Below are 72,089 nucleotides of genomic sequence, written 5' to 3'. Positions count from 1 at the left end.
ACACAAATTGTATAACAACTCCATAACTATTTGGCATTATTTTTGGTTATTAATAATTGACAATAAATTATTCATTTGTTAATTTAAGATAATAAATTAAATTATATATAGTAAAATTTCTAAATAACAATTATCAAATGATTGGTCCACAACTATTCATACATTTACATAATAATTAAACTTTTATATGTAAACCTAACTCTTTTTCTCTCTCTCTCTCTCTCTCTCTCTCTCTCTATATATATATATATATATATATATATATATATATATATATATATATATATATATATATATATATCAGTGTCGTAGAAATCGGCCTAATTGTCTGATTAATCGGCGATTAATCGCTAATCGGACCTCCACCGATAAGATATATTGTCAATCCGACACTATAATCGGGTTTGGTCAATACATGTCAAAGTCGGAATTAATCAGACCTAATCGGGTTTGGTCAACGCAGGTCAAAGTCGGACCTAATCGCCGATTAATAACTTTTTTTGTAGAATTAAAATTAGATTTATAAATTTTTGAATAATTTTCTTAATAATTACTGGTCCCCGATTAATTATCGCCTAGCCGATTAATCCATAATCGCTAGTCCACCGATTAGCGGCCGATTAGAGATTTCTACAACCATGATATATATATATATATATATATATATATATATATATATATATATATATATATATATATATATATATATATATATATATATATATATAAAGAACAAATAGAGTATGAACATAAAAACACTATGTTTATGTTATTATTATGTAATGAATATTGTATATGTGTATTGTTGAAGTAATTCAAATATGAATATTAACGTTTGATTATTCATATAATCATTAGAATGTTATTATTCTATTTAAATTTATGTATGTGTACTTTTGTAGTAATTCTAATTTTAGTTTTAACGTGTGATTATTAATTTATTCATTGCTGAGTAATGACATAAAGTTGTGGATACAAAATTCATTGTAGAATAATAACATAAAAATAATGTTTTTACATTATCATACTATTTACTGTTTTTTATTTGAACTATCCCATATATATATATATATATATATATATATATATATATATATATATATATATATATATATATATATATATATATATATATATTAGCACCTTGGTCATATTTTGAATTTTAAGAGGTATAAGATACAAAACATTTTTACAAATAAATTATGCATAACAAAATCATTAATATTTTTCAAAATTTTGATTTCTTGAATTAAGGAACGTTATTAAAAAATTAATTTGGAGCAAAATGACAATTTTAAAATATTAAATTCATCTATATAAATTAATTTACATTTGTTAAATTAGATATCGATAATAATTAATTTACATCAAATTTATGAACAAACAATATACATATAAGTTCTAAACATATATATTTTAATTAAAATTTGTAATTTTTTATTACATGATAGCTAATAATAAAATGTAATGATTACTTCCCCGAAAGAAACTATTTGACAAAAGAGTTATTTATCGCCGTTTTTTTTTGCATGGGCACACACACACACACACACACACACACACACACATATATATATATATATATATATATATATATATATATATATATACTTTTTCAATTTTAGGAAAGAAATATACTTCATGTTTTAAGGCATATTAATGAAACAATGGCATGGCAATCAATTATCATCAATCTAAATTTTAAACAAACTAAAATATAATATCAATTAGTAACAAAACAAAACTACTTTAGCTGGTAAATGATGTAGAAAAAACACATAAATCAATTAAGCAAGTACATCAACTTGATCAAGAAAAGAAAAGGATATTGTGGCTCTGTATTTATCAGGATTCAGGTAATGTATTGGATATAAATTTGCATATAATAGGTTTTAAGTGATTATATAGTAATGGTTACTGTAACACTTGTGTTCAAGATTGGTTAAGCTTACTTTTATCAGGGACCAAAGATGAAGTTTTTGAAGAATTCTTGTGCCACGATGTGGACAAGGAGGGTCATTGCGTGGCAAGTGTTTAATGGATCACATGTGTTGTTGGATCGCCACGGCGTGGCAACTGTCCTGGCCCAAACCCATGATTCTTTTAGGGTTTACTTCATACTTAAACCCCTCTAAATCATTTTTAAGGTTCTTTATCAACCTCTATCACCCTTAAGTTTCAGAAACCCTAACCCTAATTCCTCCTTGAGAGTTGTGAGTCCATTTCGGTGACCGTGGTTACTTGTGAGGAAAGAAGAGGGACCAAAAAGGAGTGTGGTGCTTCTTGGTTGAAGTGAAGATCTATTTTGGGCATCTCTGGACCTTTGTAAGTGTCTAAGTTCCTTTCTTTATGGCTTAAAGTGGTTAGATCTTGAATATTGTCCCATGTCCTTCATGTTTGAACAAGTTTGGAAGGAAGGAACTCATAAAGTTGGTGATTGTATTATAACACCCGTTTTTCAGGATGAATCATCTTCTTGTATCTACTTAGAAAGGGATGGATATGACGTGGTGGAGCATCACCACGACGTGGCGTATGAGTTTAGAACGCGGGTTTCAAATGACTCACCACAGCGTGGTCTTGGGACACCACGACGTTGCGGGTGTTTTAAGTGAAAAACCCTAATTTTTGGGTCTTGGGCCCTATATATGGAACATTAAGGCTAAGGATTCAGCCCCCATCTTCCTCAAAACCTCAAAAACCCTAAACCTAGCCTCCATTGAAATTTTGAGCTCATTCTTCATGCTTTTGGTGATTTTTTAAGGAAAATGAAGCTTTTGGTGAGGTAGTTACTTGGAAAGCATCATTTCTTTAGCTAAGCTTATCTCTTAGAGCTTAGTTAATGCCCAAGACTCAACCTTTTCTTGCCATGTTTCTAGATCTCTTATTTTTGTCCCCTTTTTCCATGAGTTAGATGGAATAAAGTGATGGGATCTCATAAATTTTTTAGCTTTATGAATCTCCATGTCAAAATAAGAAAGTAGTGCATTGGATCTGGATTATAATCAAGTTTTGATGTCATGCATGGGATTTTAGTCATTAAACCCTATTTTGCCCTAATATATGGTCACTTTGGAGTGTGAATTATTTATGGAAACTTTAGAGGTGCAACTCTAAGGATTTGGTGCTTAAAGAGAACCTTGATGCATTAAGTCACCATTAGTGATTAGGTTTGGGAGTTAGGCTTATGGAAGGATTTGAGGGATAAAGTTGGAAACTATATCCATCAAGACCATGGGAAGGCCTAGATCTGAGCCTTGGAGTTTTGTAGTTGGAGAAGAAGGACTTAATAGATTAGGTTGTTCAGACGCATCACCACGGCATGGTAGAGGTCACCACGATGAGGTGACTTGGTCGCTTGTTTTGCCGGTTTGTGGCCACGAAGTGGTGACTAGATGTGTTGACTTTTGACTTTTGAATTTGAACGTTGACTTTTGGTCAAATTCTATTTTGAAAAGGTAAACTTAGAGTTCACTTTGTATGGATTTATAGGAGGTGTTAAGTACCCATAATTTGGTAGGAGAGCAGTTAGTTCTGGTCGGCACGGTTTTAAGCTTAGTGATAGTTGGTTTAGTGATTCATATGAGTCCCCTCACAGTACTTGCTGGTCGAAGGCACCAATGTCGTCCCGTTGGATTATGATATAGTATGCTAGCTATCTTTATGACTCTTACATGGATTTTATGTGTTTATATGCATATCGGGCGGGGCCTGATGTCAGGCGAGGCCCGATGAGTGTGTTGGGCGGGGACCATCGTATGTTATTAACAGATCTGTTTCGGGCAGGGCCAGATGGTTTTTGGGAAAGTCCCATTGTATAATGGTATGAGGTGTTTTGGGTTACTCACTAACTTTTGTGCTTATTGTTTTATGTTTATGGTTTCAGGTACATCTGGTTCGAAAGGGAAGGGCCCGACGTGACTGCACGTCATCTTCGAGAGTTTTCCGCATTGGTAAATTATGATCTTTACTCTAATGTTTAATTAATTTACTATCTTTAATCAATTTTGGAACAACTCTTTTGTATGGTTTAATGTTGTAAAAATGAAAATTTTACTATGAATTTTTGGGATGTTACAAGTTGGTATCAGAGCCTTGGTTTGAGGGATTCGAGCACACTTCTAGTTGTGTCTGAACTCAAAATAAGGAATTGATAATTTTTTTTGAAAGAGAATGAATTTTCTAAAAAGATTTTAAAGAAGAAAGGGGTGTGATGTGTTCATTTAGCCGAGCTTAAGTAAGTGATTCCCATAATACCCCTACATGTTTGTTATGTTATATGTTATGAGAATTACATGCTAGATTAGGGCTAAGGATCCGCTCTGGATTTCATGTTCGGAGAGATGCCTTTGTATTCCTATTTTTTGAGCTTTTAGAGTTGCATGCTAGTATGGATTTCAGATGATTGGATAGAATGGCCCGAATAGTGGTACACTGGTTAGACTTTCTGATGCCCGAATGTTGCTTGATTGGTGCTTTATGGGACTCATATTGATGTGAGCTAATTATTTCATGAATATGTTAAGTTGCATGTTGTAGAGGTTAAATAATCTCAAAGTGATTGATTTGACCATGTGGGGCAACTCTCGTATGAGTCTAACCATTTTAGGGTTGAGTCTTTTAGTCGAAGGATTATCTAAGCTTTGTTGTATGCAATTGTATTCATGAAGTAGTTAAGTGACATTAGTAGGAGATCATCAGCGGCTGAAGGTAGGGTAGAGTGAGGAATCCTAGGAGAGCCTAGGAAGTATATTAGTATAGTGAAGACATTGGTAGCCAGTGAGCTCAAAATTCCCTTTGATTGGTCTATGGATTAGAGTGTCACTACACGAATGTTGTTGGCTTTGTGTTCACGGGACTCTTGATGATGTGAGTTAACTATTAAATGAATATATTAAGTCACATGCTTCATAAGTTAAATAATATCAGAGTGATTGATTTGGCTCTACTACGAAGCTCTTGTATGAGTCTAACCATTGTAGGGATAAGTCTTTTAGTTGAAGGATTATCTAAGATTTATGGCATGTGATTGTATTCAGGAGGAAGTTATTTGAAATTGGAAGGAGTTCTTCAGTAACTGATGGCAGGGTGAGGAACCTAAGAGAGCTTAGGGAGTTTTGTAGCTAGATTTGTGCGTTGTTAGCAAGCACTTGGAGTACTGATTAAGAAGGTGACTTGGAGGATTCAGGATAACTCTTAAGAAAAGTATGGATAGGTGTGGAAAGTAGTATTGGGCCTATACTACTGAAATCATAAGAACCATACTAAAATCGAGGGGCGTCATGGAGAATCTAGGAAGCCTATGGGATGAGGATTCTTGGGTATGTTCTGATCATTTGTACGATTGCTTTTCTAAATGGTGATGAGCACACATGGAGGAAGTTTAGGTTCTGGTTTAGGCTTAGGTGTTGGTATTGAACCGATGGATAAGCGGATGCGAGAGTTCATCTAGTTAGAAATCACCTGCGGTATTTTGGATCGGACTCTTGTGATGCTTGGTACCATCAAGGAAAGGATCATGGGACTCTTGGATGATCTTCTCGGGGCTTTTCGGGCCGAGATTATAGCAGGACAGTTGGAGGCTCATCGGGAGCTCAATGCTTGTGGAGCCTTAGAATTTTTCAGGGAGAAGGATCCTATTACTAGTTCTTGTCATGAGGGATCGAAGGTGGGTTATGCATTATGCCTTTAGGGGGATCAATTTTGTGATTGGATTGCCACTGAGATTTCTTGAACATTACACGAGGAGTTACCCAGAATTATTGGTCTTATCACTGACAGGTTGGTCGCAAACTTCGAGGATCAGACTCGTCCGTTCAGGCAATCGATGGGATAGTCGAGGTGACTCGGGAACAAAAGCTTGTTTTGGAGGGACATCTAGGGAAAAGGAAGCAGACTCATGATTTGACTCTTCTAGCAACATCTAAGTAGTTTGATGTTTCCATGCCTAGTGCTAGAGGCCTGAGGGACCACGACTTTTATGCTAAGGGTGAAGGAACCCATGAGCGTGTGCACGACATGTCCAAATGAGGCAGGTGCGGATGGAAGGGCCACCTTCACCAAGAGTGCACCATGGAGGTAGAATTATGTCAATGTTTTCATTAGCTTGTTCACCTTAGGGCAAGTTGCCCACATTTAGTGATTGGGGCGGCTCAAGTTCCTTTGCAAGTGCTTCTATGCGAAGGGGGAGCAGATCCCTGAGACACTACATGTATGTATCGTATTCTTCTCTTTCATTCTTTAATCATTATGCATATGATCATGTGTTGATATATGTGAAATGTTATACCCTGATTATCTAAGAATGGAAACATCTATATGAGTGATATAGTTATTTTATCCAGAAGTTGTCATATGTCATTTCACATACCGAGAGTCATGATTAGAAACACATCTTGTGGAGCTGGATTTAGGTCATTAGCCAGCATTCGAGTGGGCCTTTGAGTGAACTGAGTATCCTGCTTGGAGGATCAGAAACTAGATTCATGAGTTGGTTTCAGCATAATGGGTCAGAAGGAGTTGTAGAGTAAGTGATGGGTTTTTAGCGCTATAACATCCCTATGGTGTACATACAATCCGAATGCTTTGGATTTAAGTTTTCTCAAGTTATACATGCAATAAAATTATCCAAAGCATGAAACCTACAACTAGCATACAACTTTGATATTTGAAACAAAAAAACTAGTTAGATGATTACCTCTTTGTTGTAGCTTGTAGAACTTGAAATTTCAAGAGCTTATCACCTCAAATGTGATGCCTCTAATGTGTCACAAACACCATAAGCAAATGGAGCATAATGAGAAAGAGGCTAGGAGGCACATAAAAAGGCTAGGGTTCTTCTTGGAACTCTTAGGGGACCTTTTGGTGATGTCAGGGGTTACATTTATAGTGTGGAATTCCTACACTTTCACTTGTAAACCCTAATTCACTTCCTTGGGACTTTAACACAATAATCCATATGATAATACCTTTGGACTAACTCTTCATGGACTCCCACATAAAATTAGTCCATCCTAATCAACATGGATCATTAGCCCAAACTATATGTATTGCTAATTTACTTAATCAGTCCCCGTTAATTTAATCAGTTTCTTTTGATCACCAAATTAATTCCAAATTGATTCTTGACCAATACCAATCAAATAATATGATTTCTCAATTAATATATTATTCTTATAATATATTAATAAATCGTAAATAACCTCTATCTCAAATATCCATTCAATCAAATTGCTCTGGTGAAGGTAACCCAAAAGGACCATGCTACTATCGGATCAAGTACATACCAATTATAGTTATAGGCTTAGACACCTAATCTATCAGTAAGTTCATGAGAGCATTGGAACTCGAGCTAGTGAAGATCCGTCATTATGGAGAGGTGTAAGAGATCGGTTAGAACGCGGGTGCAGGGTGAGTTACTGCCAGGTTCATGCTTACAGGAATGTAAGTGTGGTACTCACATCAGAAGCTCTTAGGAAAAGATCTCGTGGAAGTTGGGTGTCCTCATCTAGGACAATAAAGTCAGGATTCAAGAGTGCTTGTGTTGCTCATAATGGATGTTAGCTAATTGTCGACAAGCTTTGAACCGATTACTATTGTTGGTAGGACAATAACAATAGTGAACCATAACTCTAGAGTCTGGGTGACGAATTAATCACACGTGTTTGTTTGGATGTTGGGATTTTTAGAGGATTTAAATGGAATTTGTTATAGATGTATAGAGTCCATCTATTTTTCGATAAGTGGTTAGTTGGATTGGTGATTCGTCCGTTCCGGTCAAGGGTTATAGTTCGTTGTCACGAGTTGAAGTGGCTTAATGGTTTGGAGTTGTATCATGGGAAGTACTTGGGATTATTGAGCTCGCTAGGATTTCAGGAAATATTCATCTGGTTTTGGAATGTGTGTGATCACTAAGATTGTCTAGTAATGGAATTCAAGATCTTGTAAGCTTAGCTTGTCGACAGTTGGAATTGTAAAGTTGTGAAATGAGTTGGAAATCCATCAATTTTTGTCGATTGGAAGAGCGCAGTCGAATCCAAGTGGGGGATAATCGTTTAGACTAAGGGTTGCACAAGATTTGGTATTCAGGTTTCATTGCACATCAGTAGTAATACATGGTGGGTATGTGATCAGAAACAGGTTAAGGATTGCGTTAGAGCCTCTCTGCCTATTCTTGTCTTATTAAGGCTTTGGAATTTGAAGCATAACCTAAACACCTATTTGTGATATAGTCAGATGCGGGTTCGACTCTTGATGATAATGGTTGTTATGGTAGATGAACGAAAATACCATGGGTTGGGACCATGACAGTATATAAGTGTTGTAAGATGTAACGTCCACAAATTCGAGTTAGTCAATTTAGATACAATAAGCATTAAAAATGAATTTTGATAGAAGATTATTTAAGATAAATAGTATTAACAAAGTTTATATTATATGTCACAAGGATTTCATACATATAAAGAACGCTGAAATCCGACTTATAACGAAGAAGTTATGACTTGTTGAAGTTTTACAGATAAACCGGCACGGTTCTGCGTATCGTAAAAAGTAAATTTTTGAGAAATTACTTTTTAGCCTTAGTAATCTAAACGAAATTCATACTAGCCGTTAAACTAAGCGCGTGCATATAGAGAACGTCAAAATTTGAATTCATTTGAGAAAGTTATGATTTTTGTAAGATTTATCGTAGCGGTGTACAGCTCGGAATTTGAATTTTAAATCGGTCGAGTTTTCGCCAAAATAATCTAAATGAGAAATGAAGATATCGTTAATAGGAGTTCAACGATAAAAAGACAGTCGAAAACGGAGCTTGTATGCGAAAGATATGGACAAACTTAGTCCCTATTCTTCGAGCACGGCGAATTCGATACAAATTTGTAAATCTGAGATTGGTTGAGAGTTAGCCGATGGAGTCTAAATTAAAGTTGTAGCACTCATAAATACCATCACATGGATATAAAGAATGTAACACCGTAAATTTCAAAACAATTTTTCGCATTTTATAAAAGCATAATTCATTTAGTATTCATAAAACATCATTGTTTGAAACTCAAATCCATAACATATAAAAATCCCAAGATCTCATAACATAAAAATCCCGTGTGTGTACTGATCAGGCCGGCGCCTTCTCGCGATCCTCACTAGTACCTGAAACAAATAACACCAAACATTGTAAGCATAAACCTTAGTGAGTTCCCCAAAATACCACACATAGCACATATTAGCCACTCGAGGCTATAACTCTGTGGGTCTGTGGACCCTACTCTGTGAACCCTCTGGTTCTAACTCTGTGAACCTTCCGGTTCCAACTCTATAAACATGCACATCATAAATCACATAGAAATAATGCAGTACAACACATAACATACATATAACATACAAATACTCTGTCACATAGCTCTGATTACCTACTCAAGGTAAAGTATAGTGAGAAGACTCACCTCGCGTATCTCGGTAACTCGTAAATCCCTGAAATCACTAGTGCTCGATCTCTCGAGCTATAGTCCTCCTATAACACAATACATCTCTAATTAACACTTTCCCAACTAGGGTTGAATAACCCTATCAAGTCAACACTGGTCAACTTTGGTCAATGGTCAACGGTCAACTCAACTCGCCGAGTCCGGCGTGGACTCGCCGAGTCTCTACGGGGACCCAATTCCTCTGAGTCCCTTCCAACTCACCGAGTCACTCACCCGAATCGGTTACTCAACCCCTAGTTCGAAATCACTGAACAACCCGCACCAACTCGTTGATTCTGGCAATGGACTCGGCGAGTGCATTCCATGCACAACCCCAAACGACCTTCTGAGGTCAGATCTGTTCCACTAACTCATAGATCCAGTCCTTCCAAGCTTATTTATCATGTAAAGTTCATGTCTTGGCACTCATAACACGCCTAATGACTCATAAATGGTGTTTTGACCTCAAGCACAAAGATCCCAAACCAAAACCTACATGGATTCATAAAAAGCTTAGACAAAGGGACACTCTGGACCTCCAAGGGTCCAGATCCAGAACCTAATTCGCTTAAGGGACCAAGGAAGCACTAGATCTAGCCACAAAAGGGCTCAATAAGCTCTAAATCAACATGAGCATCACCTTAACAGAAAATGGCTTGAAAATAGTACCTCAAACGTGATGTTCTGGACCTCAGATCTTCGGGAAGTTGATCCTCTTGCTTCCCCTTGGCTATAGCTTCCTTTCCCTTGCTAGACAACACCTCCAAGGTCAACAATGGCTCCTTCTCTCACCCCAAACGCTCAAGCTCAATAGGGCTTCGCTCTGGGACTGGTGAGCACAAATGACGGCCATAAGGCCCTTTAAATAGGCCCCAAACCCGAGAAATTAGGGTTTCATTAAACAGCGCAGACTCGCCGAGTCCACGAATGCGACTCGTCGAGTCCGGTCATTAATTCGGGTGAGAAATCGCGTCTCTACTCGGCGAGTCTACGCACCAACTCGTCGAGTTCTTCCAAAAAACTCAAAATAAAATGAATAAATATAATACCTGAAATTCCGGATGTTACAATTCTCCCCCACTTGAATCTGAATTCGCCCTCGAAGTCTCATTCCTGAAATAGCTCTGGATGCTGCTCCCGCATCTCACGCTCTGGCTCCCAGGTCAACTAGGATCCCTTCCGATGTTGCCACTGAACCTGTACCAGAGGCACCTCCTTGTTCTTCAGAACCTTGATCTTCTGATCCACAACCACAACTGGTATGTCCGCGTAGTTCAGGCTCGCATCCACCTGAATGTCCTCTAACGGCACTACCGCCGACTCGTCGGCTATACACTTCCTCAACTGAGATGCGTGGAAGGTATTATGAATCCGCTCCAATTCCGCATGTAGCTCCAAGCGATATGCTACCCTGACCACCCTCGCGATCACTCTAAACGGCCCAATATATCGGGGCCTAGCTTGCCCCTCTTCCTGAATCGGATCACTCCTTTCCAAGGAGATACCTTCAGGAGAACATAATCACCGACCTGGAACTCGAGCTTGGATCGACGTCTATCCGCATAACTCTTATGGCGGCTCTAAGCGGTCAACAATCTCTGCCTGACCCGCTGAATATACTATGTCGTCTGAAGCACAATCTCTATGCTACCCATCACTCGTTGCCCCACCTCTCCCCAACAAATAGGAGTCCGACACCTCCTCCCATACAACAGCTCAAAGGGTGGCATACCAATGCTCAAATGATGGTTGTTGTTGTAGGAAAACTCTGCCAAGGGAAAATACGTGTCCCAACTCCCCCTGAAGTCCAACACGCATGCCCAGAGCATGTCCTCGAGCGTCTGAATCGTCCACTCACTCTGTCCGACAGTCTGGGGGTGATATGCGGTACTAAAATGCAGTCTAGTTCCCAACTCCCCGTGAAACTTCTTCCAGAATCTGGAAGTGAAACGCAAATCTCGGTCTGAAACAATCGAGATCGGCACTCCATGCCGTGATACCACTTCCCTCACGTACATCTCTGCTAATTTCTCTGCGGAAGAACTCTCACTGATAGCAAGGAAGTGAGCGCTCTTTGTCAACATGTCCACAATCACCCAAATTGCATCGACTCTCCTAGCAGTCCTTGACAATTTGGTGATAAAATCCATGGTAATCGGTTCCCACTTCCACTCAGGAACCTCCAACGGCTGCAACTTACCATGTGGTCTCTAGTGCTCGGCCTTAACCCTACGGCAGGTTAAGCACCTCTCAACAAACCACGCAACATCCCTCTTCATACAGGGCCACCAATACTCTCTCCTCAGGTCTAAATACATCTTAGTGGCCCCAGGATGGATCGGGAATTTCGACCGATGAGCCTCTTCCATCAAAATGGTACGCGTCCCTCCCACAAACGGTACCCATATACGCCCCTGAAATGTCATAAGCCCCCGACCATCGGTAACGAACTCCGATACCATCCCAACAACTCGCTCTCTCTTCTGGTTCCTTGATCTCACAACCTCAACCTATGCTCCATGAATGGTGTCCAACACCGGAGCCATCACGGTCAATCGCAAACATACATCTCGCAATGGGGCGCTCTCCGCCCTGAGCCCTGCGACTCAGGGCGTCGGCTACCACATTAGCCTTGCCCGGATGGTACAGGATCTCACAATCATAATCCTTGACCACATCCAACCACCTCCTCTGCCGCATATTTAGGTTAGGCTGATCCATCAAATACTTCAGACTCTTATGGTCCGTGTATATCGTACACCGAACCCCATACAGATAGTGACGCCAAATTTTGAGGGCGAACACCACTGCCCCTAACTCTAGATCATGGGTGGGATGCCTCGTCTCATGAGGCTTCAGCTGCCACGATGCGTATGCTATCACATGCCCTCTCTACATCAGCACCGCTCCCAACCCCAAGATCGACGCATCACAGTATACCACAAAGTCCTCCATCCCTTCCGGGAGGGCTAACACCAGGGCTTCGCATAACCTTTGGCGAAGCGTCTCAAAGGAGGCCTGCTGCTCGGGGCCCCATGAAAAAGCGACACCCTTTCGGGTCAACCTGGTGAGTGGCACTGCGATCTTAGAGATATCCTTGATAAATCTCCGATAGTAACCTGCCAACCCTAAGAAACTCCTTATCTCGGAGGGTGACCTCGGCACCTCCCAACTCATCACTGCCTCAACTTTGGCCGGGTCGACCAATATCCCTTTCTGGTTAACGAGATGCCCTAGGAACTGGACCTCTCGCAACCAGAAATCACACATGGAGAATTTGGCATAAAGCCTCTCCGATCTCAGAACTCCAAAGATCTCCCTCAAATTCTCCTCATGCTGCTCTCTAGATCTCGAATATACCAAAATGTCATCGATGAATACAATCACCGACCGATCCAACATCGGCCTGCACACTCGGTTCATGAGATCCATGAACACTGCCGGGGCATTGGTGAGCCCGAAAGGCATCACCACAAACCTGTAATGCCCATAACGCGTCCTGAACGCTGTCTTCTGGATGTCCTCATCTCGCACCTTCACCTGATGATATCCAGACCTCAAATCAATCTTGGAGAACCAAGATGCTCCCTGTAACTGGTCGAACAAATCATCGATCCTCGACAATGGGTAACGGCTCTTGACCGTCAGCTTCTTCAACTCCCGGTAATCAATGCACATCCGGTGTGAACCATCCTTCTTCTTGACAAAAAGGATAAGCGCTCCCCACGGCGAGCTGCTCAGCCGAATAAATCCCTTTCCCAGCAGCTCCTGAAGCTGCGAGGATAACTCTTGCATCTCTGGAGGTGCAAGGTGATGGGTTTTGGTCATAAGAACATCCTATGTGCTCATACAAACCCTAATGCTTGGATCTAGGTTTCTCTATTGTACATGCAAGTTATCCAAGACTATAAACCCTAATTCTAGCATACAAGTAATCATATTAACATAAGAATGGGTTTAAGATATTACCTTGATTGTTATATAGCAATAACAACCCCAAATCCTTCTTGTATTGACTTTAGAAAGCTTAGAGTCACAAATGTCACTCCTCTAATGGTTCACAAACACCAAGAGCAAGAGGATGAGAAGGAGAGAGGAAGGAGGCTGCCCTAAAACGTGTGAAACCCTAGAAGGATGCTTAGCCACGTTTTTGGATCATAAGGGATCTATATACATAGGAGGCTATTAGGATTAACTAACAAGGAAACCCTAAATTGGATGCTTAAGCCCTAAGCAACCCATGGATCCCTTTCCTTAAGGCCTTGGACGATTTCTTCTTGGGTTTCCCCATAGAATTCGTCCACTCCTTAATATAAGTCAATCCATGGCCCAATTGCAATTATCTTATAATTACAATTCCAGTCCCTTAAGTTTAATTAATCTCTTTTAGTCACAAAACTAATTACCAATTAATTATTGACTAATATTAATTAAACAATATGATTTCTCCTTTAATATATTATTCTCATAATATATTAATAAATCATATTTAATCCTTTCTCTGCATAATTCATCCTATCAAGTTGCTTTGGTGAAGGCAACCCAAAAAGACCATGCACCATCGGGTCAAGTACATACCAAAATAGTTATGGACTTAGACACTAATCCAACAGTCTCCCACTTGGATAAGTCTAATAACTATTATGCGTATGACTTCAGATCCTGATCTGCAATCGTAGCTTTCCAAAGCCGTTGTCAACTCTAATCCTATCAGATACGCGTGTCCTTAAGATAAGGGATCATATATTCCTCCATTCTAGATATCATATGAGACATGATTTCAAATCATTCTCTTTGTACTATTTCTCGAATTCCGATTTATGACGACTGACTAATTGAACAAATCAAACTAGCCCTAGCCCGGCCGAGCATTTACGTTTGTCATCACTAAATCATCGAGGGGCCCAAAGATATCGCTTTTATCCTACTTTGGATAAAAGGAACGGATAAACTTTGACTCAATGCTCGCTTGCACTTACTCACCGAATCGCACACAACAATATGTTTTATGACACCAAGTTACTAGTGCGTTTACATATTATCAATGTGCAACCGATTCGCAAGATACAACTCACACATCTCAGTTTCAAGAATATAAGATGTTATCGTCTCACCAATCACTCGTGATACAATCCATGGAGTGATCCAAGTGAGCGTGGGTTTCATCCAATGCTCAAATTCATATTCATAAGCACTCATGAACGTTGCAGCAAACTTTGCTTATGTCTAATACTCTTTTAGACATTCCACACACCAATTCATGACAGTCTTCATTCATACCTACTTCCAATATATGAATGACTGTGGCCCGTTCGAATAATTTGACTGTTCTAAACCAATTAAATTATTCACGAAGTCAAAACATGCAAGGTGAAACACAAGAATAATACTAATCCCATATGGCCTCAACCCTTTGAGCATAAATAAAACACCTTTTATTTATCACCATATCGATTACTCATTATTTGTTGTTTCGGGTAATCAACTTATTACTTGAATTAATACACTTGTCCCATGCTCCTAGCATGCACACAATGTTTATCTATGGTTCTTACTTTGTGAAATAGATCAAATTGAACACATTTCCAATCATTCTCATTTCAGAACTCCTAATCCCTTTCCATAAGTAAAAGAATATCAAATTCTTGCCACTTATAGAATATATTAGATTCTAACATTTTATGCAATGATCCTTTCGTAATGTCACTGCACCAAAGTCACAAAGACTATTATTGCCAATGATATTACAAAGTCCTCTATCGGAGATTGTTACAAGACAATTCCATAGACGTGATGTCTCTCACTCAAAGTACATTCTTTGAACATCCTTTTTTTGGCATAAACGTTTCTAATCTAGTCATAGATTTTCAATATTCAATTCCCAATATGGACACGTTTCCATATTTTCCATATGACAACTCATTCTTAATAGAATCTTATCTATTCATAATAATGTCGATATGGTCCATCCAATATGGAAACATTTACATATTTTCCAATACTATACTTCCAACTACTAACAAGCGACCAATCCTCAGCGAACTTTGGATTGTCCTTTGATAGTTGTTTTATTATCTTAGTCAAAACCGATTCTTGTCCTTTTTCCCTCTAAATGCGCTAGACATTTGGAAAATTTTAGAATGGTCAAATATTATAGCATTTGCAATCGATCCTATACCCAAAGCGTATGGGACACAATGCATAATGTCTTACATAAAGATTTGATACTTTATCAATCTTCCGCCATAATATTTCATTTGCTATGTTCTCAAAATTCGAATTGTGAAGAGGAATGCCGTAATCATAATCAAAATTTTAAGAACACACTATATACCTTTGACTAAATTTATTACAATTCCACAACCTAAGCCTTTAGATTTGAAATGAAGCATAATATTCTCTCCCTTAATTATAGCAAAACAACTATTCCATCCTTACAACTTTGCAAAGAATGACTCTTGTTTTCTATAATTAATATTGCCAACTTGCAATACTTTCCTTAATAATCATACAATCATAACATTTATGCTCCCACTATCATGATGATTATTATAAACATAACACTTATGCTCCCATTAGCTTTGACATGTATTCAAAAATAGCCTAACTTTCAGAAAAACAATACTTATTGAATTTCTTAAGTTCATGTTTCTAATACTTGGTGCTTTGATAATCTTTTATCAAGGCCTCTTGAACTTATACACATTTGCCTTAGATAGCTCATATGTGTGTCTAAACAATTCAGACAAATTGCCAAATCTCACAATTCGAATCATGGAAAGGGATACTGTAACCATAATCGAATTTGAGAATACAATTTTCACAATCACTATCTTCTTAAAATCTTTCTTAGTGAAAGCATTTCCTCACAATCATTTTCATGAAGGAGGAAATCTTATGACACTTATATTTTAAGGGTGTATGTGTTCCTATCCATGTGAATTTGTCAAAACCAAAGTTTATGACAAATTCAAACTCATATGGACCGAACTTCCTTAATCTTGATTTCCTGCCTTATGGTAGTACAGCTGCCCACCATGTCTTCCAAGCAGTTAAGCAGTTCACCTTTTCCTATCAATGTACCTTTCATTGATCAAGGTCCTTGCCTTTTATGCATTCAAATGAGAACTCATAGGACTCACATGCATAATTAACTCAATTGGAACAACACAGAAACAAAATAATGTCAACACGATGGGTTGTAAACCTCAACTCGTGTGCTAGTGATGATCGATAAGGTTTATTTGATTTGTTCTTGATACCTTTCAAGACCATTAAGACTCCCACTGACTCCTTGACATATAAGATTCTCTTGTCAATAAACATTTCTTGACAAACAAATATTCAAGAGTTAGTATAGTTTTTATCAAAACACTTCATAAATCGGTCCTAGTTGGTCTTTGTCTTATCCAAGACATCACAACTTTCCGCATTCGATGAATGTTATAAACCTTCTTAATACTTATCACTCAATGTCACAATCTTAAGTCTAAGACTTGTTTTGGAACGAAGTATGATTGACTTCTTGATTTAACCATTTCTCCAATCCTTGATTCCTCTTTTTAAACATACAATTGTACTAAGACTCACTTAGAGGATCAATTGAGATATGGTTCTTAATCATTAAGACCTATTATAAAGCATAAAAGGTACTCTCCCTTCTTCTTAGAATAGAGAAACTTTTATCTTTCTGCCTACTTGATTCTTCTTATTTGTCCTGTTATTGATTTAAACATTTTTTAATCAATTCAGAATTACACTTAATCTTATAAGTATAATCATATTTACTAAACCTTTAGTAAATCATGACGAATATCTTTGTTACTCTTATGGTGGACTTGATCAACACGCAACTTTGTGTATACGATCTCCTAGTTCTTCACTTGACACTTTGTCAATGAATTAGTCTAATTTCCAAATATGAAATTTCTCATTCATCGTGCAACCAAGTTGCATGATTCCAAGTTTCTGTCCAATTGAAACTTGGGCGATGAGAAACTCTCCCTATTTGGTAAATTCTCGACATTTCCACAAACAACATAATTAAGAATCAAATCCATTATTGCTAATATTAGAAACCTTCAAACATCAATTTTCATGCATGCCATTGCAAGGATAAAAAAATAATATAAAATCAAAATTTATTTTATTACGGAAAAAATTTGTCCTTACAATGCAATTCATTGAAAAACTATGCTAATACATCTTTCTTAGCAATCTTATTCTAACTCTAAGTAGTAGCTCAAGAATCCAATCTTCGAGAAATGCGATCGAAATCCATTCCTTCACGGTTAGATTCTGCTCACTTCTTCCCTTAAGCTTCCTTTCTTTTCTTCAATCCTACAAAACATCAATTGTAATCTTATCACATTATGTATTAAGAATCTAGAATAGAAGCTTAAAAGAGTTAGTTAATGGATTTTACCTATATTAGAGCCATACGTTTCGACTCTCCCATCTCTTAGATCTCTTAGGTAAATGGGACAGCTTCGTCTCCAATGCCTTTTTCTCTTGGCAATAAAAGCAAATTGACTCTTTTGGAACATGACATGGAACTACTTCAGACATTGACTTTCTCTTATGATCAAACTTTTCGATCATAGCATGTCTTTCGTTGCCATTGTCTATATCCATAGAGGTCTTGAAGGCAGATTCACCAATCAACTTTGTTTTTCTATTGTGCCAAACATTTGCTGATTCAGCAGCAATAAGCATATAGGTGAGATCTATAAGGGTCACGTTGCGGTTCATCATATAGTACTCTCTTACGAACTCACTATATGAGTTAGGAAGTGACTGAAGAACCCAATCAACAACCATTTCCTCACAGACAACGGATCCCAACATTCTTAACCTATCAATGTGTGACTTTATCCCTAGGACGTGTGCACACACCGACTTTCCTTCTTTATGTTTACTTGCCAAAAGGGCTTGAGTGAGTTTGAACTTTTCAAGCCTTCGAACTTGTGGGTTAGGGAGAACAATTGGAGGAGGTGGAGGAAGTGAAGCATGATTTCTTATTCCTCGATCGAATCGTGGAATACCATCTTCATGTGGAATGCTTGTTCCACGGGATTTGGGAAGACCATAGTTGTCAAACTTTGACATCTACAAAACGGGAGAAAACGAATTCAACTTAGTTGATTGATTGAGTCCTTAGTAAATCACCCAAATGAGATACTAAGGCTAGGACCCAACACAATATCCTACAACTCAGGAGAGGGATGCCGTAACCCAAATTGCAGAACATTTGAAGGTAAGTGAATGACGATTCACTAATTTCCACCATGAAAAACGAAAAAAAAATTAAGTTTTAAATTTATGAAAACTCCTAGATCCTATGAGATTCATTGAACATTTCAATGACATGTTTAAATCTTGATATGCCCCTCTTGTTTGTGACTGGGATGCCGAGGATCACAAAGCGCGTGTGAATAACCATGCAAACTACATGGTGCCCCCACATGTTACAGTCACCTATTCGATGTGCCGGTAAACCACACACGCTCCACCGAACTATGACAAACATTGAGTCACCCTTTTCTACCTTTTCTTAGAACCATTTAGTGTGCCGGTAAACCACACACGCTCCACTAACGTCTTCGCAAGGGCACAAAGTGTAATTTCATGGAATTGCATCAATTCACTTTTGCCTAAGTAACTAAGATTGAGAATTTGTAAAACATTTAGTTACTTTTGTAATTCATTATACTTATAATGGAAGGTTTCGTCCTATCCTACCCGTTCGGCTAACGACCCTCCACTAGTCAAGAGTGCGGTGGGTAAGAGTGGATACCCATTCAATCGCCATTTTATAGGCAATTTCCTTAAACACCCCTTATAGACCAGCTTCGTGAATGAGGCCTACTAATGGTAAGACTGACTTTTACTCATACATATAATGTTAGAGTTTTAATGTCATATATAGTATAGGGTGTATTTTACACTTTTAAAATATTAGGTGGTTAAATTTAACAATTATACTTTTAATTCAATTAAATTGTAAACCAAAACTTTTATGGATTTATTAAACCTCTTTTAATTATACTCCTTAATTAATTAATAAAATCATAAGGGTGTGATTTGAACTTTTCAAAACAATACTAGGGTTTTAGAATTTAACATTCCTAATTAAACTTTTAATCAAATTTTAAATTCCAAAACTTGAGGGCAAGTTTTGAAACATTTCAAAACATTAGGGTTTAGAATTTAAACATGCATCAAAATTAAACTATTAATCAAAATTTAAATTCCAAAACTTGAGGGCAAGTTTTGAAACCTTTTTCTAAACATTAGGGTTTCAACTATTTAAATTTCAAAACAACAATACTTTTGAGGTCAAATTTAAACTATAAAACCTAAAGGGGAAAATATGAAACTTTTCATAACAACAATGATCAAATAACAAATAATCTTAATTAACAATTAATCACATAATTGTCCATATTTGATTTATTTAATGATTTCTTGCAAAATAATTTACCAATTTAATCAAAATAATTAATCAATTATCATATAAGGAAACAAATATTTTATTAATTGATAAATATCTTCAATTAGATCAAGAATATAGTCATATATATCAAAAAAATCGGATTTATATTGATCTAATATGATAAGGCAACTATTTTTAAGCAAAAACAGCAAGAAATCCCGGTTTTCCCTCCATCTGACCAGCCGACTTGTCGAGTCAGGCATGGACTCGTTGAGTTAGCATGAACTTGGCGAGTTCATCTAGAGACTCGGCGAGTTCAGCAAGCAGAACCACAAAAAACGGATTTTTTCAACATACAAGGCATCAATACAATAGAAACCAATCTAGGCTCTGATACCACTGATGGGTTTTGGTCATAAGAACATCCTATGTGCTCATACAAACCCTAATGCTTGGATCTAGGTTTCTCTATTGTACATACAAGTTATCCAAGACTATAAACCCTAATTCTAGCATACAAGTAATCATCTTAACATAAGAATGGGTTTAAGATATTACCTTGATTGTTATATAGCAATAACAATCCTAAATCCTTCTTGTATTGACTTTAGAAAGCTTAGAGTCACAAATGTCACTCCTCTAATGGTTCACAAACACCAAGAGCAAGAGGATGAGAAGGAGAGAGGAAGGAGGCTGCCCTAAAACGTGTGAAACCCTAGAAGGATGCTTAGCCACGTTTTTGGGTCATAAGGGATCTATATATATAGGAGGCTATTAGGGTTATCTAACAAGGAAACCCTAAATTGGATGCTTAAGCCCTAAGCAACCCATGGATCCCTTTCCTTAAGGCCTTGGACGATTTCTTCTTGGGTTTCCCCATAGAATTTGTCCACTCCTTAATATAAGGCAATCCATGGCCCAATTGCAATTATCTTATAATTACAATTCCAGTCCCTTAAGTTTAATTAATCTCTTTTAGTCACAAAACTAATTACCAGTTAATTATTGACTAATATTAATTAAACAATATGATTTCTCCTTTAATATATTATTCTCATAATATATTAATAAATCATATTTAATCCTTTCTCTCCATAATTCATCCTATCAAGTTGCTTTGGTGAAGGCAACCCAAAAGGACCATGCACCATCGGGTCAAGTACATACCAAAATAGTTATGGACTTAGACACAAATCCAACACAAGGCGATAAGGCACCTTGGCGATAGGGGCGGCCCCCGGAACCAAATCGATATTGAGCTCCACTTGCCTCACGGGAGGCACACCCGACAACTCCTCTGGAAATACATCTGGGAACTCACGCACTATCGGAACCTCCTCAACTAACCTCGGCCCCTCTAAATCAACCCGCGTATCCATCACATACGCCACAAAGCCCTTACAGCCCTGCTATAGACACTGCCTCACCCTAGCGGCCGAACAAAACGCTGACCCATAACGTGTACACTCGCCGTACACCATAAGAAATCCCCCACTAGGGTCTCGTATGGTCACTAGCTGTCGCTCGCAGTCGATAACCGCACCGAATCTACTCAACCAGTCCATGCCCACAATGACACATACATCACCCATCGCAATAGGAACCAAATCAATCGGGAACTCAACACCGAAAATGTCAAATACGCACCCACGGATCACCTCCGTGGCATATATCACCCTCTCGTCAGCTATGGAAACTCTCAGAGGCCGACTCAACGCCTCATGACTAACACTGATATGCTGACTAAAAGCCAAAGATATAAAAGACCGACTCGCACCCGAGTCAAATAACACCAAAGCAGGTACAGAATTCACAAGAAAAGTACCTACGCATAACATAATATAAGAATAATATCTCAACATCAAAATAAATACACGAAAGAATACATACCAGCCACGACAACGGGGGCTGCACGGACCTCCTCCGTGGTCAACTGAATGGCTCTCCCTCGTGCCCTCGGCGCCTCGGCCTTCACTGGCCGACTCTCGGTAGCTCTGATGGCGGCAGGGGCAGATCCCTGAGGTGCTCCCTGAGCTAATCCCCGCAACTGCGGACGCTCTGCCTTCCGGTGTCCGGTCTGGTTGCAGTGAAAACACACTGCAAACCCCTTGGGGCAGTCCTTGGCCATATGCCCCTCCTTGCCATACTTGTAGCAAGATCCAGATCTACAAATTCCATCATGACCCTTGCCTCACTTTCCACAAGTGCGGCCCTTCTGGCTCCCTGATTTGGGATCAGCGGGCTTGGCCCGCTTGGCTGCCGGCTGGGACTGTGCCGGTCGTCGATCCCTCCCCTGAGACTCCGCCTCCTCCCTAGCCTGAGTCTCTAGCTCGATCTCCCTCTTCCGGGCATTTGGCTGAAGCTCGGAAAATTTCCGGTACGAGGAGTTAGCCACGAACTCCCGAATGTCTCTCCTCAAAATACTCAAATATTGGCTCATACGTGCCTGCTCAGTAGACACGTGCTCAGGGCAGAACATCACCCTCTCATGAAACATCCTGGTGATAACTGTAACGGACTCTGTACCCTGCTTGAGGGTCAAAAACTCCTGTGCCAACCGATCCCGTTCCACCGGAGGAATGTACTCATCACGAAACATGGTGGTGAACCTCTCCCAGGTCACCGCAGCAAGATCTGCTAGAGAATAGTGTGCTGTCGTGAACTTCCACCAGTCCTTCGCCCCCAGGCGAAGCTGGTTCAGCACAAACCGAACCCTCAAGTACTCCGGGCACGAGCATGTGTAGAAGCAACCCTCAATGTCAGATACCCTTCTCATCGCTGTAATCGGGTCCTGCGTCCCGTCAAACTCTGGTGGCTTCGTGTTGCTGAACTCCCTGAACAACAACGAGTCACCCCCTTGCGTCCTAGCAGCAGCAATGGCTGTGGTGGCCGCTGCAACAACAACCTCAGAAAGAGCGGCATAACGCTCGTCAAAAGTCTCAATCAACGTGGTCTTAATAGACCCGAACATCTCTGGTATCTCTGCTCTGATGGCCGCAGCCACCTCCTCATGGATGATTCGGCGGATCTCCTCATCACTAGCCCCGCTGCTCTTTGGCATAAGACGTGTCCTCACCATGATCTACCTCTAAAAAACAACATACGATATATTAGAAACTCTCTCGAGCATACTTGCACTCGATAACTCATCCCTCCTTGTTTCCTGGCATCCCGAAGATTCTTACTCGAACTGTATACTGTCCCGGTGTTTCCAGTAGTACGGGCCCTATACTACCTTCCACACCGCGTCAGTATACAACCAAGTCCTCCTCCTAGGATCCCAAGTCCCCGATACTCTATTATGCAAAATCCTTTCTCTAACAGATCTCTCATAAGCTCCTCGCTGCTACCTACTCACTCCCAAGCATCTCATAGCAGCTCACCACTCCCTAGGCTAAGGCATCACAAATCAGGCCATTCTAGTCCTAATAGGAGTACCTAGCCCACTCTAGCACGAGAATACATCATATCAATATCATAAGCATATAACATAAAGGTATCTTGGGAAATCACCGTTCGGGCGCTGACTGATCGTACACACGACTCTGCTCTGCGTTTTCCAAAAATCTCTTACTCCTGAATTTTTTTTCTCAAATCCTCAGTTTGAGTTCAAATACGCCCGAAGGTGTACTCGAATCCCTCAAACCAAGGCTCTGATACCAACTTGTAACACCGTAAATTTCAAAACAATTTTTCGCATTTTATAAAAGCATAATTCATTTAGTATTCATAAAACATCATTGTTTGAAACTCAAATCCATAACATATAAAAATCCCAAGATCTCATAACATAAAAAATCCCGTGTGTGTACTGATCAGGCCGACGCCTTCCCGCGATCCTCACTAGTACCTGAAACAAATAACACCAAACACTGTAAGCACAAAGCTTAGTGAGTTCCCCAAAATACCACACATAGCACATATTAGCCACTCGAGGCTATAACTCTGTGGGTCTGTGGACCCTACTCTGTGAACCCTCTGGTTCTAACTCTGTGAACCTTCCGGTTCCAACTCTATAAACATGCACATCATAAATCACATAGAAATAACGCAGTACAACACATAACATGCATATAGCATACAAATACTCTGTCACATAGCTCTGATTACCTACTCAAGGTAAAGTATAGTGAGAAGACTCACCTCGCGTATCTCGGTAACTCGTAAATCCCTGAAATCACTAGTGCTCGATCTCTCGAGCTATAGTCCTCCTATAACACAATACATCTCTAATTAACACTTTCCCAACTAGGGTTGACTAACCCTATCAAGTCAACATTAGTCAACTCTGGTCAATGGTCAACGGTCAACTCAACTCGCCGAGTTCGGCGTGGACTCGCCGAGTCTCTACGGGGACCCGATTCCTTTGAGTCCCTTCCGACTCACCGAGTCACTCACCTGGCTCGGTTACTCAACCCCTGGTTCGAAATCACTGAACAACCCGCACCAACTCGTCGATTCTGGCAATGGACTCGGCGAGTGCATTCCATGCACAACCCCAAACGACCATCTAAGGTAAGATCTGTTCCACTAACTCATAGATCCAGTCCTTCCAAGCTTATTTATCACGTAAAGTTCATGTCTTGGCGCTCATAACACGCCTAATGACTCATAAATGGTGTTTTGACCTCAAGCACAAAGATCCCAAACCAAAACCTCCATGGATTCATAAAAAGCTTGGACAAAGGGACACTCTGGACCTCCAAGGGTCCAGATCCAGAACCTAACTTGCTTTAGGGACCAAGGTAGCACTAGATCTAACCACAAAAGGGCTCAAACGTGATGTTCTGGACCTCAGATCTTCAGGAAGTTGATCCTCTTGCTTCCCCTTGGCTATAGCTTCCTTTCCCTTGCTAGACAACACCTCCAAGGTCAACAATGGCTCATTCTCTCACCCCAAACGCTCAAGCTCACTAAGGTTTCGCTCTGGGGACTGGTGAGCACAAATGACGGCTATAAGTCCCTTTAAATAGGCCCCAAACCCGAGAAATTAGGGTTTCATTAAACAACACAGACTCGCCGAGTCCACCAATGCGACTCGTCGAGTCCGGTCATTAATCCGGGTGAGAAATCGTGTCTCTACTCGGCGAGTCTACGCACCAACTCGCCGAGTTCTTCCACAAAACTCAAAATAAAATGAATAAATATAATACCTGAAATTCCGGATGTTACAAAGAATGTCGAGAATAGAGCTCATATGTTAAATATATGGATGAAACTTAGCCCATACTATTTGAACGCGATAAATTCGATACAATTTTGTAAATATGAGATAAAATGAGAATTAGCCGGCGGGGTATAAATTAAAGTTGTAGTACTCGTAAATACCAACGCGTGGATATAAATAACGTAGAAAATGGAGCTTGTACGTGAAAGATACGGACAAAACTTAGGGCCTACTCTATGATCAAACCCTTATAAATAGAGGATGATTTCTTCATATTTCCTTACTCCATTCCTCTAAACTCTCTCTAGAATCTTTCTTTCTTTATTGTTCGATTTCTCCTAGTTTTAGGGTGCGATAGAGAAACTCCGAGTCGTTAAAAAGCCGAAGAAATAAGTTTTTAGAGTCGGAGTTCTGCCCACGTAATTTCCCAGTTTTAGTTAAAAGCCCGGTAAGTTAAGCTACACTATTATGTTTTCAGTGTAACTTATATTTATAGTCATAATCTGTTATTATGAACCTATAAATAAGATTTATCAGTGATTCAAATTCATTATAATGATTGATATACTTATGAGGATGATGTCTAGGCTATGATTTAGTTAGGTGTTTAAAGAGGGATTTCCAAACAGTATACTTCGTATACCAAACAGACCGTACCTCCGATATGATCATACATGGTTGTTCCTTACTTGATAGACCTTGAAGTAGACTTTAAGTTAATGATGAATTTAGACTAATAATTAGTCGCAATAAATATTAGACTAAAACTTAGCGATAATAATTCTAGGTTACGACAAAGGAAAAGACAGTTGCTAGAAGCGAAGCGCTGCCCAAATTTCAAGTCGTCATCCCTTTCATGAACATGATTTTAATACAAGTATTAATAAAAGTACTAAATATATGTTGAAATTTTATATGTGAGTTATATGTTTTTTATTTGGAAATATGTGTTATATATATATATATATATATATATATATATATATATATATATATATATATATATATGATATACGCTATACGAACCAAACATAGTTCTATATGTGTTAAGATGTATTTACATGATAATAATAATAGAAGTATTATAAATGAGAAGATAAATGTATGTTAATACTTAATACTCTGTATAAAAGATTACACTAAAGTAGGATAGTGTTGCTTAAACATAGTTAGTATTGAAAGCTGATTATAAGAACTATAGGCTTGCCCAGTGATGAAATAAGACTTAAAAAAGATGCTAAGTTCAATTAAGTTTGGATGATAGGTAGTATCTTATTAAGGGTGCGTATGTGATCGGAATAGAGAGTAGAAAGTACGTTCTATGTACCCAATCTTTTTCAAAGCTCCGTATCTTAGGTGTTGCTTGTGCCAAGGTATTATTATCTTTTAGGGTATGAGTCCTACTCATACCAGGGTACTATAATGTGCCAGAAGTAATATCATGTACAAAGTCCTTTTTTGACACTATTGTGTATCAGGGTAGGGGAGCGTACCTGAGTACTTTATTAGTATTTCCCCATACTTTTTCTTTTGATGAGCTTTATGTGTTGGTGTTTACTTTCACGAAGTAGTTGAGGGAACTTCGTAGACTACCTAATAGAGTGTGTCAATAATAGACATTACCAGGTATGTCTGATGTTGTATTAGACTTATCCAAGTAGGAGACTATTGGATAAGGTGTCTAAGCCCATAACTATAATTGATATGTACTTGACCCGATAGTAGCATGGTCCTTTTGGGTTGCCTTCACCGAAGCAATTTGATAGGATGGATATTTGAGAAAGAGGTTATTTTTGATTTATTAATATATTATATGAATAATATAATTGATAAATCATATTATTTAATTAGTATTCATCAAGAATTAATTTGGAATTAACTTAGTTATCAAAAGAGACTGATTAAATTTACAGAGACTGATTAAGTAAATTAGTAATACTTATAGTTTAGGCCAATGATCCATGTTGATTAGTGACGGACTAAATCCATGTGAGAGTCCATGGAGAGTTAATCCAAAGGGATTATCATATGGATCATTGTATTACCTAAAGGCTTAGGTAAATTAGGGTTTTATGTATGAAACCCTAAGGATTCCACACTATAAATTGAACCCTTGCACTCCCAAAATCGGCACTTGTACTCCAAGGTGGAACCCTAGCCGTTTTTAGTGCCTCCTAGCCTCACTCTCATTATCCTCCATTTTCTTTTTGGTGTTTGTAACTTATTAGAGGTATCACACGTGAGGTACTAAGCTCGTGAAAGGCCAAGGATTATAAGCTACAACAAAGAGGTATTCATCTAACTAGTTTTTATGTTGTGTATCTCTAGTTGCATGCTAGCGAGGGTATATGATTTGGATAAAATGAAATTGCATGTATAACTTGAGAAAACTGAGATCCAAAGCATCTAGGGTTGTATGTGCAGCATTGGATTGTTATAGTGCTCAAAACCCATCATGGCGAATCTATGATTTGGCTCGAAGTGTCCTTTAGGTAGGATTAGAACATGGCAGGACTGATAGTGAGACTATGGGAAGGCCACAACATTCATGGAATTAAGTAAGGTTGTGGGTCGTGTGAGGCTGGTTGTAATATAATACTACAGATGGGCATGTAACATTCATTTATAGAAAGGTGGATTGTATTGCATTGGTGTAATGGTTGGTTATTTATCCATTAGTTGGATCAGGAGGGTTGTTGGAGCCATTATGTCAAGCAAGCTAGGATAGCTTTTTCCAGATAAACCCTCATTCAGGAGTTGCCTGGTGTGATTGTGTAAGACTATCAGTCTCAACAACCGATTGGAAATCCAGTATAACGGTTAATTGGTAGGTAAGTAAGAGACCAGGGAGGTCTCAGTTACATCAAATATGTAGTTATTGGACAACAAGGTGAGTCTGAGATGGTGCCAATGATTGGGACTCGTTTTATGAGTCGCCTTGTTATCGAGTGAAAGGTTTTTGGTAGCAATGAATGGTCAGGGATTTTGTTTCCCAGTGGAAACAACAAGATAATCCAGGGTTGGAAGGGTTTATGCTCAGTTTGGATTGTGAAGATAATCCAAATTGCAGTGATTCAAAATGGTTTGTTTGTCGGGGAGTCAGATAAGGTTTTAGGACTTCAGATTTTAGGAAGAGTAGTGATGGTTATTCTTCAATGGTTAAAAATAGTTGGGCAAGGATCCATTCGCCATCAAGGTATGAGATTCGTGCTAAGTTTGGGTTCGGTGATAGTTTTGGAAGGTCGTAGTATGTACGAGTCAACTTTTCAGTCTGTATCAAGGTTGTGGGAGTGTTATCCAGGTTGTTTGGTGTATCTGGAAGGAAGTAAGGAGTGATTTCGAGGACGAAATCTAATTTAAGTGGGGGAGAGTTGTAACACCCATTTTCCAAGATGAATCATCTTCTTGTATCTACTTAGAAAGGGATGGCCACGACGTGGTGGAGCATCACCAAAATGTGGCGTATCATTTTGGATTGCGAGTTTTAAATGTCTCACCACTGCATGATCTTGGAGCACCACGACGTGGCAGGCGTTTTAAGTGAAATAACCCTAATTTTCGGGTCTAGGACCCTATATAAGGAACATTAAGGCTAGGGATTCAACCCCCATCTTCCTCCCAACCACAGAAACCCTAACCCTAGCCTTCATTGAATTTGTGAGCTCATTCTTGGTACTTTTGGTGATTTTTTTTTAATGAAAATGAAGCTCTTGGTGAGATGGTTACTTGGCATGCATCATTTCTTCAGCTAAGCTTATCTGTTAGACCCTAGTGAGTGCCCATGACTCAACCTTTTCTTGCCATGTTGCTAGATCACTTGTTTTTTCCCCTTTTTCGATGAGTTAGATGGACTTAAGTGATGGGATATCATAAAGTTTGTAACTTTATGAGATCCATGTCAAAATGAGAAAGTAGTGCATTGGATCTAGATTATAATCAAGTTTTGATGTCATGCATGGGATTTTAGTAATTAAACCCTATTTTGCCCTAATTTAGGAAGGGGATGTTTTGGACATTTGAGCCCATAAAGCCACTATTTTTATGTTCACTTTGGAGTGTGAATCATTTCTGGAAACTTTACAGGTACAACTCTAAGGATTTGGTGCTTAATAAGAATCTTGATGCATTAAGTCACCATTAGTGCTTAATAAGAAACTTTACAAGTACAACTCTAAGGATTTGGAAACTTTATCCATCAAGACCATAGGATGTTCTAGATCTGAGCCTTGGATTTTTGTAGTTGGAGAAGAAGGACTTAATGGATTAGGTTGTTCACAAGCATCACCATGACATATTTGAGGTCGTCACGATGTGGTGACTTGGTCAAGACGCTCCTGTTTTCTCGGTTTGCAGCCACGACGTGGTGACTAGATGGGTTGACTTTTGACTTTGACCGTTGACTTTTGGCCAAATTCTATTTTTGAAAGGTAGACTTAGGGTTTACCTTGTGTGGATTGATAGGAGGTGTTAAGCACCCATCATTTATCAGGAGAGTAGTTAGCTGTGGTCAGCACAGTTTTGAGCTGAGTCTTAGTCAGCTTTGAGATTCAGGTGAGTGCCCTCACAGTACTTGTGGGTCGAAGGCACCAATGTCGTCCCATTGGATTATGATATAGTATGCTAGCTATCTTTGTGACTCTTGCATGGATTTTATGTGTTTGTATGTATACCGGTCGGGGCCTGATGAATGTGTTGGGCGTGGCCCATCACATGTTTCTGACAGATTTGTTCCGGGCAGGGCCCGATGGTTGTCAGGCAAGTCCCATTATATGTATGGTATGAGGTGTTTTGGGAACTCACTAAGCTTTGTGCTTACAATTTTATGTTTATAGTTTCAGATACTTCTGGTTCGAAAGGGAAGAGCCTGGCGTGATTGCACAACATCCCCCATAGTTTTCCGCACTGGCAAATTGTGATGTTTCCTCTAATGTTTAATGGATATACTCTCTTTAATTAGTTTTGGAACAACTCTTTTGTATTTTTTAATGTTTTAAAAATGAAAATTTTACTATGAATTTTTGGGATCTTACATGTATGGCTCTCCTAAGTCTGAAGAGCATCATATGTTGTGGATCTAGTCTTTGGTGGAAGTTCTTGTATACCATAGTTGAGCCAAGCCCAAGCCGAACTTGAGTTTATATAATTCTTAACAAGCCGAATTTGAGCTTTAAACCATAAGATTGTGTGTGTGTGTATATATATATATATATATATATATATATATATATATATATATATATATATATATATATATATATATATATATATATATATATATATATATATAAACTATAATATAAAGCATATTATTCATATCATGAAATTTAAGAGGTATAAGTTACAAAGCTTTTTGTACAGATCAATTATATATAAATAATTCAATAATACTTGCCAAAAGTTAGAAAACTTGAATCAAAGAAGTTATTAAGAAATTCAACATGGAGCAAAATGAAAATTTTAAAATATTAAATTAGTTTATATAAATTAATTTACGTTTCTTAAACTAGATTCCAATTTTAATTAATTTACATCAGATGTATAAACAGAAAATATAAATATAAGGTATAAATATAAATATTTTATTTAAAAGTGGTAATTTTTTTATTACCTAATAATTAATAATAAAATTTAATAATTATTTCCTCGTAAGAAACTATTTGCCAAAAGAAATATTTATCGTCTCTGCTTTACGCGGGCATACGTCTAATATATATATATATATATATATATATATATATATATATATATATATATATATATATATATATATATATATATATATATATATATATATATATATATATATATACATGTGTGTGTGTGAGTTCGTGTTCAAATGAGAATAGTAAATAAAATGAGAATATATGCATGATTGTTAGCCAAACATTTTATTTAAATAAAGTCTAATTATCCATTTTTGAGGCTAAGAAACTTAAATATATAAAATATTGTATTGTATGTGACATCCCCATTTTTACAGCCATTTTAAAACTTTTTATTTATGCTTATTTAAAACAGAGTTTATTTCTAAATGCGGATTTTGGTCGCGTGAAAGTCTTTCCAAATAAATATTTTTCATCAATTTATAAGGTTTGGGATGTCATCACTGATACAAAACATAAGCATAAAAAGTCTTACAGTATCTTAGAGTATCAGTCTACATCTCCTTGAATCTCTTATAATTCATGTATTTGTACCGCTACCTGTAATACATAAAAGTTGAGTGGGTCGAGTTAGGAAACTTGGTGAGTACATAGAGTTTTCATCCCATAATATTATAATTAATATGTTTAAACAATTAACCCAATTACCCATCCTCATTTTCTTCTTTATTCTTCCCTAAGGATCTATCCCAAGGTTCATCATAGTCATCGTTTCTAATAGTATTGTTACAGTGATTTTTCCACTGTACGTGTCAGTAGATTTTCATTCCTAAGGATCATCTTACTCATCTTTGCTGACAGTATTGTTACATGGATTTCTCTATAATACGTGTTACTAGGTTTTCATTCCTAAGGATCATCTTAATCATCGTTGCTGACATACATGGATTATTCCACAACATGTGTGTCAGTAGGGGTAGAGTACATCAAATGGGCACGAAGTCCATCACCTACAGGTTATAAACCTGCCTATGTTCCACGGGACTGTCATCAAATAGTCTGGTGGTCATCACCTATACTCTGTTAGGTAACTACATCATTGGTACACTAGTACCATTCCTACATCGTTAGTACACTAGTACCATTTCTACCTCATTAGTACACTAGTATTATTAAAGTCATGACATTGTATTGTCATTTTCATCATTGGTCGTACTATGACATCTTATCAGCTTCATCTCTCACCATACTATGGCATCTTAACTCTCCTTAATCTTCTCATTACCCAATGTATTATATTCATGAAAATACATATACGACATAAGTCATATAAAATTTATCTATATAATATTTCATCTATCACATAACATCTTTGCACCAAGCACATGTAACATTCAATTATCTAAATACTTCATATATATGTGTAAGATGAAAGTAACTGTGCACTCATTTGTTAAAGTGGATGACTAAAAAGTCGAGCATCGGTTTGCTTTGGTACTTGGCTTTTCTTTTTTATGCGACCTTGGTTCATATTACTAAGTCTTAGTCTTATATACTCCTGTCGACTAATGATAGTCTAGATTCCTCACTAATCACAATGTCTACATCAGGAACTATCAAGTAAGGAACAACCAGGTAGGATCTTATCGGAGGTAGGGTCTGTTTGGTATACATAGTATACTATTTGGAAACCCCACTTGAAATACCCCACTAAATCCAGCCTAAACATCACTCATGTAAGTAGATCAATCAGTATAATAACTTTAAGATCATTGATAAATCTTAATTATAGGTTCATAATAATGACTATGACTATAATTATAAGTTACACTTAAAACAGAGTAAGTGTAGCTCAACTTAAAGAGTATTCTGATGAAAACTAAGAATTATGCGGGAAGAAGTTTGACCCGAGTGCTTCTAATCGCCGACTATGTGACACCGCAGGGCCTCGCTAAAGTATTCGGAAACTAAAGAGTAAAAGGGCTTAAGGGTGGAAAGTATTTCAGAGATAATTCGGAAGAAAGGTGTGACGAAATGAGGAGAATTTGCAACATTTTATAGGTAAATTCGGGATGTGCGCTGCATACCTGGTTGGGGGCGGGTCACACACTTGGTCGGGGTGCTAACCTTGTCGGCGTGTGCTCCTATGTGCGGATTTCTTTTATAAAACTTCAAAAATTCATATCTTCTTCATACGAGCTCCGTTTTCGACACATTTTATATCCACACGTAGCTATCGATGAGATCTACAACTTTCATTTAGACTCAGTTGACTAATTTTGACTTTATTTTTAAAGTTATATTTGTAACAGACTTAGACTGTTAAAGACCATTAAAAATTCATAACTCTTTTGTACGATATCTGTCTCGACTGTCCTTATATCGACATATAGGTATTGAAGATATCTTCAACTGTCATTTCAATTGGTTTGGGTAAAAATCAAATGATCTAAAATTCGATTTTTGTGCTAACACCGCTGCATTGAAACTCGAAAAATGATAACTTCCTCTCACGAAGTCAAGTTTAAGTGTTCTTTATATGCACGCCCTCGGTTTTACGACCACTACAACTTTTGTTTAGATTACTTAGGCTAAAAAGTAATTTACTAAAGTTTCACTTTTTACGATACATAGAGTCATGCCGGTTTAAATCGCGAAACTTCAAAGTAACATAGCTTCTTCATACAAAATTGGATTTCAAAGTTCTTTATAGGTATGGAATCCTTGTCACATATACTATAACTTTTGTTAAAGTTATTTATCCTAAGTAATATTCTATTAGAAACATCTATTTATCATCATGAAGAATAATTATCCTTTTATTCTTTAATCATCTAGCCCTATGTTGCAGGCGTTACATTGTACAACTCTATAAAACATAAATTGATGTGTATGAAGAAAAAATAATGTTCACGAATCACTTCCCATTGCAATATGAGATAATTATGGAAACTATTGGTTATTAGAGAAAATAGAAGGATTAATTATATTAACTAAAATAAAATGATTGATTAAGAATTCTTCTTACATTCTCATTATATTTTGTGTTTTGATTTAGTTATATATATATATATATATATATATATATATATATATATATATATATATATATACATAGGGTTATGATTAAATGTGAATTGTATATATTGTGTGAATGTATGTCAAATTTTGGACCATTTGATTAGATTTGTATATGGCCGAGATTATGTGGTGTATAATAGTTACAATGGAACACAATACAACTAAACATTTCTTTTTAATAAAAGAAAAATTAGAAATCATATTTATAAAGGCATATATGACATTTGATTAATTTCCATTAAGGAAGTTGAGAGAATTAAGGAGAAAACTTATCTTTCAAAAATAATATTTAGTTATCAAAATTAACTTTAATTCTCTGGATATATAAGAAAGGATAGGATACAAATCATACAGAAGATTAGAAGGATTATTCAAATAATTAAAGAAGAAAAATATAGGTTCATTCTTAAAGAATATGAGTTTTTTCAAGAGATTATTTTGAGAATTAATTATTATTAAATATTATGACTGGATTTTTACTCAATAATAACAATTTGCCAAAAAATAAAGCATTCTTAAGGAATACGTGTGCATGTATTATATAATAACATATCATTTTTTGATAAAAATATATTGTAATAAAATCAATATATACCATACTAATAAGAACCATTCTTATATCCTAAAACAATAGCTCTTATAACACAAAAAATAATATATACAACATTTTAAACAACCTTCTATACTATATTTTTTAAGAATTTGTTTGTAATATATATTACATTCTTTGTATAATATACAACATTCTTGAAGAATAACAAATATTGTAATATATACCGCATTCTTTAAGAATTTGTTTGTTAAAAGGTTAATCTGAAATACAAAAACCCTACACTTTTCTCTGGTGTTCATCGGTTTTCATCACCTCGATCGTCTTCGAAACAACCAACACTACCTACATTCTTGAAGTATGACTTCCATCCCCTTCAATAGAATAATACACTGCAATATATATAAAAGTCAAATTACTAAAATGAAATAAAATAGCATTTAATATTTTGTGAGCATGTTTTGGTAAAAACTGACAACTACAAAAAAATAATAAAAAAAAACCTTAAAACTTTTCAATGTGTTATTGGTTCTTGACAAAAGCTGTTGAATACATAATACATTGCATTTTCATATTCTTTAACAATACAAACATACACTACAAGAAAAAGACCCTTTTACGACGCGCAAACCACGGCACTCGTTGATTTATGTTACGCAAAGGAGAGTGACATTAAAAAAATGTTATCTCTTCAAAAATTGAAGGATAGAAGATACGTATTATTGCATGCCCTTAAATTAGTGTTTAAAAAAACACGGAGGGAACCTATAATAAAATGCGCGTCGTCTAAGGATGTCGCTTTATATTTTTTAATGGAACGCGCATTCCATAGTTGGGGAAAGGGGGAAATGAAATTCTTAAAAAATTAAAAACCATGCCTTCCTTTTTTCTCCTTTCCCTCTTGCCCAAATTATGAACGCTCCTTCCTTACTGCCGCTTACTTCTTCCCCCACTTACTTCTACCCACTAGAACCACCATATCTCCCACTCGATGTTGAAATTGTTAGAAAAAGCCCTAATTATATTCTCTAGTCTCAATATTAGGAATGTAAATCTTGATTCTCGTTTGTTTCAGATTCCCCACAAATAAATCGAAAAACACACAGACGAAGAACCGTAACTTTGCTCCATTAGCTTCCCGATTGCATCTCGTCATCACCTTTGAAACTTCTGCGTTAGAGACCCAGGTAATCAATTTATTTTTCATTTCTTCACATATCTTTTTCTAGTTTTGAATGATTTGTTGCTGTTTGGTAAGGAATAACGAATTCATCCTCTCCACCAGCCGAGAACCTTCACTCTCTCCTTCTCTTTTTCTCTGTAAACCCTAATCCGCCTCCATTACTACCGAATCCCTTTTGTTTATCCTAAAGGAATAACGCAACCAAGCTCGTATCTCATATCAAGTACTCCGGTGTGGAGTTAAGAATTGAGGGCCCACTTCAGGCTCACATCCTCGTTGACGTACATCACGTGATATTCCAGACCACCGAGGTTTGATCGACTTGAGGGTTCCGCTCAGAGGCTGGAGTAGCGGATCGGGTCCATGAAAATCGGAGGAGGTGGTGAAGGATGATGGTTGGAGGAGGCGATGAATAACATGAACGAGGAGTTGTTGTTCCTGACTGTATCCTAGTCTCCGAATGTACAACAATTAAAGCAAGATATTTGGGGGTTTCTTTCAAGAAGCAAGTACAATGTACATCAACTAAAGTTTACCTGGTCTCAAATTCTTCTTGCCCAGGTTGTTTTCCTGGCCTCGTTGTACTTTTAGTTTTCCCGCATCTTCTTATAGTTCTGAGATGCTTTCCATGTGCTTATAAGCTTGCTGGTGTTTACAAAATTATTGACACACATAAACTCATTTATATCTTGTAATCAGCTTCATGTTTAATAAGAATATATATTGCGCATTTTGATTGTAGTCTGAGGCTTGTAAGGTTTTCAGGTCATATTGAATCAAAACTGCATAGGCTAAGTTGATGATCTGTTATGAAGTGTATGTTGCTTTACGCTAATATATGTTTATGTTTTCAGGTTCCAATGGCTCCAAAACAGCCAAACACAGGACTCTTTGTGGGTCTAAACAAAGGGCATGTTGTCACCAAGAAGGAATTAGCACCTCGTCTTTCCGACAGAAAAGGAGTAAGTAACAAATCATGATATCTAAATTGTGTTGAGTTTCTTTTGGTTAAATTAATGGCTGTGTTTCTTTGGATTATATATAGAAACAAGCATAAGATCACACTTTGTGAGAAACCTTATCATGTATATTTGAGATCTTTTGTCTTTTAAATAAAGGGCTTTGAATACTTAGACCAAAAGCAGTTTTTTTTTACCTACCAAGATTAATAACACACTGCCTAAATTCATTAACTTCAGAAAACTCAAAACTACATGTCTGATAGAACCCTGAGTGTATTTTACTGGAGCTTAAAGCACGTGACATTTTAATTGATATGGATAATGATTCATAATTTATCTAACTGCCTGTTAAACCTAGAAAAACAAGTCTTTGTCTTTCAGGCCAGCAATGCATCTATATGCTCTCATGTTCAAGTAATTTTTGTATATACTCATAAGCTGCACATCAGCTAGGTGATTAGATTCTTCAGGGCTAGAGAGAGTGTCTTTGGTATAGCTCATCTGAATCAATTGTGTGTTTGTGTATAAGGATTCATTAAGAGGAAAAAATGTTAGAGCTCTGATAAGTGTTGATTCTTTAAGCCTCTATGAAAAGGCTAAACTTTATTTTATGTCAACCAACACAAAGCCTGATCACTAACACCTTAGTTGGGTGTCTGAATACTGTAGGCTGAGACAGATAGGGAAGCAGGAGGAAACAAGGGTGTCTCTGATAAACAAATTCGTTTAAAGATTTTTTCACCTAATGTACTTGACATTACCCTTGTGGATTTACCTGGTACAACAAAAGTTCCTGTTGGAGATTAGCCATCAAGCATTGAAGCTCGTATTAGGACAATGACAATGTCATACATTAGGCTTCCCAGCTGTTTAATCCTAGCTGTCACACTCGCAAATGTTGACCTTGCCAACTCAGATGCACTTCAAATCGCTGGAAATGCATATCCTGATGGTAGGCACTGATTTCATTGAGTGATTTTGGTAGAAAAACTAGAAATAGAATGAAAGTTCATCTCTTTAACATGGCTTCTTTTCTTTCTGTGTTGTTAGGTTACAGGACAATTTTTTAGCCAATTTATTATGTGACTTATTGGTTATATATTTTATGACTTTTTCAGGAAATATTAATGGATTGGTAGCAAGGAAGAAGTTAGCACAAGCTCATTGGTTAGTGGGGTATTGGATTACTCACAATTCAAAGATGTAGATATGGTTATAGAGGTATGATCTTTTAAAAAAATCAATACTATTTGTTTTATGTCCTAATAGTTTAATCACTAGAGAAAATAGTCAAGTGGCTAAATTAATAAAAAACATAAAATATGAACACATAATTTGACAACTCTATTTGTGAATGCAGGCTGTAATTGAGAACATTCCATTGAAGCAAAAAAATCTTCAGTGAAATTGAAAACATATGTCCTCCTCAATGCATTTTAGCAACCAACACATCCACCATTGACCTCAATTTAAATGGATAAAAAATCAAATCTCAAGATTGAGTTATCGGGGCAAATTTCTTCAGGTTAAACAAAATAATCCACATCTTTATCTTAAGATTATTTAACATTTTCAATTAATAATTTCTTTTTTTTTATTTTATTAAATGAAATGATTACAATCCAGCTCATGTGATGCCACTACTGGAGATAGTTAGAACAGAAAATACATCTGCATAAGTGATTCTTAACCTAATGGCAGTTGGAAAAGTCATAAAAAGAAGCGCCTGTTGCTGTGAGGAGTTGTACAGGTTTTGCTGTTAATCACATGTTTTTTCCATACACACAGGAGGAGATGTCAGGAGGAGCAAGAATACACATTTTCACCTATTAATATTTAATGCCCAAATCCCTTAGTTTGCAATAAATATATTTAATCAATCGAGTTACTGTTGTAGGAAGTTGACCCTTGTGAGGACTTGATTGATGATGACATCAGAACTGCCATACAAAATGTAACAGACCCTAGATCTACATTGTTTGTACCTGAAGTAGGTCTTATTTTTATAGCCCCTCACTCACAAGTCACATCTACATACTTTTTATAACTTAATATTTTGTTACACAGGTTCCATTTGAAGTTCTAATTAGACGACATATTGCTTGTTTACTAGATCCAAGCCTTCAATGTGCAAGATTCATATAACTGGACACTGAGCTGAAAGATTTGTTCATATTTTAGATGGGCCATCGATGTATGGTGAATGAGTTACAAAGATTTCCTGTTCTCAGAAAGAGAATGGATGATGTCATAGGGAATTTTTTAAGTGATGGTCTTCAGCCTTCTGAAACCATGATTGGGCACATAGTTGAAATGGAGGTACATATCATTATCTCTATTTTTTATTTTTATCATGACATGGCTGGAAATATTGCTTTTTTGGGTAGATGGATTACATAAACACATCACACCCGAATTTTGTGTGTGGGAGTAAAGTTGTGGAGGTTACCTTGCAGCAAGTGAAATCTTCTAAGCTTGCAACAACAATGTCGAGGCAAAAGGTGTGGTTAATATATCGTTAATAGCTATAATATTATGTTTTATTGTAAGTTTTGTGGTTTTGCATGTTTACTTATATATTTTTCTTGATTGATGTTGTATTTTGTAGGATGGAGTTGAGTCTGAAAAAGCTCCACAATCTGAAAGGGGTATAAAGTCACGTGCAATTCTTTCTAGGCCTGTTAATGGAATTGTCACAGAACAGGTTCTCTTTTTTGCATTTAACTTTTAAACACGTTTTAGCATTGTTCTTGGATAATATCTTAAAGAAGCAGATTCTTTTTCTAAATTAAAAAAAAAAAGTTAACATAGCTTTCCAATGGCAAAATAATATCACGTTCTGTTCTTCTTTCTGCCTTTGAAACTGCAAGAGATGCTAGAGCCCTTAGAGGACCTAAGAACAAACTGGAGAAGTGAGTTGAAGATGGAGAAGTGAGTTGAAGAGCTGACATGGAGATTAGACTTTGAAAAACATTTGAGGGTATATTTTTTGATATTTCTTGTATCTAATTAGTTTGTAAATTTTTGTTACAACTATTGATTTGTTTTATCTTTCCATGGAACGATTATTTGTATGACATTAAATTTTATGCAATGGATTGTATTTTTTGTATATGATATTTTATTTTCTATTATGAGACATTAAATACAAATTTAATTGAAAATTAGTAAATCCATAAATAATATATTTTTTTAAAAATTTAAAATTATGATACGCAAAAATATGTGTCATCTTCAATAATGACATGGTCTTTCTTGATAGGGGCTTTCTTGATACGCATTACGTGTCATTAACACGCACGACGTAAGGTTACGACATGCAAATGCTTGTCGTCTTACTTTATGACAGGGCCTTCCTTGATACGCATTGCGTGTTGTAAACGCGCGTCGTAAATGCGCGTCGTCTCTCTTTATGACAGGGTCTTCCTTGACGCGCATTTGCGCGTCGTCTAAGCCTTTTATGACACGCAATGAGCGTCGTAAAAGGCTCTTTTTCTAGTAGTGATAATTAAGTAAACTGAAGAAATTCTTATCTAATAGGTATGTACACAAAGTTAGATAAACAACACGAAAAGGATGAATATACGTTATTCTCTCAGAATTTGTAGCATGAAGTGTAAACTTCTAAAAATGTATTAAATTCTCTATTCATATATCATAATTCTTAAAGAATGTTCAGTGCCAAATTCATACTTAAAAAAAGCAACAAATAACTTCTCAACTATTATAAAAAAAAGGGATCGTGCTACTTTTATAAAAAAAAACAAAAAAAACAAAAAAAAAAACATATAATTAGTTGATTAAAACCCAATTTATGTAGGTAACATTTTCTTAAGAATAGACCTTACTGACATGGTTTACAAAATTTAATTGTAGACCCTAAATACCCAATTTGATTGTTTCAACCCTATAACAGTATATTTCCCTAATTGCATCGTAAATTTGATCCTTTACTAATCTTAATAAGCAATTAAAAAAACGACTGAAGTAAAGATAAGTTACATGCATTCTTGAACATTTCTCAACTCCCTCAAAATAAATTAAAAACTACATAGACATAAAAAATCACACTTACCTTGTAGAGTATAAAATCAAGATAAATGGCATAATCAAAATCATTCATATGAAATTTAAGCGGTGAACCGATATTTAATGTTAACAATCTAGGCCGTCGATTTGTATTTGGTTACAACTTCAGGAGAGGAAAGATCCAACTCCTTCTCATCTCATTTTTCATGCGTCAAACTTGTTTCTTCAAACTACAATTAGTGTTACAAAAGCCAGTAATTAGGTAAACAAGTTACAAAGAAAAATAAAGGGGATCACTATAATTATGAATTGGGAAAACACGAATTACACAAAGATAATGTTACCTCCAAATTTGCCCTAAGAACAAGGGCTTAGGTCTCTTCTCGATTTGCAATTCTTGGTGTGAAAAGGGAAAATGAAGATTAGATGAAGATTGGTTATTAAAAGTATCATAACTTCTTCCATATATATATATATATATATATATATATATATATATATATATATATATATATATATATATATATATATATATATATATATATATATATATATATATATATATATTTATTTATTTATTTTTGGTATTGTAATAAACATGTTTTTTAAAACCGATTTGAATGGAACTATTAAAATTACAAAATTAGCCCTATACATTGATTGGTCTACAATTGGTCACACGTTCACACAATACTTAGAGTTTATATGAACCTAACTCTCTTTCTCTCTCTCTCTCTCTCTCTCTCTCTATATATATATATATATATATATATATATATATATATATATATATATATATATATATATATATATATATATATATATATATAGGGCGAGGTTCAATAAAGAACCATAATTAACAAGGAACCAAGTAACCAATTGTGTGCTTCGGAAATCATAATGATCAACGGTCAAGGATATAGATGTACATTTGTACATTGGACGCACACACACCAGATTATACAAAAAAAATCACATCCTTACCAAAAAAACGCACATCTTTTTTTCGTTTAAATTTTTTAGGCCATATTTTTTATCGAAAAAAAAACCGAATATACCGTTGTTCTCGATTTTTCGTCCTCTTTCCATAGAGATCCATGTTGATATATAAAAAACAAACTTTTTTTCCGAAAAAAACTCACTTAAGTTTGTTAGTTTTTCAATATTTTAGTTTATTTTTATCAAAATAACACTAATTATACCAAAAAGAAAATAATTTTTTGTACTCTATTAATGAACCTCAACACCGACTAAGAAAAAAAAACTCGATTAATGTAGATTTACACTGTGAATCTATACTGTAATATTTCAATTTTTAACATTCACAATGTGAAAAAGCTCGATCAGTTCAGATTCATATTGTGAATCTGACTTACTATTATGAACACTGTGAATCTGAGAAGGTTCACAATGTGAATCTGAACTGAAATATCGTTTTTTTTTAACATTATTATGAATCTATGTTTAAAAAGTACCAAAAAAATATGAATTTTGATATATTTATTAATTTTTTTATATAAAAGAATAGATCTTAACTTTTCAACAAAGAAAATGAAGTGAATTTTTTTCGAAATAAAAAAGTTCGTTTTTTATATATCATCATGGATCTCTATGAAAAAAGAACGAAAAATCATGAACAACGGTATATTCGGTTTTTTTTCGAATAAAAACATGGCCTAAAGAAAATTTTTAAACGAAAAAAAGGAAGTGAGTTTTTTTATAATCTGATTCATCTGCGTCCATTGTAAAAGTCTACAACCATTTTTTGTTGATCGCTTTAAATTTTGACGCTTTGGATTGGTTCCTTGGTTTCTTATATATATATATATATATATATATATATATATATATATATATATATATATATATATATATATATATATATATATATATATATATATATATATATATATATATATATATATATATATATATAGTATTTGAGTTTACTATGGCACATGATTCGATGGTCACGTACTCCTTTTTAAGAAAAATATGCTAATTTTGTTACATTTCAAAATGGGAGAATAATATGCAAATTGTTTACCTTTAGTTTTATAGGTAAGACCTTGGGGATGCAAAGATTGCAAGGTCATAACAAGTGATGTATTTACTTCATAATAAAGATTGATGTTTATAGACTTCCTTATGAGGAGGAACAAAGGACCTAGGAGCACATACTAATGATTATTTTGAAAAATTTACATCATGTTCCTAAGTATAATCTAATAAATGGTGAGAAAGGAAGTCGATGTAAATAAAAAGAAAGGAAACAATTTGGTTTTTTTGAGTTTTTTAATAAAAATTTTGGAAGGAAATGAGAGGATAATTTTCCCTCCAAAATTTTCTTCTAATTTGAAAGGATTTGAAGAAAAATGAAGAAAATGTTTGTTTTCTTTTATTTCTTTTCAACTCAAGAACATAAAATATAATTTTTTTTCTTTCTCTTTGTCATATTTCCATTTTTTTTCTTTTCATTGTTAAAACTTGTGATCAAGGTGTTAAAAATGAGAGGGTACAACTGGTGTGTTGGGGTCAAGACGGATGTAAGATTTCATAATATGGGTATCACAGAAAAGTCAGGGGTTGCACAATAGTAGAAAAAATAAAATTTTCGAAAAATTTCGAAAACTTTTCCACTGGGTCTGGAAAAAGTCAGGGCTTGCCGGTGCCACTAGTGACCCACCCTAAAACCGCCCCTGGTTGGGATTAGAATGACATTTGAAACGGATAATATGATTAATCATACAAAAAACACATACCTGTCATGAAATAATGTGACACGATGATTTGTTAGAGCCGCAACTAAAGATAAAGTTAGGATGGAGTTTCGTAAGGCCAAGTAGGACGAGGAGATCAATCCTAAGTTAGGGTTAAACAAACTTGCTTTAAGAAGTTTTTAGAGTGTAGTGAGGATGAAGAAATAGATAGGGAGAAAGAAAGATACAAGCATGTCAAGCATGAGTCTAAGAAAGTTAAAAATACCTAGTTTATTTCTATGGTGTTCCTTTTTTTTTATATGTTATTTATTAATTATAAAAATAACTAATTTCATGTTATTATTACTGCATAAAATAAAATAAAATACTATTAAACATATGATTTTATTATAAAATTTCAAAAATATATATTTTAATTTGATTTTATTAGTATGTATTGAGATAAAATATATTTAATGAAAAAATCATCAATTTTTTTTATAAAAAAGGTTGAGTTGCGCATTACAAATTTTATTAAATGTATGTGCTCATGGTTTGAGATTTTAAATTTCATGTAAAATGTTTTCCAATTACCATATGCGTTTAGAAATATAACAATTATTATGGTATTGGAACTTTTTTTTTATTAAACATAACTAGTTACATGTTCAACATGAACTTTCGTATTTAAAATTGGATTATTTTAGATTTATTTCATACTAATTTTACGTCGCATCAAAATTACTATTTTTCCTTGACAGAAAAAGATACATTTCAACATTCATATTCCAAACAGAAAAATATATGTTCCAAAATTTCAAAAAAAATCCAGAAAACAATTCCGAATATAGTTAAAACGATTACGTTACAAAGGGATAAACAAAATCAATTAGTTGAAAATGTTAAAACTAAAAATTACGAACTTAAATTAATTACAAACTAGCAAATACTATACATTATCTATTACTAACCACTGTGAAAGTATGAATTGCGGTTTTTATTATATTTAATACTGCCAAGTCTTTAAATTAAGTATTTCAAGAAGAACACCAATTGGGATGCAGTTTAATAGATTTGATGTGTTCTTTATAAAGTTTGGCAGGGTTCGAATCTCTCCCACTATGTGTCCATTTTTTTTTCTTTTTTTTTTTGCTTACAAACTGACATCCTATTGTTAATACAGAAGTCCACAATCAACAAAGTAATGAAATAAAAGAAACTAAATTCAGATATATTCAATATACAAGAATCAAATTTACAGAAAACATACTTGTTTGATGATTACACAGAAATATAACTACGAAATTGGAGAGATTGAGACTTACTTTAGCAGTGTCCTAAGACAGAAATTTCTCTGGGATGGGTTTGTCTTGAGGATACAACAATCCAATTCAAGAACAGATCTTGAATCTGTCGAAATTCACCATGATCCCTTTGGAAAGATAGACGATTTTTGAGAGAAAGATTGTGTGTTTATTAGCCTTCAAATTCTGTCCAGTTCCTTTCATTTATAGGCTTCTAATGGTGGTTCTAAACCACCAACCGAAATTAACTGTCAAAAACTGTCTGCAGTTAATCCTTTATTTAACAGAATTCGTTTTTCACTGAATTAATAAAAAGATTAATTAAGGACTAATTAATTTTAGATTATATATTAAAAAATATTATTTAGTCAAGAAGAGCCCAAGAGCCCCAAGGCCCTATCTTTGACCATTAATATTTAATAATACAAGCCTACTACTAGCCTAATTAGACCAGTCCAACACCACAGCCCAAACCCACTTTGCTTAACCCATTACTTGGTCCATTTGAATAAATGAGTGGGACAAGCTTTATAAGGTGGGGAAAGGTTTCCTCTTCCACCAATGTGGGATAAGTCCTATATTGTAATTTTATAGAGAAAAGTTCCAACAATACCCCACATTTTCTATTCAAACTCCACGAATACCCCACATTTGAATAGAAAATAAGTGAACTTTGATATTCAAATAAGGGAAGTAAGATATGACATGCATTTGAATAGGTGTTGGAAAACTTGAACCTTTCATAGTGAGTACTACTTGGATCTACTTTGTGGGTAGTGAACTAGAGTCTCGAACTAACCACTTTTTATAGTAGAATCAAAAACAAGAAGTATCACACATATCATATCTAAGCATGGTTCATTTCTTACCGTTGTGTTCTTTTCGGTCGTGAACAATCCTTTCTTCATGAGACTTTTAGAGAGCTTAGCCATATCAGCTCCCAAAGATGCGACCTCACATCCATCTCACATAGGTAATGCTAATCTGGAACAATCCGTACTATTCCACTATAGAAGCTATCAGCATTATTAAGAATAAAGAATTCATCCCTATATCATCAACGGAAAAACACAAAATAAATATCATAGGAGTGAGCATACCTTGGTGTTGGTGGTTCTTTGAGTCTTCCCCAACTTATTGTCCTATTGAACCTAGACCATGGGATCTCCAATGTTGCTAGGTTAGGTTTCCGCCAGGTGGTGACTCATTATGTTGGCTTTAAGCCCATTCCCCTCGATGTGAAGAGAACTTGCTCTCTACTAAGGCCTTTTGTCAAGGGATCAACTATCTTTTCCTTTGACTTTATGTAACTAATGGAAATAATTCCATTCTTCAGCAAGTCTCTTATTGTAATATGTCTGCGCCTAATGTGTCTCGACTTGCCATTATATATATGACTTTGTGCTCTAGTAAGAGCAGCCATACTGTCACAATGTATGGCAATGGCAGTAACAGGTTGAGGCCACAGAGGAATACACTCTAGGAAGCTTTTAAGCCATTCAGCTTCTTCAGCAGCTTTGTCTAAAGTAACGAACTCTGCTTCCATTGTAGAACGAGTATTCACAGTTTGCTTAGATGATTTCCAAGAGATAGCAGCTCCACCAAGAGTGAACACATATCCACTTGTATATTTTGCCTCTGAAGTATTGGAAATCCAATTTGCATCACAATACCCTTCAAGAACAGGAGGATATTTCGTGTAATGCAGTCCATAATTCATTGTATGCTTTAAATATCTAAGCACTCTCACTAATGCATACCAATGATCTTTTCCAGGATTGTGGGAGTAACGACTCAATCTACTTACACTATAAGCCAAGTCCGGTCTAGTACAATTCATAATATACATTAAGCTACCAAGAACTTGAGTATATTCTAACTGAGCTACACTGTCACCTTTATTCTTCTTAAGATGACTTGAAGGATCAAAAGGGGTGACTACCGGCTTGTCATCATAGTGTCCAAACTTCTTAAGTACACTTTCAATATAATGGGACTGAGTTAGAGTATAACCATCAGATCTTCTTTGAACTCTTACACCAAGGATCACATCTACTACTCCCAAGTCCTTCATGGAAAAGGAGGAGTTTAGCATTTTCTTGGTTTGATTGATCACATCCAAATTAGTACCCATTATAAGCATATCATCCACATACAAGCATATGATGACACAAGCATTCTTGTATTGTTTGACATAAACACATTTATCACATTCATTAATTCTAAATCCATTAGAGAGTAATGTGTTGTCAAACTTCTCATGCCATTGCTTTGGAGCCTGTTTTAGTCCATAAAGTGATCTAACTAACTTACAAACTTTGTTTTCTTGACCTTTAACCACAAACCCTTTAGGTTGGTTCATATATATCTCTTCATCTAGTTCACCATACAAGAAGGCAGTTTTCACATCCATTTGGTGTATTTCCAAATTATGAATGGCTGCAATTGCTACTAATGTGCAAATTGATGTAATTCTTGTAACAGGTGAATAAGTGTCAAAGAAGTCTTGACCCTCTTTTTGACGATACCCTTTAGCCACTAAACGAGCTTTGTACTTCTCAATGGTACCATCAGGTCTAAACTTCTTCTTGAATATCCATTTGTGCCCAATTGGTTTTTGCCCAGGTGGCAAATCTACCAATTTCCAAGTGTTATTCTGCACAATGGAATCAATCTCACTTTTGATTGCCTCTTTCCAAAAGGGAGCTTCAGACGAATCCATAGCATCCTTGTAGGTTTGTGGTTCCTTATTCACTACATAAGTCATATAATCAGGTCCAAAATCTTTGGCTATTTTGCCCCGTTTTCTTCTTCTGGGTTCTAAGGTCTCTTCTTGAACCTTAGAAGAGCTCTCTTCATTTGATTGTAAACTTTTGTATGAAATGGTATCATTTAGTCCATCATCCAGAGGTCTTTTCCTAGAGCAGGTAACCTCTTTCTCTTTATCCTTAAAAGAAAAATATTTTCAAAGAATTCAGCCTCTGCTGATTCCATGATGGTTTGGTTATGGATATCATAAACATGTGATTTAAACACAAGAAACCTACAGGCTACACTATTCATGGCAGGGCCAAGATAGATGCAATCTATGGTTTTTGGTCCAAGTTTAGTCCTCTTAGGAAGAGGTACTTGTACCTTAGCAAGGCAACCCCGCACTTTCATCCTTTTATAAGAGGGTAACCTCCCTTTCCATAGATGATAGGGTGATTTATCACTCCTTTTATGAGGAATTCTATTAAGTATTGAATTTGCTGCAAGACATGCTTCTCCCCACAGATTATATGGTGCTCCAGAAGTAATTAACGTTGAATTAATCATGTTTTTCATTGTTCTATTCTTTCTTTCTGCCACTCCATTTTGTTGGGGAGTATATGGAGCAGTTGTTTGATGTATAATACCATTTAAAGAACAAAATTCAGCAAAGTCTTTGGATTCATATTCTCCTCCTCGATCAGACCTTAGAATTTTGATCTTTTTGTCAAGTTGATTTTCAACTTCAGCCTTGTAATTCTTAAAATAATTCAAGGCTTCATCTTTGGTATTTAACAAATAAATATAACAATACTTGCTACAATCATCAATAAAGGATATATAATAATTCTTTCCTCCTCTTGTAGGTGTTGCTCTAAAATCACATAAATCAGAGTGGATTAAGCCAAGTATTTCATTAGATTTTTCAACTGATTTATGAGGATGTTGTGAAAATTTTGATTCTACACAAACCTCACATTTTAAATTTTTATCTAATGAACATTTTGGTAACATGCCAAGTTTTGCCATTCTTTGAATAGAACGACAATTGGCATGTCCCAAACGAGAATGCCACAAAACTGAAGGATCATGCATATACATAGAAGATGGGCTAGTAGTGCCCATTATTGCATTAACATTATTATTGGTTACATCATTGTTTGGTGTTTCAACACCATAGTACAAAGGTAAGACACTGACTTTGAAGAGACCCCCACTAAGGTATCCCTTTCCAACATACACCCCACCCTTGGTGAGAACAAACTTATCAGACTCAAATACAAGTTTGAAACCTTTGTTACTAAGAATAGGACCAGAAATCAAATTCTTAGTAATTTCAGGAACATGCAAGACATCACTTAAAACAAGTTCTTTTTCAGAAGTCAGTTGTAGCTTCACTTTTCCCTTTCCTTCAACTTTTGCAGTAAAGCCATTCCCCATAAACATTGGTTCAGAATCCGAGACTTTCTGGTATGTGGAAAAAATGGTACGGGAGTTGCAAATGTGCCTTGTGGCTCCAGTATCAATCCACCAATCCACACAATTGCTAACCATGTTGGTTTGAATCACAGCAACAAACTGATTTGGTGATTCAACCATGTTGGCTTGACCAGAATTTCCTCCATCAGAATTGCCACCATTGTTTCCATTGTTCCCTCCATTGTTCCCTCCATTATTTCCTCCTTGACCCCTCCTGAATCTGCAATCTTTGGCCTTGTGTCCCATTTTGCCACAAACATAACATGGACCAGAATTCTTCTTGAAATTCTTCTTGTTAGGGCCATGATTTTTGCCATCTTTGGAAGAGTTTTTGGAGCCTTGCTTCCCTTTCTTGTTTTTGTGCTTTGTCCTTGAAGTACTTGTTTCTCCAACAAAGTTTGAACTTGGTTCCAAGGAATTTGCATCTGCCTTCTCATTCAATCTGTTATCTTCTTCCACACGAATTCTCAACACAAGTTGCTCAAAACTCATGTCATCAGTTAAGTGATTAAGATATAGTTTGAAATTCTTCCAAGAAGGAGGAAGTTTTTCAATGATTGAACCAACAAGAAAGTTAGAGTTTATACCCATACCTTCAACTTCAAGATCATGTGCAATGACTTGAATTTCCTCCACTTGTTTGAGGACAGATTTGGTATCCACCATCTTGAAATTCATGAATTTTCCAATCACGAATTTCTTGGAACATGACACTTCTGTTTTGTATTTCTTTTCCAGTGATTCCCATATCTCTCTTGCAGTAGTCATGGTAGAGTACATATCATAGAGAGAATCATCTAGAGCATTCAGAATATAATTTCTGCAATTATATTCATTTATGTTCCAAGTTTCCACTGCCCTTTGATGTTCTGTCAATTGGGCTTCACTGGGTCGTGTTGTTCCTTCTGCAGTAGTTATACCAACAGGAGGAGGGGGGGGTCATCAGTGAGAACATTGGAAACATGAGGAGTTGTTAGATAAAACAACATCTTCTGTTGCCATCTCCGGAAATCTGAGCATTTGAATTTATCAGGCTTTTCCACATGTGTTTTGATGATGGAATTTCAATCCATTCTTCACTCTTTGATTTCTGTCTTAGAATGTTAATACAAAAGTACACAATCAACAAAGTAATGAAATAAAACAAACTAAATTCAGATATATTCAATATACAAGAATCAAATTTATAGAAAACATACTTGTTTGATGATTACACAGAAATATAACTACGAAAATGGAGAGATTGAGGTCTGCTTTAGCAGTGTCATAAGACAGAAATTTCCCTGGGATGGGTCTGTCTTGAGGATACAACAATCCAATTCAAGAACAGATCTTGAATCTGTCGAAATTCACCATGATCCCTTTGGAAATATAGACGATTTTTGAGAGAAAGATTGTGTGTTTATTAGCCTTCAAATTCTGTCCAGATCCTTTCATTTATAGGCTTCTAATGGTGGTTGTAAACCACCAACCGAAATTAACTGTCAAAAACTGTCTGCAGTTAATCCTTTATTTAACAGAATTCGTTTTTCACTGAATTAACGAAAAGATTAATTAAGGACTAATTAATTTCAGATTATATATTAAAAAATATTATTTAGTCAAGAAGAGCCCAAGAGCCCCAAGGCCATATCTTTGATCATTAATATTTAATAATCCAAGCCTACTACTAGCCCAATTAGACCAGTCCAACACCACAGCCCAAACCCACTTTGCTTAACCCATTACTTGGTCCATTTGAATAAATGAGTGGGACAAGCTTTATAAGGTGGGGAAAGGATTCCTCTTCCACCAATGTGGGATGAGTCCTATATTGTAATTTTATAGAGAAAAGTTCCAACAATACCCCACATTTTCTATTCAAACTCCACGAATACCCCACATTTGAATATAAAATAAGTGAACTTTGATATTCAAATAAGGGAAGTAAGATATGACATGCATCTGAATAGGTGTTGGAAAACTTGAACCTTTCATAGTGAGTACTACTTGGATCTACTTTGTGGGTAGTGAACTAGAGTCTCGAACTAACCACTTTTTATAGTAGAATCAAAAACAAGAAGTATCACAAATATCATATCTAAGCATGGTTCATTTCTTACCGTTGTGGTCTTTTCGGTCGTGAACAATCCTTTCTTCATGAGACTTTTAGAGAGCTTAGCCATATCAGCTCCCAAAGATGCGACCTCACATCCATCTCACATAAGTAATGCTAATCTGGAGCAATCTGTACTATTCCACTATAGAAGCTATCAACATTATTAAGAATAAAGAATTCATCCCTATATCATCAACGGAAAAACACAAAATAAATATCATAGGAGTGAGCATACCTTGGTGTTGGTGGTTCTTTGAGTCTTCCCCAACTTGTTGTCCTATTGAACCTAGACCATGGGATCTCCAATGTTGCTAGGTTAGGTTTCCGCCAGGTGGTGACTCATTGTGTTGGCTTTAAGCCCATTCCCCTCGATGTGAAGAGAACTTGCTCTCTACTAAGGCCTTTTGTCAAGGGATCAGCTATATTTTCCTTTGACTTTATGTAACTAATGGAAATAATTCCATTCTTCAGCAAGTCTCTTATTGTAATATGTCCGCGCCTAATGTGTCTCGACTTGCCATATATATATGACTTTGTGCTCTAGTAAGAGCAGCCATACTATAACAATGTATGGCAATGGCAGTAACAGGTTAAACGAGTATTCACAGTTTGCTTAGATGATTTCCAAGAGATAGCAGCTCCACCAAGAGTGAACACATATCCACTTGTAGATTTTGCCTCTGAAGTATTGGAAATCCAATTTGCATCACAATACCCTTCAAGAACAGGAGGATATTTCGTGTAATGCAGTCCATAATTCATTGTATGCTTTAAATATCTAAGCACTCTCACTAATGCATACCAATGATCTTTTCCAGGATTGTGGGAGTAACGAATCAATCTACTTACACTATAAGCCAAGTCCGGTCTAGTACAATTCATAATATACATTAAGCTACCAAGAACTTGAGTATATTCTAACTGAGCTACACTGTCACCTTTATTCTTCTTAAGATGACTTGAAGGATCAAAAGGGGTGACTACCGGCTTGTCATCATAGTGTCCAAACTTCTTAAGTACACTTTCAATATAATGGGACTGAGTTAGAGTATAACCATCAGATCTTCTTTGAACTCTTACACCAAGGATCACATCTACTACTCCCAAGTCCTTCATGGAAAAGGAGGAGTTTAGCATTTTCTTGGTTTGATTGATCACATCCAAATTAGTACCCATTATAAGCATATCATCCACATACAAGCATATGATGACACAAGCATTCTTGTATTGTTTGACATAAACACATTTATCACATTCATTAATTCTAAATCCATTAGAGAGTAATGTGTTGTCAAACTTCTCATGCCATTGCTTTGGAGCCTGTTTTAGTCCATAAAGTGATCTAACTAACTTATAAACTTTGTTTTCTTGACCTTTAACCACAAACCCTTTAGGTTGGTTCATATATATCTCTTCATCTAGTTCACCATACAAGAAGGCAGTTTTCACATCCATTTGGTGTATTTCCAAATTATGAATGGCTGCAATTGCTACTAATGTGCAAATTGATGTAATTCTTGTAACAGGTGAATAAGTGTCAAAGAAGTCTTGACCCTCTTTTTGACGATACCCTTTAGCCACTAAACGAGCTTTGTACTTCTCAATGGTACCATCAGGTCTAAACTTCTTCTTGAATATCCATTTGTGCCCAATTGGTTTTTGCCCAGGTGGCAAATCTACCAATTTCCAAGTGTTATTCTGCACAATGGAATCAATCTCACTTTTGATTGCCTCTTTCCAAAAGGGAGCTTCAGACGAATCCATAGCATCCTTGTAGGTTTGTGGTTCCTTATTCACTACATAAGTCATGTAATCAGGTCCAAAATCTTTGGCTATTTTGCCCCGTTTTCTTCTTCTGGGTTCTAAGTTCTCTTCTTGAACCTTAGAAGAGCTCTCTTCATTTGATTGTAAACTTTTGTATGAAATGGTATCATTTAGTCCATCATCTAGAGGTCTTTTCCTAGAGCAGGTAACCTCTTTCTCTTTATCCTTAAAAGAAAAATATTTTCAAAGAATTCAGCCTCTGCTGATTCCATGATGGTTTGGTTATGGATATCATAAATATGTGATTTAAACACAAGAAACCTACAGGCTGCACTATTCATGGCAGGGCCAAGATAGATGCAATCTATGGTTTTTGGTCCAAGTTTAGTCCTCTTAGGAAGAGGTACTTGTACCTTAGCAAGGCAACCCCGCACTTTCATCCTTTTATAAGAGGGTAACCTCCCTTTCCATAGATGATAGGGTGATTTATCACTCCTTTTATGAGGAATTCTATTAAGTATTGAATTTGCTGCAAGACATGCTTCTCCCCACAGATTATATGGTGCTCCAGAAGTAATTAACGTTGAATTAATCATGTTTTTCAATGTTCTATTCTTTCTTTCTGCCACTCCATTTTGTTGGGGAGTATATGGAGCAGTTGTTTGATGTATAATACCATTTAAAGAACAAAATTCAGCAAAGTCTTTGGATTCATATTCTCCTCCTCGATCAGACCTTAGAATTTTGATCTTTTTGTCAAGTTGATTTTCAACTTCAGCCTTGTAATTCTTAAAATAATTCAAGGCTTCATCTTTGGTATTTAACAAATAAATATAACAATACTTGCTACAATCATCAATAAAGGATATATAATAATTCTTTCCTCCTCTTGTAGGTGTTGCTCTAAAATCACATAAATCAGAGTGGATTAAGCCAAGTATTTCATTAGATTTTTCAACTGATTTATGAGGATGTTGTGAAAATTTTGATTCTACACAAACCTCACATTTTAAATTTTTATCTAATGAACATTTTGGTAACATGCCAAGTTTTGCCATTCTTTGAATAGAACGATAATTGACATGTCCCAAACGAGAATGCCACAAAACTGAAGGATCATGCATATACATAGAAGATGGGCTAGTAGTGCCCATTATTGCATTAACATTATTATTGGTTACATCATTGTTTGGTGTTTCAACACCATAGTACAAAGGTAAGACACTGACTTTGAAGAGACCCCCACTAAGGTATCCCTTTCCAACATACACCCCACCCTTGGTGAGAACAAACTTATCAGACTCAAATACAAGTTTGAAACCTTTGTTACTAAGAATAGGACCAGAAATCAAATTCTTAGTAATTTCAGGAACATGCAAGACATCACTTAAAACAAGTTCTTTTTCAGAAGTCAGTTGTAGCTTCACTTTTCCCTTTCCTTCAACTTTTGCAGTAAAGCCATTCCCCATAAACATTGGTTCAGAATCCGAGACTTTCTGGTATGTGGAAAAAATGGTACGGGAGTTGCAAATGTGCCTTGTGGCTCCAGTATCAATCCACCAATCCACACAATTGCTAACCATGTTGGTTTGAATCACAGCAACAAACTGATTTGGTGATTCAACCATGTTGGCTTGACCAGAATTTCCTCCATCAGAATTGCCACCATTGTTTCCATTGTTCCCTCCATTGTTCCCTCCATTATTTCCTCCTTGACCCCTCCTGAATCTGCAATCTTTGGCCTTGTGTCCCATTTTGCCACAAACATAACATGGACCAGAATTCTTCTTGAAATTCTTCTTGTTAGGGCCATGATTTTTGCCATCTTTGGAAGAGTTTTTGGAGCCTTGCTTCCCTTTCTTGTTTTTGTGCTTTGTCCTTGAAGTACTTGTTTCTCCAACAAAGTTTGAACTTGGTTCCAAGGAATTTGCATCTGCCTTCTCATTCAATCTGTTATCTTCTTCCACACGAATTCTCAACACAAGTTGCTCAAAACTCATGTCATCAGTTAAGTGATTAAGATATAGTTTGAAATTCTTCCAAGAAGGAGGAAGTTTTTCAATGATTGAACCAACAAGAAAGTTAGAGTTTATACCCATACCTTCAACTTCAAGATCATGTGCAATGACTTGAATTTCCTCCACTTGTTTGAGGACAGATTTGGTATCCACCATCTTGAAATTCATGAATTTTCCAATCACGAATTTCTTGGAACATGACACTTCTGTTTTGTATTTCTTTTCCAGTGATTCCCATATCTCTCTTGCAGTAGTCATGGTAGAGTACATATCATAGAGAGAATCATCTAGAGCATTCAGAATATAATTTCTGCAATTATATTCATTTATGTTCCAAGTTTCCACTGCCCTTTGATGTTCTGTCAATTGGGCTTCACTGGGTCGTGTTGTTCCTTCTGCAGTAGTTATACCAACAGGAGGAGGGGGGGGTCATCAGTGAGAACATTGGAAACATGAGGAGTTGTTAGATAAAACAACATCTTCTGTTGCCATCTCCGGAAATCTGAGCATTTGAATTTATCAGGCTTTTCCACATGTGTTTTGATGATGGAATTTCAATCCATTCTTCACTCTTTGATTTCTGTCTTAGAATGTTAATACAAAAGTACACAATCAACAAAGTAATGAAATAAAACAAACTAAATTCAGATATATTCAATATACAAGAATCAAATTTATAGAAAACATACTTGTTTGATGATTACACAGAAATATAACTACGAAAATGGAGAGATTGAGGTCTGCTTTAGCAGTGTCATAAGACAGAAATTTCCCTGGGATGGGTCTGTCTTGAGGATACAACAATCCAATTCAAGAACAGATCTTGAATCTGTCGAAATTCACCATGATCCCTTTGGAAATATAGACGATTTTTGAGAGAAAGATTGTGTGTTTATTAGCCTTCAAATTCTGTCCAGATCCTTTCATTTATAGGCTTCTAATGGTGGTTGTAAACCACCAACCGAAATTAACTGTCAAAAACTGTCTGCAGTTAATCCTTTATTTAACAGAATTCGTTTTTCACTGAATTAACGAAAAGATTAATTAAGGACTAATTAATTTCAGATTATATATTAAAAAATATTATTTAGTCAAGAAGAGCCCAAGAGCCCCAAGGCCATATCTTTGATCATTAATATTTAATAATCCAAGCCTACTACTAGCCCAATTAGACCAGTCCAACACCACAGCCCAAACCCACTTTGCTTAACCCATTACTTGGTCCATTTGAATAAATGAGTGGGACAAGCTTTATAAGGTGGGGAAAGGATTCCTCTTCCACCAATGTGGGATGAGTCCTATATTGTAATTTTATAGAGAAAAGTTCCAACAATACCCCACATTTTCTATTCAAACTCCACGAATACCCCACATTTGAATATAAAATAAGTGAACTTTGATATTCAAATAAGGGAAGTAAGATATGACATGCATCTGAATAGGTGTTGGAAAACTTGAACCTTTCATAGTGAGTACTACTTGGATCTACTTTGTGGGTAGTGAACTAGAGTCTCGAACTAACCACTTTTTATAGTAGAATCAAAAACAAGAAGTATCACAAATATCATATCTAAGCATGGTTCATTTCTTACCGTTGTGGTCTTTTCGGTCGTGAACAATCCTTTCTTCATGAGACTTTTAGAGAGCTTAGCCATATCAGCTCCCAAAGATGCGACCTCACATCCATCTCACATAAGTAATGCTAATCTGGAGCAATCTGTACTATTCCACTATAGAAGCTATCAACATTATTAAGAATAAAGAATTCATCCCTATATCATCAACGGAAAAACACAAAATAAATATCATAGGAGTGAGCATACCTTGGTGTTGGTGGTTCTTTGAGTCTTCCCCAACTTGTTGTCCTATTGAACCTAGACCATGGGATCTCCAATGTTGCTAGGTTAGGTTTCCGCCAGGTGGTGACTCATTGTGTTGGCTTTAAGCCCATTCCCCTCGATGTGAAGAGAACTTGCTCTCTACTAAGGCCTTTTGTCAAGGGATCAGCTATATTTTCCTTTGACTTTATGTAACTAATGGAAATAATTCCATTCTTCAGCAAGTCTCTTATTGTAATATGTCCGCGCCTAATGTGTCTCGACTTGCCATATATATATGACTTTGTGCTCTAGTAAGAGCAGCCATACTATAACAATGTATGGCAATGGCAGTAACAGGTTAAACGAGTATTCACAGTTTGCTTAGATGATTTCCAAGAGATAGCAGCTCCACCAAGAGTGAACACATATCCACTTGTAGATTTTGCCTCTGAAGTATTGGAAATCCAATTTGCATCACAATACCCTTCAAGAACAGGAGGATATTTCGTGTAATGCAGTCCATAATTCATTGTATGCTTTAAATATCTAAGCACTCTCACTAATGCATACCAATGATCTTTTCCAGGATTGTGGGAGTAACGAATCAATCTACTTACACTATAAGCCAAGTCCGGTCTAGTACAATTCATAATATACATTAAGCTACCAAGAACTTGAGTATATTCTAACTGAGCTACACTGTCACCTTTATTCTTCTTAAGATGACTTGAAGGATCAAAAGGGGTGACTACCGGCTTGTCATCATAGTGTCCAAACTTCTTAAGTACACTTTCAATATAATGGGACTGAGTTAGAGTATAACCATCAGATCTTCTTTGAACTCTTACACCAAGGATCACATCTACTACTCCCAAGTCCTTCATGGAAAAGGAGGAGTTTAGCATTTTCTTGGTTTGATTGATCACATCCAAATTAGTACCCATTATAAGCATATCATCCACATACAAGCATATGATGACACAAGCATTCTTGTATTGTTTGACATAAACACATTTATCACATTCATTAATTCTAAATCCATTAGAGAGTAATGTGTTGTCAAACTTCTCATGCCATTGCTTTGGAGCCTGTTTTAGTCCATAAAGTGATCTAACTAACTTATAAACTTTGTTTTCTTGACCTTTAACCACAAACCCTTTAGGTTGGTTCATATATATCTCTTCATCTAGTTCACCATACAAGAAGGCAGTTTTCACATCCATTTGGTGTATTTCCAAATTATGAATGGCTGCAATTGCTACTAATGTGCAAATTGATGTAATTCTTGTAACAGGTGAATAAGTGTCAAAGAAGTCTTGACCCTCTTTTTGACGATACCCTTTAGCCACTAAACGAGCTTTGTACTTCTCAATGGTACCATCAGGTCTAAACTTCTTCTTGAATATCCATTTGTGCCCAATTGGTTTTTGCCCAGGTGGCAAATCTACCAATTTCCAAGTGTTATTCTGCACAATGGAATCAATCTCACTTTTGATTGCCTCTTTCCAAAAGGGAGCTTCAGACGAATCCATAGCATCCTTGTAGGTTTGTGGTTCCTTATTCACTACATAAGTCATGTAATCAGGTCCAAAATCTTTGGCTATTTTGCCCCGTTTTCTTCTTCTGGGTTCTAAGTTCTCTTCTTGAACCTTAGAAGAGCTCTCTTCATTTGATTGTAAACTTTTGTATGAAATGGTATCATTTAGTCCATCATCTAGAGGTCTTTTCCTAGAGCAGGTAACCTCTTTCTCTTTATCCTTAAAAGAAAAATATTTTCAAAGAATTCAGCCTCTGCTGATTCCATGATGGTTTGGTTATGGATATCATAAATATGTGATTTAAACACAAGAAACCTACAGGCTGCACTATTCATGGCAGGGCCAAGATAGATGCAATCTATGGTTTTTGGTCCAAGTTTAGTCCTCTTAGGAAGAGGTACTTGTACCTTAGCAAGGCAACCCCGCACTTTCATCCTTTTATAAGAGGGTAACCTCCCTTTCCATAGATGATAGGGTGATTTATCACTCCTTTTATGAGGAATTCTATTAAGTATTGAATTTGCTGCAAGACATGCTTCTCCCCACAGATTATATGGTGCTCCAGAAGTAATTAACGTTGAATTAATCATGTTTTTCAATGTTCTATTCTTTCTTTCTGCCACTCCATTTTGTTGGGGAGTATATGGAGCAGTTGTTTGATGTATAATACCATTTAAAGAACAAAATTCAGCAAAGTCTTTGGATTCATATTCTCCTCCTCGATCAGACCTTAGAATTTTGATCTTTTTGTCAAGTTGATTTTCAACTTCAGCCTTGTAATTCTTAAAATAATTCAAGGCTTCATCTTTGGTATTTAACAAATAAATATAACAATACTTGCTACAATCATCAATAAAGGATATATAATAATTCTTTCCTCCTCTTGTAGGTGTTGCTCTAAAATCACATAAATCAGAGTGGATTAAGCCAAGTATTTCATTAGATTTTTCAACTGATTTATGAGGATGTTGTGAAAATTTTGATTCTACACAAACCTCACATTTTAAATTTTTATCTAATGAACATTTTGGTAACATGCCAAGTTTTGCCATTCTTTGAATAGAACGACAATTGACATGTCCCAAACGAGAATGCCACAAAACTGAAGGATCATGCATATACATAGAAGATGGGCTAGTAGTGCCCATTATTGCATTAACATTATTATTGGTTACATCATTGTTTGGTGTTTCAACACCATAGTACAAAGGTAAGACACTGACTTTGAAGAGACCCCCACTAAGGTATCCCTTTCCAACATACACCCCACCCTTGGTGAGAACAAACTTATCAGACTCAAATACAAGTTTGAAACCTTTGTTACTAAGAATAGGACCAGAAATCAAATTCTTAGTAATTTCAGGAACATGCAAGACATCACTTAAAACAAGTTCTTTTTCAGAAGTCAGTTGTAGCTTCACTTTTCCCTTTCCTTCAACTTTTGCAGTAAAGCCATTCCCCATAAACATTGGTTCAGAATCCGAGACTTTCTGGTATGTGGAAAAAATGGTACGGGAGTTGCAAATGTGCCTTGTGGCTCCAGTATCAATCCACCAATCCACACAATTGCTAACCATGTTGGTTTGAATCACAGCAACAAACTGATTTGGTGATTCAACCATGTTGGCTTGACCAGAATTTCCTCCATCAGAATTGCCACCATTGTTTCCATTGTTCCCTCCATTGTTCCCTCCATTATTTCCTCCTTGACCCCTCCTGAATCTGCAATCTTTGGCCTTGTGTCCCATTTTGCCACAAACATAACATGGACCAGAATTCTTCTTGAAATTCTTCTTGTTAGGGCCATGATTTTTGCCATCTTTGGAAGAGTTTTTGGAGCCTTGCTTCCCTTTCTTGTTTTTGTGCTTTGTCCTTGAAGTACTTGTTTCTCCAACAAAGTTTGAACTTGGTTCCAAGGAATTTGCATCTGCCTTCTCATTCAATCTGTTATCTTCTTCCACACGAATTCTCAACACAAGTTGCTCAAAACTCATGTCATCAGTTAAGTGATTAAGATATAGTTTGAAATTCTTCCAAGAAGGAGGAAGTTTTTCAATGATTGAACCAACAAGAAAGTTAGAGTTTATACCCATACCTTCAACTTCAAGATCATGTGCAATGACTTGAATTTCCTCCACTTGTTTGAGGACAGATTTGGTATCCACCATCTTGAAATTCATGAATTTTCCAATCACGAATTTCTTGGAACATGACACTTCTGTTTTGTATTTCTTTTCCAGTGATTCCCATATCTCTCTTGCAGTAGTCATGGTAGAGTACATATCATAGAGAGAATCATCTAGAGCATTCAGAATATAATTTCTGCAATTATATTCATTTATGTTCCAAGTTTCCACTGCCCTTTGATGTTCTGTCAATTGGGCTTCACTGGGTCGTGTTGTTCCTTCTGCAGTAGTTATACCAACAGGAGGAGGGGGGGGTCATCAGTGAGAACATTGGAAACATGAGGAGTTGTTAGATAAAACAACATCTTCTGTTGCCATCTCCGGAAATCTGAGCATTTGAATTTATCAGGCTTTTCCACATGTGTTTTGATGATGGAATTTCAATCCATTCTTCACTCTTTGATTTCTGTCTTAGAATGTTAATACAAAAGTACACAATCAACAAAGTAATGAAATAAAACAAACTAAATTCAGATATATTCAATATACAAGAATCAAATTTATAGAAAACATACTTGTTTGATGATTACACAGAAATATAACTACGAAAATGGAGAGATTGAGGTCTGCTTTAGCAGTGTCATAAGACAGAAATTTCCCTGGGATGGGTCTGTCTTGAGGATACAACAATCCAATTCAAGAACAGATCTTGAATCTGTCGAAATTCACCATGATCCCTTTGGAAATATAGACGATTTTTGAGAGAAAGATTGTGTGTTTATTAGCCTTCAAATTCTGTCCAGATCCTTTCATTTATAGGCTTCTAATGGTGGTTGTAAACCACCAACCGAAATTAACTGTCAAAAACTGTCTGCAGTTAATCCTTTATTTAACAGAATTCGTTTTTCACTGAATTAATAAAAAGATTAATTAAGGACTAATTAATTTCAGATTATATATTAAAAAATATTATTTAGTCAAGAAGAGCCCCAAGGCCCAAGGCCCTATCTTTGACCATTAATATTTAATAATCCAAGCCTACTACTAGCCCAATTAGACTAGTCCAACACCACAGCCCAAACCCACTTTGCTTAACCCATTACTTGGTCCATTTGAATAAATGAGTGGGTCAAGCTTTATAAGGTGGGGAAAGGTTTCCTCTTCCACCAATGTGAGATAAGTCCTATATTGTAATTTTATAGAGAAAAGTTCCAACACCTATTTCTCCCCGAAATTTTTATATGAAACGTTTTCTGCAGCAAAGTTGCGGATGGTCGATTAGCTAATTACTACACAAATTTTTAAAACCAAATTTAATATATAAATCTTAGTTATCATCATACAACGAATGAAAAGGTAAACAGACAATAAATTGAGCAGCTAAACTTTTTTGTATGATAAAGTCAATTCTTATGAAGACTACATCCATAGATTTAGGGGATATAACATTGTTACGCATGATCCGTTGTACTCTATTAAGAAGTTTTATCGCATCCGGCGCAAAGAAACCAAACGTATCAAATGCAAATGGTATGAAAATGAGTTGATTTTTGATGCACGATTTTTCATGTTTGGTGACCTTGCATGTAACAACTTTAAATGCATTCTGTCCTGCCATGAAACGCTCGACCCTTAAGCCTAAAAAAAGAGGATACCCTCTAAGGTCTACACATACGTGTTTCCCACAAGCCCATCCAAAAATCAAAACGTCGGTCAGTCTAAAGGTTGACATTCCTTCTGTCAGGTCAATCAAGAAATTCATAGGAGCCTCTTTCTTGGCAGAAACCCCAACACGTTTAAATATGTCGACCAAAACATTCATCACCATATCGTGCCTGTATTTGAACCCCGAGAATTCTTTACAATGAATTGAATACTCTTCAAAATGTTTATTTCGGATTTGAATTTTGGTGGTCATTTCCTTTAATAGATTATTGAAATTAGACATATATATATATATATATATATATATATATATATATATATATATATATATATATATATATATATATATATATATATATATATATATATATATATATATATATATATATATATATATATATATATATATATGGAGAGAGAGAGAGAGAGGGAGGTAGGTTCAAATGTGTATCACATTTATTGTGTGCTAGAATGCACCAATAAGAATTTAGTAAAAATTATATTTATAGTAAGATATCCATATTTATATTTCCTTTTTATGAAAACTAATTAAATTCGTCATTAATGTCAACAACAATATTCTTTCAGAATGAATTCGTATCTAGAAGAATGAGAGTGTATTCTAGTAGAATACACTCTTATTCTTCATATTATATGCAACTTTATTATATTTTAAGTGAGTGAGTAGTGAAACAAAAAACGAACCCATACACAAAAACCTAGATAATAATTCATTCTAAAAGAATGTTATTGCTGACACTAATAACGAATTTAATTAGTTTCCATAAAAAGAGAATTATAATTATGGATATCATTTAATATACATACAATTATGGAAATTATTTAATATTTATCTTTATTTAATTAAATAATTTTTTAATTTTTACGAAATTACTATTGGTGCATTCTAGCACACAATAAATATAAGAAACACATTAATTTTTACGAAATTACTTTGTCTAAAACCCGTGTATTACACGGGTTGATTTAAAAAAAATTAAACATTAAAGTGTAAACAAAAAATATTTTTTAATGTACAACTTTAAAATAAGAAAAGAAGAAACGTATTTATTGCAAATTTAATATCATATATATGATATTTAATACTTTGCATATATAAGTATATGACTTTAATTTTAAAAATTGAAACAAACCAAAAATTGACAAGTGGATAATATTTATTTCAAAAATACCATAAAATGACAAGTGTCAAAACTCATGAGAGATTGATATTTAGCAAAAAAAAAACTTCATTTATTAAGGAGGATATATATATATATATATATATATATATATATATATATATATATATATATATATATATATTAAAACTTCATTTATCATGGTTTCTTATTTAAATATTAAAACTTAATTCATATTTGTTAAATTTGTACGTTTAAGGACATGTTTGGCACGGAGCTTTTAGAAGCGTTTAGGAGCTTCTAGGTTTTAGCTTTTGATAAAACACTCTAATTTAAACAAAAAACTTCGTTTGACAGTACGAGCGTTTAGCTTTTAGTTTTAACAAAACGCTCTGATTCTAAAAGCTACTTCATGTAGCGTTTAACAAAACGCTCCTGAGCTTTTGAAATCAATTTCCATAATTACCCTTAAAAATATATTTATTTATTTTTAATCAGTTGTCCTTTTATGTAATTTTATATATTTCAAAAGCTTCCAACTACTTTTGCCAAAATTCATATAACAAATAAAAGTTACAGCTTCCTGCTACCAGCTATCTGCTACATGCTACCAGCTACCCGTTACCAGCTAACCGCTACCGGCTACCAGCTAACAGCTACTTTTGTCAAACACGCCATAAATCGCATTTTATTTTGTAATGCTCTTTCATTTTTAATTGGGTTTAAAATTTGATAAATTAATAGTCTCTCTTTTGTTCGTTAACTTGGGCTTTCTTTGTGCATCTATATTATTTTCTATCCTAACGCAGAATTTCATTTCCCATTAAGCATCAAATAGGCCCATTTAGTATATATATACCATCAGGCTAATTTTTTCCATGAAAACTCTTTGGGCTATCTTCTTGTTACATTAAAGTTTAAAATCACATATACATAAACTATTACAACAGTTTTTTTTTGACGTTGTTATTATTATTATTATTATTATTATTATTATTATTATTATTATTATTTGACATGTATCTATTGATAGAATTTGTATACTTTCCTTTGTCGTATATAAATTTTTAGGGGTTAGTTACTGACTAATTCAAACAAGCCTTGTTGATCAAAGTATTCAAATATGTTACACTTTCTCAACTAATGTCTAAAAGTGGTGTGTTTATTTATACATTAGATTTAAATTTATATTGGTCTTATCTAATGTCAACCAGTTTTAAACACAAATAGACAATGTATCTAGCCGTGAAGTAACATAGTTTAAAGTAATAAAGGGTGTCGAACACAGAGAACGTGATGATTTTATATCAAATAATTCAAATGTTAATTAAATTAATAACATTAAAATAAAAGATGATTTTTGTGTCAACTAAATTAACCTAATTTTAACGCTTAATTAATCAACGAAACTAAAGAACTAAATAGAAACAATAAATAAGAAGTATTTCCACTAGAATATGAATCTTCCAAATTTTTATGTTTGATTTATTACAAATACAATGGATTAATAAATTGATTATCGAATTGTAGTATGACTATTTATCTTGATCGGATTTTCTAGTACTAATAATTAATTAACAATTAACACAATAATCATGAAATTAGTAAACAAATAATTCATTAAATATATTCGATCTATTAACGATATGATCTAGTGATTTCTTGTCAATGATCATGACAATCAATTTAAACATAACATGAATATCCAAAGCTCTCTAACATAATCAAATCCACAAATTAATATTATCTAACCCTAGGCTTATGATCAAAGTCCTAGTCATACAATCCTAATAATAAAAAATTTATATGATTCAAATACATCAAGATAGAATGATCATCCAATCATAATAATACTCAACAATAAACAATAAAAATCACAACTTTAACAAAAAAGGTAAAGAAATCAATCGAACACAAGTAAAAAAGCAAATTCAATTAATCATACTAAGGAAATCAAAGCATATCAATAATGGTTCATCAAGAACTAGTGAAAGTAAAGGTTCTTACATCATATTCAGTAAACTAAAAATGAAAACATCACCAAAAGAATGCAAGACGCGATCATCAAGCAAACTCGAAGTGAAATCTCGATACAATAACGCTTGATTCTTCAAATCCTTGCTCCAATTAGCTTTCTAGCTTCAAAATCGACACTTAAAGGGTTTCTAGACTTCAAAACGAAGTAAAAGTCGCACCCCTAAGGCCTCTACCTTCTGGAATCAACCTAATGTACGATATATATATATATATATATATATATATATATATATATATATATATATATATATATATATATAATTACCAAAATCTGGCCACCACATCGTGGTTGACCTCCACCGCGACATGGTACTCGAGTATATCTTGTATTCTCCACATCCGCGTCAAGAATCGTGAAGATTCCATTCACCACGTTGGGGTTATCGAGAATCAGCATTTTCTCAAAACACCAAAGTTGTTTGTAGTTTTCAGAAAATTTTGAATCTCGTCAATCGAAGTTACGAGTCATGAGATATGGCGAAAACACCAACGAGGGGTCAAGCTACCAGCAACATCCTTTTTTTGTGTCTTTTTCAGCTCTGTTCACCTCCTTTTGCATCCCATCTCCCATTTTAACTATAATTGAACATTTTCAAGCATATTAAGTATCATATATCTAAAAATATAGCATTATAATCGAATATATTAAGATAATGACCTAAAATATATAGTTAAATATGGTTATATTAAAATACCCCACACTTATCTTTTGCTTACCCTTAAGCAAAACTGGTTTTATTATTATCACATCAAAGCCCTAGTTACCAACATCGCACAAGACAATTCATTTTGAGCCTCTCCATTACATTAAGAACGCAATGCATGTATTTGTGTCTACATTTTCCTAAGAACTTCCGCAATCCTAAATAATCAAAATCTTCATAAACACTTCCCCACTTCTTTTTAACAACATTCATTTTATGTGTCCCTCCAAATATATCCTCAGAAATCTTTCTTGACCTTAATCTTCAATAAATATCTGTAAGCCATTTACAAATATTATATTTACATTTAAGTACCAAGTACCTAAGTGTTATATGAAAAGTATGAGTTCTATCTACTAGATACAAGAATTACTAGCCTCTTCCGAACTTTCTTTCCAAATAAAAGGAGTAATTTCTCTTCTAGTGTCCAGTTTCTTCACAAAAGAAACAAGATCCATCTATGTGGGCTTTAGTAGGTTTCTTGGGCTTAAATGTGTTCAGTCCATAAAACATGGGCCTCATGGATCACACAAAGTGATTCTTTTAGCCTTACATTATTCCAATGTTTAAACTAGCTTTAAATAAAATATCACTATATTTATTGGAATATTGCTTGACCTATTATATCATCAGATATATGTTTAAATTATCCAAAACTTCCTAGAAGTCATTAATAACTATTCCTAGTATGATGTTAGAAGCATCTTTAGCATCATAGTGATGCCTTTACTAGGTATCATTTTTTAGGCTTATTGCTCAAAGCAAATGGTTTAGGACTTGGACCTTTAGGTGTATACAATTTCATATTCTCATGAGATTGTCTCTTAAGACATGAACCCATTCATTGAAGTCGCATCTATTGAAAGTTATTGTTTCATTTAGTCATTAAGGAAAATGACAATTCATGATAATGAGAATGAATTATTTAACTACAAAATTTTTAAAAATTCTTTTAGTATTTTCAATATTTAATCTTCAATAATTAATACCCTTTTAGTTTCAAAAAACATTAATTATCAAAGTTTAGGATCCAAGTTGCAAAACAAATAAATGGTTAGATATCTTTTATCCCATCAATTTGAATTCAACCTGGTAGATATCGATTATCAATTATATCGCACTATAAAATTCCTAGATTTATGGGATCACTAATAACAAATTTAATTATACATGTTTGATTTCATCTATGCATCAGAACTCTCTTTCTTAGGTATCCTTTATCACAAAAGATTTACGATCAAATCGTCCAATTTAAAAAACTTGTGTAATCGGCCTATAATTTGGTAATAGAAATCGCGAAGACACCCCACCATCAAAAGATAACACTAAGTGGTTAGATATCCTTTATCCCACTAGTGCATACAAAAGATGTGCGAGTGTTCTTCAAAAGGATTGCATAGATTTGAGGTTTGTAAAAAGGGTCTTTATATGTTTTATAATTCTAGTTTAAAAACATATGATATCATGGTTATTACATGCATATAATAAATGATATGTGTATTTTTATATGTATTTTTATGCACTTTATCTTAATATTTTGGCCTTATTTATTTTCTCTTAGAACTAAAAAGTACTCATAATGCTTTGAATTATGTTTTGCAGCTATTTGTTGTCGATAAAGCACAAAAGAAAAGACTGAAGCGGAAACCGAGCTTAGAAGCTAAAAGAAAGAAAAGAATGTTGAGAAACTAAGTACGCCCCGCGTCCATAGCGATTACGCGCCGCGTAACGACCAATTTGAAGTACGCCCCGCGTACCTTAAGGGTACGCCCCGCATACAGACTTGCCTCGGATATGTTCAATCGCGTAATTATCCTTAGTACGCCCCGTGTAATCCTACGTACGCCCAGCGTACGTAAGTCGGCTACAAAGGCTATAAAAGTCGATTTTCAGCTAACCAGGAGGGGGGATTCGACTTACAACTTAGTTTAGTCGATATTTAACTTCTGTTAAGCCGTTTTGAAGGGTTTAGAAGGCAGCCGGAAGGCCGTTAAGCTAACGGGAGCGGAGATCGGAAGGATTGGAGAGCGGATACATGTCGGTAATCATATGGGTTGCTAACGTGACCATGTTTAGCATTCCATTGTGGTACTTTTCTGTATTCAATTTCTGATTTGGGTGTAAAAACCTTTTACTTTGTGTTTATGATTGAATGAAGCTTTGATTATTAGACTAATTGCTATATTGAATTGTTTATTTATGTTTAATTTATCTTGCCAAGCTTGTTAAAAGATCCTTATGTGTTAATGATGATTATTTTCTGTTAATTGTCAAGTGAATTAAGTTGTATGAACATCTGCTTGATTTGCTTGTCTCTTATAATTTTTGATGACCATCGAGATTATAAGTCTAGAAATAACGAATGTGAAACTAGGATTAACTTGAGAATAAGAAAGTTAATGTGTGAGCCTTGTTTGATGACCATTAACAAGAGGTTAATTGAATGATTAATTTGATTGACTATATTTACAAGTCTTGCTTGATACGAACTGAACACTAGGAAGCATGTTAGTTTAATCAACTGATCACTGTTTAAATTGACTTGTTTGCTAAATGATTAGTTATAGTGAACGCGAATCTAATCATTTTAGGAATCGGTGAATATGAATAAATGAATTTATATATGCAATTGTCTATGTTTTTAAGGTGTAATTTGTCTAAACCAAAGTACCTGAAGAGATTTGTTTTCCTGTTAGTTTATCGAGAGTAGTTAATTAATTTTTAGTTTGAAATTTATTTCTTTATTCTTTTCGGGTGACCTATAACCTATAATTAAATATATTAAATTAATCAACCGTTCCCTGTGATCGACACCCGACTTACCTAAGCTATATTGTAATCTGACTAGGTACACTGCCTATAAGTGCATAGATAGTCTAAGTTTGTTAGGTTATAAATATTAAAATTAGTGGGTACTTTTGTGCACATCAAGTTTTTGTCGCCGTTGCCGGGGAACGGCTTTCAATTAATTTAGTTTATTTGATTATTCGTTATTTGTTTTTAGTTAGTTTTTTATTTTATTTTTTTAGTTTTATTTTTGTTGATATTATTTTACTTGTCGGGAAGGTTTTTGTTGCTATGTGCAGGAATTCGTGATCATACACATTGTTTGGTTTTACTTTTTTCATGGTTTCGAGATTGCAAGCGATTAGGGAATTCTTGACTTGTTTAGTCTACTACTTTGGGTGATTTGTCCAACTCAATCCACGAGGCGTAGTATAGCAAGGCGTATCGAGGTGGTTAAGTGGAAGACCGAACTCTTGCTACTCTTGACTAGTTGGGTCGAATTTTGTTCTACTTTTTAGTTAATGGTGCAAAGAAAACAAAGGAAATAGTCTGACAGGTCCCGAAAGTTTTTGTTTTCACAAACCACCTCTTGCATGCAAGGGATTTAATCAACAATTGTAGCTTGATTTCGACGAAGACGAGTGATTGTGATATCCTTTTTAGTTATTTTGTTTTTTTGTTATTTTAGTGAGTTTTTATTTTTTCTTTTAGTTTGTTTAAATTTTGTTTTCCATGTTGATGCTCTTGATGTTTCAGATCTTTGCAAAACTTTTACCCTTCAGATACTTTCAGAAATTTCAATAATTAAGGTCGAATGTTGATTTGTCACGAGAGAAAAAACCGTGTGAGAGTTTGAAGTCGACACTTAAGAGCCATGACTTTCAATAAGTGTGGGGTGCGCATCGATATTTGGAGGGATTATTATTTCGAAGAGTGGCGTTTCTAACTATACATTGATTCCCATGGCATGGATGAGCTGTTCCCACACCATGGAGTTTTATTTTGACGCAATGTAGAAGTATCATCTCGGCTGCCATGACATGGTTGACACTTTCCTATGTCGTGGGGGAGTTTTTCATCACGAGAGGAGGCTGCTATTCTACATACCACGACGTGACCACCACTTACTACATCGTGGCCATGCTATTATTCGCGATATGGATTTTTCCTCACTCGACGACACGACGTGGTTGACACTTTCCCACGTCATGGTCACTATATATTGCTTTAGCTTGCAATCGTTTGCACCACATTTCAGAAGTCAATGTTCTTTTGTATTTTCCGGCACATTCAGAAGCAACAGTTCCAGTTTCCAGTCTTCGAGCAATTTTCAGAGCAGCTTTTAGCAGCCCCATTCGATCTCGTCACTACTACCCCAGGGGAGTCTGTTCCTTTTTCTTCGTTTTTATTATGTTTATGAGCTTAATTAGTTTTAAGCATACAATGAGGGCATTGTATGAAATAAGTATGGGGTAGGGGGTCGGTAAAAGTAAATTAAAATTAAAAGAAAAAAAATGAAATTGCTAGAATTTGGAAAATTTAAAATTTTAAAAACTTGAAATAATAGTTTAATTTAGAAAAATCTAGTGATAATTTAAATTTTGCTAATATTGTATGAAATGATCAGATGAGAACTCAAATGTTTAGTTGAGCCAATATACGTTATAATGCATTTGTGGCTTCCCTTATTTTAGTGAAATCATAGAACAAAAACATAACCCCGCTTGGGTTGAGGGATGCAATATGTTTAGCAGCCTAAACCTGAAATGTATCCAAGAAAATTATTATCATTAACCAATAAAGGTTGAAGTTGAGCGCTTCTGCTTAAGCATGTAGGTTTTGAGTGAAAAAAAAGTGAGTTACATGTGAAAAAAAAAGAATTACGAAAAAAGTTTGAAGAATTTTGGAGCAAATAAAGTGAAGATCAAAAGATCAAAATTCTGAAGAAATCCAAAAAGTTGAAGATACCATAAATCAATTCAAATAAGGTGGTGAATTCAAAGAAATCAAAGATCAAATTATCAAGGAAGTGAAGAATTCCAAAAGAAGCTCCATAGTGGTATCGAAAAAAAATTATAATTCTAGATTATGTACGCTTAGGTTGCTCAACTAAAAATACCTTGAGGTTAGGAGGTTTTCTGAGGATGGATTCGGAGGGTTGCATAAAATGAGCATTGTTCGGAAAAAGTGGGCGAGTGTTTATGAAGATTGTGAGTATTTAAAATATGGGGGGAGGGGGTACTTTAGGAAAATTTTAGACACAAATGTATGCGTTGAGGTTTTGGCATAATGGCTGAGTTTTAAATGGATTGTTTAGTGCGATATTGGTAAAATAAAATTAAAATTTGCTTGGGGGCAAGCAAAGGCTAAGTGTGGGGTATTTTGATATGTGTATTTTGATATGTATTTTTATGCACTTTATCTTAATATTTTGGCCTTATTTATTTTCTCTTAGAACTAAAAAGTACTCATAATGCTTTGAATTATGTTTTGCAGCTATTTGTTGTCGATAAAGCACAAAAGAAAAGACTGAAGCGGAAACCGGGCTTAGAAGCTAAAAGAAAGAAAAGAATGTTAAGAAACCAAGTACGCCCCGCGTCCATAGCGGTTACGCGCCGTGTAACGACCAATTTGAAGTACGCCCCGCGTACCTTAAGGGTACGCCCCGCGTACAGACTTGCCTCGGATATGTTCAATCGCGTAATTATCCTTAGTACGCCCCGCGTAATCCTACGTACGTCCAGCGTACGTAAGTCGGCTACAAAGGCTATAAAAGTCAATTTTCAGCTAACCAGGAGGGGGGATTCGACTTATAACTTAGTTTAGTCGATATTTAACTTCTGTTAAGCCGTTTTGAAGGGTTTAGAAGGCGGCCGGAAGACCGTTAAGCTAACGGGAGCGGAGATCGGAAGGATTGGAGAGCGGATACATGTCGGTAATCATATGGGTTGCTAACGTGACCATGTTTAGCATTCCATTGTGGTACTTTTCTGTATTCAATTTCTGATTTGGGTGTAAAAACCTTTTACTTTGTGTTTATGATTGAATGAAGCTTTGATTATTAGACTAATTGCTATATTGAATTGTTTATTTATGTTTAATTTATCTTGCCAAGCTTGTTAAAAGATCCTTATGTGTTAATGATGATTATTTTCTGTTAATTGTCAAGTGAATTAAGTTGTATGAACATCTGCTTGATTTGCGTGTCTCTTATAATTTTTGATGACCATCGAGATTATAAGTCTAGAAATAACGAATGTGAAACTAGGATTAACTTGAGAATAAGTAAGTTAATGTGTGAGCCTTGTTTGATGACCATTAACAAGAGGTTAATTGAATGATTAATTTGATTGACTATATTTACAAGTCTTGCTTGATACGAACTGAACACTAGGAAACATGTTAGTTTAATCAACTGATCACTGTTTAAATTGACTTGTTTGCTAAAGGATTAGTTATAGTGAACGCGAATCTAATCATTTTAGGAATCGGTGAATATGAATAAATGAATTTATATATGCAATTGTCTATGTTTTTAAGGTGTAATTTGTCTAAACCAAAGTACCTGAAGAGATTTGTTTTCCTGTTAGTTTATCGAGAGTAGTTAATTAATTGTTAGTTTGAAATTTATTTCTTTATTCTTTTCGTGTGACCTATAACCTATAATTAAATATATTAAATTA

This window comes from Lactuca sativa, chromosome 5, assembly GCF_002870075.4.
Source record: "Lactuca sativa cultivar Salinas chromosome 5, Lsat_Salinas_v11, whole genome shotgun sequence".
Classification (NCBI taxonomy): Eukaryota; Viridiplantae; Streptophyta; class Magnoliopsida; order Asterales; family Asteraceae; genus Lactuca; species Lactuca sativa.
This window is presented reverse-complemented; position numbering follows the sequence as displayed.